The 72089-nt window shown below is 29.2% G+C and overlaps 1 protein-coding gene across 2 annotated transcripts; it reads right to left on the bottom strand.

Moving 5' to 3' along the window:
* Positions 1–20014: 20014 nt before the first annotated feature.
* LOC129976551 (cation-independent mannose-6-phosphate receptor-like) lies at positions 20015–62907 on the bottom strand. Of its 2 annotated transcripts, XM_056090178.1 has the most exons (17): positions 62624–62907; positions 50276–55358; positions 46359–46505; positions 44806–44982; positions 42315–42525; positions 41248–41324; positions 37681–37838; positions 36449–36591; positions 33424–33628; positions 32631–32714; positions 31027–31208; positions 30805–30914; positions 29805–29890; positions 29070–29237; positions 27957–28026; positions 27036–27078; positions 20015–21684 (listed from the first exon to the last, which is right to left on the bottom strand). In XM_056090178.1, exons 1-16 carry the CDS (start codon positions 62734–62736, stop codon positions 27043–27045), a joined length of 7050 nt encoding a protein of 2349 aa, XP_055946153.1. In that variant the 5' UTR covers positions 62737–62907; the 3' UTR covers positions 20015–21684; positions 27036–27042. The 2 variants fall into 2 exon arrangements, with proteins under 2 accessions (XP_055946153.1, XP_055946152.1); XM_056090177.1 differs by lacking the exon at positions 27036–27078.
* Between the last annotated feature and the right edge of the window lie 9182 nt (positions 62908–72089).

The raw sequence follows: 72089 nt of genomic DNA, 5'->3' as shown, positions 1-72089 counted from the left end.
TGTGGTTTATGGATGATTCCATAAAACATAGCACATTTTATTTAGGCTGACTTTTATTTTCTTGACGATTTTGTTTATTCAAATATTTTACGCTCCAAATTTTTTTAGCCAAATGGTATAAGTTCTTTTTTAAGTGATAAAAATTTCGAATATTTTAATATTTTTTGCTGAATTTCGCTACCAAAATTATTAATTTAATTTTATAAGTTAGCTATCAATTTCTTGTCGATTTAATTAATCGTATTAATTTAGATTGTTTAACACCAATTTTAATGTATTAGTCTTATCTTAGAAGATAAATTAGAAGATTCTTATTGGTTAATTGTTTGCAAAAGTAGCGAAATTAATTATCGAAAAAAGTTGGCCAAATCGCTCTAGTTTTTGAGGCTGGAAGCTAATCCAAGATTCTATTTTGCAGTCTTAGAATTAAAACGTAGTTGGAGTTGGCGATTGATAATTTATCTAGGGATTTATGAATTTTCATGATAAATAAAAATGGCGGGTTTTGTGAAAGTTTATCGTGAGCTTCTTTATTTTCATCAAAAGGAATGTAATGGGAAGTATTGATTTTAATATTGTTACGAAATTTCCGGGTTCGCTTGGATAGTGGAAGTGATATAGTGTGGAGAACGCTCAATCAGCAGGCGGCAGTAGAAAAAAACAACGACGTTTATTTACACTAAGACAAGACAGCACAAAGACGACGAGTACACAGACGACAACTATATACAGCAGAGACGAACACAGTAAACGACAGTAGCACACTTCAGTAGACAGCAGCACACGAAGCGGATAGACAGAATGCAGCAGGAGAGGGGTTCCTGGGAGCTTCGCTCTACCGTCTCTCCAACGGCTGACCTTCTCGCTTTAGCTGCTGACTCGCTACTTCTCATACGACTTCACTTACACCACTCCTTTCTTCAGAGTGTCCGTCTTTTATAGTTCTGGGAGGCGGGGCTAGAATCTTCAGAACAATCAGGACGTCTCTGGGTGCATTTCGGTTCCTACTGGATGGATCGTGAAACTTCTCGAACTTTCCAGTATGATCCATTTTGTCGCCAAAGTCGCCAAGTCGCCAAATGGTCGCCAAGCTCTGAGTTCATTGACGCTTAGCATGCACAGGACAGATCGTACATCCTGTCTTTCTTACGATGATACTAGTCGTACTGGGAAGCAAATTACTGGTTTGTAACAATATTTATGTTGAAAATAGGATTGATTCATAGGAGGAATGCGACCATAGTTGTCATATTTAGGGAGTCACGAACTTTCGAATAAAATAAAAATTTGCAAAATCGTGTCAGTAAATAGTGTTGGGAATCTGGTTCTTTGATTTTCCTAATTATTTTAAATACATAGATGATAATAAATAATGATATCTTGCCAATAATTATATTTTTCCGATGATAAATAAGTAGATTTGCCATATAACTTTTTCACACGAGAAATGTCAAAATTATTAAGCAATGCCAGTGTATACTCCAAAAAACCATGTTGTTAATCACTTCTTCAACTGTTTGTTACAGTTTAACCAACTACGCCAAACTGTACCAACCAAAAAAATAATATTAAACCGAAGAAGATCATAAAATATTTCATTGATATCAATAAATAACAAACACATTGAATTAAGACATCACCCTTTCAGTGATAAGAAGGAGAGGACGGGGGTCTAATTCTATCACTAACTGTTGAAAGATTGACCCAGATTCTTGGTAAAAAGAAATGCCGTTTGATGCGGGGGCTTCTTTGTCTCTTCCGTTGCCACCGGAACATCAAAAAGTTCAATAAAACTTCCCAGCCTTCCGGACTGAAATACCTTATCACTTTTCTAAAGACTCTTTTAGGGGCGCGGATTACTTGAATTATTCATGGCGCTTTCTCTCCGGGAATCTGTTCCAAAGAAAGAATCTTCTTTCTTCATTTTTTTTATTTACTTTTTTCGCTCCCTTTCAATATTCTATGTTATGCATACGTTTTCCTCAATCTCCTTTTCTTAAATTTATCTCAAATATAGAGAATAAATCAATTAAGAGGAAGAAGATTTTTTTTTGACTGAAAATCTTTGAAACTGACAAACTCTCCCCCCTGTCTTGATTAATGTCCTACTGATTAAATATTACCTTTTCGACCGGAACACTCATTCATTTCACCTGACAGTCCGCCGCTGACAGATTTTTGGCTCTCGGAATCTTTTGTAGGGATTAATGTGGTTCCGAGATTTTTATACTCCAAGTAATTTAATTTAATTTGGCAAAGAATTCTGACGGAAATAAATTACCGGATCGCTGTGGCGGTGCAGCTTTTGTGTGCTTTTGAAAGCTCTCTTCATAGTACTCAATGAGGAAAAAGAAACAAGGTCACACAACTAAATTAAAAATACTAACTTTAAAATGCATCTGAGTTTGAAAACTTGAAAAGATTACTAGAAAAACATAAACGTAATTTTAAAATAAAAAATAAAAGTATTTGAAGTCAGTAGCCTCTGAAAGGTCGGTCAAATGTAAGAATGGCCTTAGGCAAGAGGGGTCCCGTACTAATCTATATTATGCGTTAATCAGAAACAGTTATAAAATTACGAAATGATCTCAATAAAATAAAAGAAAATACTGAATTTAATTCTGCTATCGCAATTTTCATGTTATCATGTGAGAACATTATTATTTTTTGAGTCATTATTTGTCTTAAATAATTTAAGTTATTAACCAGTTTAAACAAGTTGACACTATCACGTGACTGTCAAATTATGTATGCATCGATATTTAAAAAACGATGGACTTTTATTTATTTTTTCCCCTCAATCTCAAAATTGTTCGAGCTCCAAAACTTTATCTCGAGGCTGTAATTATTATTATTATTATTGCAAATATCCGATTTAAACTGGTTTGGAATGATTACGTGGCTATTATATTGTGCAATCGTCAACTTTAAAAAAAGCGATGGGTTTTTTTTTCCCTCATCTCAAAATCGTCCGAGCTTCAAATCTTTTTGCCAGGAAGAAAAATTTTTAATTTAAAAAAAAATTATAACATATATAGCTTTCGATATCTCCCCTCGCTGTTTCTAGTTCATTCCCATTTACTTCTCTACGCTGCTTCGGGCGATAATTTCTTACGATCCTGCCACTTATTGGCCAGACAGGAAAATCAGATACATTGAGGGAATTCTCGCCAACTTGTAACTTTTTGTTGGCGATAAGTCGCCAAATGTGACAATCTTCTTTAACATTTTCTAATAACCCTAAAAGCGATAAATCGCCATTTTCTGCCCGTGCATTTTGAGACTTTAAAAACGCCAAACCAAAACACCTTCATGTTCTCACATAAAAGTAAAAATAAAATTTCTTGATGTCAGTAGCACCCCAGAGGGCGTCAAATATGAGGATGCCCATGGACAAGATAAGTCCCGTACCAATCTATATTATGCATAAATTAGAGACTTTTATAATATTATGGAATGATTTCAATAAAGTAATAAAAGTACTCTGTAACATTTTTCTGTAAAAATATATTTGTTGCTCTCCATCTCCTCCAGAATATCTTAAAAATTGGACAAATAAGAAGTAGTTTTTCCCAATTTAAAATAAACTTAGATTTTATAATTTCCGATAATCACTGCAGATTGGAAACGTAATGTTTAATCGTAGATTCAATAAAAAATTATTTAATATTCATAATGATACAAGAAAGAGTAAAGAAATTTTCATTATACAGTTAATAAAATTTGTGTTAATTAAAGCAAGGGAAAAGGTTTTTCTTCTTCTGCTGCTTCTTTTTATTTAGATATTAACCATCTTCGGAGAACAATTGGTTCTCCGAAAATATTGCATTTGCTTAATTTCAATTAAATCTTTAATACACAACTTGATTGTCATGGCTGCTTCAATAAAATATCTTTAAATATCAAATTATGATGCTCATTAAAAGCGATTTGTTTTTTAATAGCATTACACCTATTCTATTTATTGTGTACCTGATGCATCCTAATAGAGTCGACTCCTATGGCATCATAAAATCATTGAAAACTTAAGTGTCAGTGTAACCTACAGGGTTATTCAAAAAGAAATAGCAGGTTTAAACTTTTTATTTCAAATGAACAACTACAGATACAGACACGTACAGTATATCAATGGATAAAGAACATTTCGCAAGTCTTGAAATTAAGTTGAATCTTTTGGGGCAATTTTTCGTCAAACATAACTCTGACAATTTTTTGTTGCAACTACAAAAACCGGCTGGCACCATATCTTATCCATCCAAATGGTGAGCCCTTGGCTAATTTTTGAAAGGTTGGTACGGTTTTCCTATCCTTGGCATGAAACTGAACACTTACTGAAAGGTTCAGAATTTTGTTCTACAATTCCATTCTTATGAGACAAACGTCGAATCGAAAGTATATATCTCACCACACGTGAAGTAACTGGACTCTGGTTATGGAACTTACTACTGTAACAATACAAACTTGCAGATCTTGTAGAGTAATAGGCAGAGCTAAATTATTAAATAAAGAAGGCAACTGCCTAGGGGCCATGCAGCTTCAGGGGGAGAGGTGACGCCTCGATAGTTTTAATAATATTTTCAGAGTAATTTAATTTTTTATTTGCATTGAATTTACTGAAATCGTGCTCTCTAGCTTATTAAAATTAAAATAATCTTTTAAATTTTGGAGTACTAAAATCGCTACTGTAACAATATGAGTTTGCAGATCTTGAAGAGTAACATGCAGAGAGACAAATTATTAAATAGCCAAAGTAGGCAACTACCTAGGCGCCAAGCAGTTTTATTGGGCTGGGGGCGAAATCTCGGCAGTTTTTATGATATTTTCAGGGTAATCTAATTTGTTACTTATATTGAATTTACTAAAACCAGCTCTTCTAGCTTATTTAAATTAAAATCATCGCTTAAAGCGTTATTCTAGTAAACCGCTGATTAATTGTCATTTGTAAATTTTATATTATGTTGTTTTATAATTAAAAAAAAATAACCAGTTCAATAATTAAAGAGAATTTGATTGTATTAAAAAAGTTTGTCAGTTTTTTAATTTCACATAAAAGTACTTTTAAATTTTTATTTTTCATTTTTTTTTATATGTGATATAATGAAATCAAATTGCTTGTAAGGTTTCAGCTTCGAAACTGGAGAATTCCTGACTCGAGATCTTCCACCAAAGACCCGCCGTGTAAGCGAATCTGGTGAATGTTAAATTCGTCAGTGTCAAATATCCTACCATTGCTGGGATATGGAATTTTGGAGAGGAGGTCCAACTCATGTGTCGTCCTCGTTATCTAACAGCGGTTCAAAATGACGAGGTCCTTTCCAAAATAGCCCTAGTGTGTTGCTTTAAAACGGGACGTTAATATAACTAAACTAAACTAAACTAAAAACTGCTGGATGACTTCCAATTAAGTTCTCGAATAGAAAGAAATAGAAAGGACTGTTGCTTAATTACAGGAAACCAGCAATCGGTATTGGCAATGCTCAGATTTTATTCAACTAATTTGTATATCTAATAGATTATTTAGAAGAAAAAATAATATCAAACAAAACTGCGAAGCAACTTTGAAACTGAATGTGAAGGATAAACAGCTAAAAAAAATAATTGCAGATTTTAAAAAAACTATAGAAATCATGCGAAAAGAGGCAAAAACAGAAGTTTTGGGTATTGAAGCGTTGTGAATACGCAATTTCCATTCCAACTCACAATGAATGTATGGAGAGAATGTTTTTCTTAAAGTCCACTCCACAGAAGAACCACTAAAGAAACAGATTATCAGTGGAGACAATTAAAGTCATTTAAGTGATTTTCATTATAATTTTACAATGATTTGAGCCCACTTTATTAACTATAAATCGTCTTCAGCGATCATCCATTTTTTCGACGATACTGATTACGTTTAATATCATTTATATTGTTTAGATATAATTTCATGCCCAAGATATGATGAATTGTCAGACATTAAAATTTGTTATATTAATTGTCTCTCATAGATGCGAACCTTTCTAATGGAGACTAATTTCATGATATCATAGATTTATAAAAGCATAAATATCCGCTTCAACATCTTTTAATTTTCGCAATATAGTAATTTCATTCTTTAATTCATCTGTAAAGTACATAGATATTAAATAGAATTCTACTTCTTCATTTTTCAACAATGGAAGAAAATCAGGCGATTAAATATTTAATGAAATGTTGAAAACTATTTGTATTTTCAGCGTAACAATGTAATCTATTTTGGAAATCACACCAGTTTAGTTTAATTATATTAACGTCCTGTTGTAAAGCAACACAAGGGCTATTTAGGAACGAACCTCGTAATTTTGAACCGCGGTCAGATGACGAGGACGACACCTGAGCTGGCACCCCCCTCTCCACACCACACCAGCGGGAGGACGTTTGGCATGACGGATTTAACGTGAAACAGACCCCCTTACACACGACGGTTCTTCGGTGGAATCGGGTCTCGAACCTGAAATCCTACGGCTCCCACGCCGAGACCTTACCACCAGGCCACCGCGGCCTATTTGGAAATTACATAAAAATATTTAAAATCATTAAAAGTAAAGAAAAAGTTCTAATTAAAATTTCAAAAAATCACTCAGACGTGCACATTTCTACTCTTTGATGTACATGTGTGCCGAATTTGGTAATTATAAACATTCTAGACTACAGAACGCTAAAATACACACAGACACATACATTCATCTTTATTATTAGCGGAAATAGGAAGGAAAAATGAAATGACAGTTAAAAGATCAAAATCAACTTTAAAGTATGACTAGGCTAAATTGCTTTGCATCTTTTTTTATTGCTAGCTTTGCATATTTTTTTAATTATTCAACATGCTCCTTTTACTACATGATTTTTTTATCAGAAAGCTATAAACCCTCGTCTACCAACTTTTTTTCATGTTTTATTATTTATCATTTCATTTAAACGTCTTATATCAATGCTTGCCAGTTATGGCAACTCTATATAATATATATATTGGCCAAACCATTCAAAACTATTCAGAGAAACCAAAATATTTCTCTTCCCCAACTTTTACTGAAACATTTCCATTAGAGATCAAAGGTTTTACCACTTACTTCGGTATTACAGGAAAGTCTTAGTAGTTTTCAGACGGTCAGCTCCTGCTCATTTAGCTAGATGATGGCTCATTATCTGTTGAAGGTGCCCCGTTAAAGATACTCCGAGAGGACTCGGGTTTCTCGTAAAATTTCCGACTTTTTCCAAGAGTCTCTTTTCCTGTGACAGGATCGTTCAAACATGATATTCTGATAGAGCTAGTTAAGGTAAATGTTGTTGTGCCTCACCAAATTCCGATCGATGTAGAGAAAAAATAAGTTAGTTTGGTGTATAAAAGTAGAAAAGATTATTATATCGTGAAAATTTGAACTTAAATTTTATTTTACTTTAAAATTTATTGGGTTCTTTTTTATCAATTAGATGGATTTATTAGCCAACTCGGGGAATTTTCGTTAAATCAGTTCTTTACTACTTAGTTTATATATTCGCGCATTCATTATATGTTTGGAGCATAATGGGCAGATATAGTGCCTGTAAATCCCAAATTTCTATCCTATTTGTGTTTAGTTTAATAATATTTTCAACAATTTCTGAGGACTGCGTCTTCCTAGTAATAAAATTTTGTCCACTGGACTGGAGAATGTGAGGTTCGAAATCCGATTTCACCAAAGATATGTCGCATATTTGAGCTGGTAGTGGATAATCATCTTCTAATTTTTAACTGGTAACAGCTCAAAATTAAAAATTCATCTAAAAATGGGGCTAATGATTTAAATTATCGATCATTTGTAAAATTAAAAAATATATATATTTTTTTAGTTTGGTTATATTTATTTCCGCTTTCAAGCAACACGGATGTTATGTTTGCACTGAATTCATAATTTCGAATTATGGTCAGATGACGGGTATAATAGCCAGGCCGACAGCTATTCTCTCCAGCGTCCGTGTCACGCTGACGGGAAGATATTTGGTCCCCAAGGAATGCAGTGTGCCTCAAACCTCCTCTTCGGTGAAATCCAATTTTGAACTTTTCGAAACTCAGCGCTTACAACTTGGCATCGTATCCCTTAAGATTATTTTGGGATGATCCTTTTAAATTTGAACCCGATTGGATGGACAAAATAGGGCATAAACTGGGAATTCAATCCAAACTTTCGCATTAAGTCAGTCTCTATCTGCGAGGATCTAGTATCTTAATTGACACTTTATTTTGAAAACGCACGGGGCCGCGGTGGCCTGATGATCTCGGCTTGTGAACCGTAGGGTTTCAGGTTCGAGACCCGATTCCACCGAAGAACCGTCGTGTAAGGGGTCGTTGCACGTTAAATCCGTCATGCCAAACGTCCTCACGCTGGTGTGGAGAGGGGGGGGTGCCAGCTTAGGTGTCGTCCTCGTCATCTGACCGCGGTTCAAAATTACGAGATCCGTCCCAAAATAGCCTTAGTGCTGCTTTACAACGGGACGTTAATATAACTAAACTAATCGAAGACGCACAGAGGCTATTTACGGTTTAGCTTCTTAAGTTTGAATTGAGGTTTGATGATGAAGAAAAATTATAAGCCACACAGTTTGCAATACATTAACGACAGAATGATTGGCTCTTAACATCAGTTAATCCAACATACACGACGATCAGAGATAGATTTGGGTTCCGAATCTTGAACCTTCTGTTCTAAGTCCGAGACCATTTTACCAGGTCACTGTGACTCTGTACAGTTCAGTTCAGTTATATTGACGTTCCGTTTCAAAGCAACACTATTATTTTTTTGAGACGGACCTTGTAATTTTGAACCACGGTCAGATGACGAGGACAATACCTGAGCTGGAACCCCTTCTTCAAGCTTCTACGCCACACCTACTGGAAGACGTTTTGGCCCCGACGGATTGAACGTGCACCAGACCCGCTTACTCGATGGTTCTTCAGTGGAATCTGGTCTCAAACATGAAATCCTCCGGCTGGAAGCCAAGGCTTTACCATCAGGCCACCGCGACCACTTGTGATTTTCTAAGTACAGTAGACTCCCGATTATCCGCGGGCGGGTTATCCGCGCCTGCCGCACTAAGTTTTCTTATTTGCTTCCAAGCAAAGGGAAAATGCTTCCAAAGCAAGAAGTAAACACAAATGACTGATTTCTTCAAAAAGGTGTAGTTTTACAGTTATGCTTTTGTAATTACATAATACATTACAGTATTAAAACAGTACATATGTGTTAATTTTTCTGTGCATCCTTGACGCCTCTCGTAAGTACAAAGCACTTTTCTGTCTTCATTAACAAAATGCATTTTAGGTTAGTTTTGAGTTAATATTTAGTTTATATACTAAAATATTAAGCGTTAGTTAAAAATTTCCTGCTGTTTATTTTACGTTTTAGTGTACATAAAACGATTTTTCAAAGTTGGAATGACTGTTTTCTCTTTTGCTATACCCGTTTTTAGCTTTTTTCGGATTATGCGCGATTTTTGTTATCCGCGGCGGCCGCGCCACCCAATTCCGCGGATAATCGGGAGTGTACTGTATTGTAAAAAAAAATTTAAAATTCCGTAATGTTCACGAATCGTATGATTCTCTGGAACTTCCTTTGTGTAAATTTGTTTATTTAGATTAGCAACCTGTTTCGTATCCAAAACAGATTTATTTTGGGTAAGCCCACGTAATTTTGAACCGCAATCAAATGATGAAACTAAGTTGCGTAAAAACACAACTGATTTGTCTTCTTGATTTTAAATACTCGCACAAACTGATATTTGTTGAAAATAAAAGTAATTCTTCAACGTAAAATTGAATCCATCAATCGGAATTGTTGCAATTTCCAATAAATATGTCAAATTAATTGCCTTTTTATACTTTTACACATTGACGATCAATTTGTTTACCAGGAATATTGACTTTCTTGGTTGTTAAGTTATTATTATGAAATGCATCTAGTTTTACCTTGATGTATGATAAGATTGAGAAATATCAATCAGACTAGGAAAAAGTTATAGCGCATGTAGATTAAAATTTGCATTTACTATTAGGGTGTCCCAAAAGTTTCTTTCTCATCGCTCTATGAATGGCCTTATATGACTCAGTGAAAACATGCCGGCTTATCTATTAGCCGATTATGTCATCGATTTCATCGTACAAGAGATCTTTTACAGTACGTTTCGCTTGTGCCACAGTCTCTTTTAAGACTTTCATCCACAGCGTTGAATTATTTCGAAGGCGACATTTACGGCATTAAAGTTACTTGTCACTGGAGACGAAATTTAGAATTTATATGAAAATGTGAGTATAAAACGCACTTGGTGTAAGGACAATAGGCCTTCAACTGTCCCAAAGCCGGGGCTAAACTCCAAAAAAGTTATTTTGCCCATTTGGCGGGATTAAAAAGGCGTAATTTTCTACGAGCTCCTTCCTCAAGATGAAACAATCAGTTCTACGAAATACTGTCATCAACTATATCAATTGAAAGCCACCATAGCAAAAAAAACGGCCAGAATTAATGAACTGACAAGGCGTTGTTTTTCATCATGATAATGCGAGACCAAATATTGCATTAGTCGTAAGAGAGAAGCCCTTACAGTTTAATTGGGATCTTTTGCCGCATCCTGCATACTCTGCAGATCTCGCTCCATCTGATTATTACTTCTTTCTGTCCTTAAAAAATTCTCTTCGCGATAAGCGCTTTAAATCCATCAGCGAAACAATAGCGCACCTCGAGGATTATTTCTTGTCCAAAACACAACAGTTTTGTAAAAAAGGCATAATGAGGCTTCCTGAGAAATGGAAGAAGGTAATAGAGCAAAATGGTTTCTTATATAAAAAAAATAATACGTTTCATATTAGAAATAAGAAAGATACTTATGGGACCCCTTAATACGAAGTAAAAGCAAAAGTGCTTTGTTACTTCAGAGATGATATTCAAAGAAAGCATTTTTTTTTATCTTAATTTTTACATTGGCAAAAGCATGCGATTGAATAATTGGATGGAAAAGTGAAATTAATTTAAATTTCATCCTAACAGCAAAAAATATTTCTGCAGATTGTATATAAAATGAAATTTTAAAAATTTATCCAAATTAGAGAAAATAAAACGAAAGTAAAATTGGTATTATTGAAAAATGTAATTTTTTGAGTTTTGAGACAGAGACAGTTCTTGAGTTTTTGTGAGATAATATTTTCGGAAAATAAGCTGATAAAAACCAGAAATTTGTTTAATTTTTTTTATTTATATTCTAACTCTGGAACTTTGAAAGATTGATAGAGACCTTTCTCTGGTCTTGAAAAGTATGTTTGCCAACTTTCTTTAAAATCGGACCAAAATTGACGATTTTAGCAAGATTCATCTTTATGTATGTATGTGTGTGTGTGTGTGTGTGTGTGTGTGTGTGTGTGTGTGTGTGTGTGTGCGTGTGCGCGCGTGTGTGTTTAATTTTATTCTGCTTCTTTATTTAAGAAAGCGACTTCGGTAATAAACTTAAATCTTTCACAATAACGTTCATTCAGTAACTTGTTCTACTTCTCAAATGCATGGTTCAGCCAATAAATGTTCAGTTAAATAGTCAATTTTGTTTAAATAATTCTAATTTGGATCTGTAGAAAATATTCTTGCTATCCTCGACTATAGAAAATTATTTGAATTCCATCGTTTTTAATTTTATTTATTTCGTTAAAAAAAAAGTCCTATTTCTAACAGTGCTCTTAGTGTAAATACCACTTCAGTATCATTATTTGTTCTTACGAATTTCTAAAATTTTTACATCCTTTCTGATTGCTTTATATGTATAATTTCGATTTCTCCAGAATCTTCTTCTTAAAAAAAAATCCTATTTCTAACAGTGCTCTCAGTGTAAATACCACTTCAGTATCATTATTTGTTCTTTATCCTTACGAATTTTTACATCTTTTCTGATTGCTTTGTATGAATAATTTCGATTTATCCAGATTCTACTTCTTGTATATTTTTATAAATTTCTCTTACATAGTGGTATCTACAGCAAATTATCGACAATTTAACTTATTTTAATAAAAGAGAAAGTCCGAACTTGTGTTAGAAAAGTTCTTGATTACTTTGGATATAAAAACTCAATTTATCTAAATTCTTCTTCATGTATAATATTATAAAACATTGCCTGTATATCAGCATCAGCATCCAATTACCAGCTGTTCAATTCATCTTTATTACTAGAAAGAATCCGAAAAAATAGGGATAAATTTTAACTATCTTGTATACAAGCATGATTTATAAATTCTTCTTAATTTTTATTTTTATTTTTACAATAAATTTTTAAATTCCTGGGGTTTTTTTATGTACAATAAGAATTAATACATTATAAAGTTAAATTAAATGAGACAAACTTTTAAATGTCTATTCGCAGCTGAGAAAACAGAACTTTTGTTAGCATATTTTCTAGGTCTACTCAAAGAAACGACGCTGTCGCCATCTGTGGGGCATTGTCCTTATTAATGATTTATGGGACTATAAAACTGACAACGTCCTCTCTTGCTTTGATTGGATGACCGCTTGCATACTCCCTGCGGCTTCATCAATCTGGGATGGGATATGGTGAATGAAAATGAAAAAAGCCAAATATTTCTCGCTCATAAACTGCTTGATTAGGAATATGATATCTTTTAGAAATTCTCTGCTTTGGAAACTCCATTTTATAATCAGAAAACTAACTATTAGAATTGAAAATATTTTATCAAAAGGATATTTATCTTATGTATTGACTAGTAGAAAAAAAACATGATGATACGAAATCATGGAATTCTTTTAAACAAATTATCGACAAGGAAAATACTTAGTTGTCTGAGAAATTTCTATATTTGCCATTGTTCACAGTAGAAATACACTTAGTGCCACCAAAATTTCTTCGAAATCCATTTGTATATCAGTAGATCGATTTCTTCACAAACGTGGCTTTCCACCCCCCTTTATAAAACTTGCAAGTAAAAACATTCATTCCAATTGTTTAATTATTGCTTTTTCCTTTTATAAACAATGTGTAAAAACCCGTGTTGAAACCCAATGCAACTCTATTTAAGAGCCTAATTACATTCAACAAATCTTTTTTTTTTTAAATTTCTTCTACACAAAAAATATCAAGTGAAAGCATTATAATCCTCAAAGAATTCGAGCTCAAGATTTTGAGGAATCTTCACGCTTTTGACCGCGTCAAATTACAGTCTTTCTGTCTGCCTGTGAATCTAATAAATCAAAAACATTTGGAGCTATGTCGCACAATTTGGTACATGGATTTTACACAAAATGTTAAATTTCTTTTGCTCTTTGGACGGCATTTGCTGAAAAGAATTCTATATGTATGTATGCCTGTAATGTATGTAGTTTATGTGTGTGTATGTATGTGTGTGTGTGTGTGTGTGTGTGTGTGTGTGTGTGTGTGTGTGTGTGTGTGTGTGTGTGTGTGTGTGTGGTGTACGGAGCGTCATCCTGGCTGCGCTCGCGTCTTCACTCAACAGTCAATAAGAAGCTACCTGATTCCCGCCATTAAAACTGTAGTCAGTAATGTAATAGTGTTCATGGATGTAAAGCGGCCCAGCCATTCGTTCAGTTCATTAAATTCGTTTATGTTAAATTAGTGTGTGATTCTTGTAATATGAGCCATCTCTAAATATTAATCTCAAACGGGCTTTCACCTAGGGTCCGTGAGAGATATTTACTTTGATAATATAATCTGGTTAGTAGAGGCCTGTTTTTCAAACCAGAGTTAACATGTTTCTACACATACACACACACACATACACATATACATATATATATATATATACACTATAAAAATCACTGTAGACATCATATAAGTAATTTTGCAGATGGGTGACTGAAAAGATAAAAATTTTCAATTTTAATTTGATTTATTTCACCACAGGAGTTATAATTTAATAACCATGAGAAATATAAAGAGAGAAGCGATGATAAAATGACTTTGTTTACATCGCGATACAAAAGAAAATTTTTACCTTTAGTGATTTTACTACGAGATTCTGATAGGGATTTCTAAACCACGTATCAATTTTGTCAAGGGAATCTTAGGTATCTTTTTAAAAACATGTACAGGTATTTAGGATTTTTATCCCTTCGTTCCTGGTATGGAAATGACGGAGTCAGCAATTTTGTTTAGCGCCTGTTAGAAATAATTAAATAAAAAAGAGGGAACTGGATTAGGAAATAAGATAACATTTTTTAATGAAATTAACATGGGCAAATTGAAGATAAAACTTAGAAAATTAAGATTTATATATATATATATATATATATATATATATATATATATATATATATATATATATAAATTTTGCACCCGATTAGCCAAAAGGATGGTGCATAATCTTAACACAAAATCTGTAAATGTCTATCAAAATTTGGACAAAAATACATAAAAAAATAGTATGTCTGTTTGATGTGAATATGGTAACTCAAAAATGAAAGCGATATGCGCATGGAATTTTGCGCATAGACTTATTATCGGAATTGTAGATTTGTTTCTAGTTTTGGATAAAAGCTATCAAACAGAAGTTGGGTCGATGTTTTTTTTATCAACATATTGGCGTGCATGGGACAGCGATAATCCAAAACACAACGATTGAGATAAATAAAATTTCTTGTATGGTTTATGCCAAAACTGTATGTCAAATTTTGGATACAATCTATGAAAGAACGTCCACAATACGTAATACTTCTATATAATATTTTAAAAAACACACAACACATCATTGTAAGCAGAATTCGGGGGAACGGGCACTTACACTTCCAGATCGTTGCGACTATCCAGGGCGAACTTAATACCTCTTTGCATTACCCCCCCCTCGCTAAATGTTCTGGGAATGTGCAGAGAAAAATACAAAAACAGAAAAGACGAAGCTAGTTTGTCTAAGTATATGAGAGTAGAGTAGGAAACGAATAACAATAAAAAAAGCTCTAAATTGCCTAGGTATACGAGAAGATAGGACGAGAAAAGCAGAACAGTAAAGAAGGAGATATATCGTCTAAATATATGATAACAGAGAAAGATAGGATTACACCGCAAAGAATGTGTTATATCGTCAACGCATATGGAAGATAAAGAGGATAGAAAAAAAGTAAAAAAAAAAAAAAAAGTAAAGTGGGGGATGAAAAAGGAATAGTAAAGAAAAATGCTACATTGTCTAAAAATACGCGAACAGAGGAAGATGAAAGAAGAATAAAGAAGGGGCTAAACCGTCTACATATGTATACGCGAACAGAGGAAGATGAAAGAAGAATAATAAAGATGGGACTAAATCGTCTACATATGAATACGAGAACAGAGGAAGATGAAAGAAGAATAATAAAGATGGGACTAAATCGTCTACATATGAATACGAGAGAAGAGGGGGATAGAAAAACAGTAAAGAAAGATTCTAAACTGCCTAATATACGAGAACAGAGGAGGACGAAAGAAGAATAGTAAAGAAAGAGCTTAATCGTCTACATATATGAGAGAAAAGGGGGATAGAAAAACAGTAAAGAAAGATGCTAAATTCTAAGTATACGAGAACAAAGGAGGATGAAAGAACAGTAAAGAAAGAAGCTAAATTATCCAATATGCGAGAACAGAGGAGGATGAAAGAATAGTGAAGAAGGAACTGAATCGTCTACGTATGCAAAGGAGAGAAGAGGATAGAAAAGCAGTAATGAAGGAGCTTAATTGTCTACATATGTATACGAAAAAAGAAGATAGAAAAGCAGTAAAGAAAGATGCTAAACTGTCTAAATAAATGAGCAGAAGCGGACAAAAGAAGGAGCTAAATCATCTACTTATACAACAGGAGAACAAAATAAAAGTAAAATAATAAAGAAGGTATTCTGTCGTGTAAATATATGAATACAGAAGAGGATAGAAGAACAAAAAAAGATACTAGGTTGTCTAAACATACAAGACTATGTAGCAAATAAGGTGTTAATGTATACGAAAAATATTAAGACAAGAGAATGGTAAAAAAGGATGCTAAATTGTCTAAATATACGTGAACAGATGAGGAGAAAAGAAGAATAGCAAAGGAGATAAATCGTCCACCTATACGATAGTAGAAGAGGATAGAAGGAAATTAACAAAGAAGGTCATATATCGTGTTAGTATACAAAATCAGAGGTGGATAAAAGAACAATTAAGAAGGTGCTACATTGTCTTATGGGAATTTCGAGGGAAGAATAATTCAACTGGTTTTAAATATTTTTAACTGGCTAATTGAAAAATGAAAATATGACCTCAAAAATAATTAGGTTTGATGATTTATGAAAAGATAAATTAGGATTTCACTTCCTTTATATTTTGAATTCTTTGCATTTGGAAATAATTATTAGTTAAATGTGATTGGAAGATAGTTACTGGCTTGCATTTTTCCATGTTTTCCAGTCAAAATTGAGTACAATATTATCTTGTCTATAAGAATTGTAATTGAATTAAAAACTAGCACTTTTTTGTCCTAGGTACACGTGTTTTCCGGTTTGGTTAAAAAAAATATTTTAAAAAATTTATTAAATTATATTTTATATATAATTATTACCCATCAAGGAACAGATAAACTGATAATTATAAGTGCACATGGAAAATTTCCACAGAAATTTATTAGAAAATCAAATATTCTATAAAAATATTTTTACTCATCAAGCATGTTGAAAAAAGTTTTAACAATCTATTTTAAATGAGTGTGAATTAAAATTCATATTCAAAAGCTACAGGAAACTCTTGGCAATCTAGCGCTGCATCATTCCAACAGCTCTTACAGATCCGAAGTTTTAGAAAAGATTAAAATAGTGTATTAATGCCAAAACAAATCACAGCGTGCAGATTGGCCTTGATGCGGTATAAATATAAGTGGTTTAAATTATATTTTGTAGTAATAACTATACATAGTATAATTTACTGAATAATTTGGTACATTTGGTGCAAATAAGAATAGATTTTGCTTTTAAAATGGTTTTTCAATGAACTGCTGCTGTTTTTTTCATGTTTTGTTCTTAATATTAACCAACAAAATGTTTTTCCTTTTTGTACTAAATCGTTAACGCTCTACTATTTTGTAATCAACTTTTTTTTTTCTGCGCTTTCTACATTTTTTTAGATAGGAAAGCTAATTACAAATATTTCCGCAAGATGGCGCTACAAAAAGTTTCATGCGTGGAGCAAACCGGGAGTCTTTCAACTGACTATACCTAGACACCATTTTCATGCCAACAGGCGCAGTCGCTCATATTTTAAGGGAGGGGTAAGGGAATTAGGCAACCTGTATATATTATTACTAAAACTAAACAAAGAATAATGTTTGTTATTTGACATTTATACACAAGGGCAATTAAACCCTTACCTGCCGAGGATAACTTGCGAGATTCGGTCCCCAGTGCCACGTATATAGTTAGTTGCGAGACGTGTATATATACGCCAGGGGCAGTTAACACATTGACTTAGGGAGATGTATATACACGCCCGCAGCAGGCAAGGGGTTAAAATGCTAACATCGCAGTTTAAAAAAAATTTAAACTCTCCTTCTTAGAAGACAAACTTAAACAGCTAACATTCAGAAAACAGGTTACTGACACATCATTAAATCTTTGCAATTTAAATCTAATTTTGTTAGTTATTTATTCAGTATAAGCATATTAAATTTAACAGAGAACGAGCTGAAAGTATAAGAAAAATTAATTACAATCATAACAGCGTTTGATAACTGAATTGACGTTCCATTTTGAAGCTATAGAAAAGCGATCTTCCTGCAAGTCTCATAATTTTAATTACAAATGGAGAAGTTTTTAATCGTGGTCAAATATTAACAACATAACATACTCTCCAAACTTTCATATTTAACCCATGATCACAGATTTAATAAGCATCAAGCCTTTTAAAAAAATTTGGGATTCAAACAATAACGCTCAAGTCCACAGCTGGTTACTGGCAAGGCATTGCTTCATTTAAGACCATATATTTAGGATAAGAGATAATGAATGCGATTGTTTTACTGCTTTTTAAACTTGAGAGTTGAAAAGAACAGTTTTTACACAATTTTACTTTATCCGACTCATTTAATTTTGACAAAGTATGTTTTTTTAAATGTGCTAAATTTTTGAAAATTTGCACATTTGTGAATACTAATAATAATATATCTTTTCAATATTTTGAGTTCATCTGTAAGTTAATCGATTAACTTTATTTTATGATACAATACCACTTGAAAGTGAATTTGAGGGGGAAAATGGTAATAAAACTTTACAATATTTAAAGTAATCTCGACTAATATTAAGATGAGCGTGTCTGTTGCATTCGGCAAGCCATATCATTCGAATTAGAGCTACTACTTAAGACAGCTAAGAGCTACTGAAACATTTTAAAATATAAAAATATGCCTACCGGAGCAATTTTTTTAAAATTCTATTTATAATTTTAACTAAAAATTAGACTAAATTTTTATATTTTTCTGTAATAACTTCCAAAATATTACCGGATAAAATCTTAAAATTCAGAAAATTATCTTTTCAACTTGTACTAATTATTTCTTATGAAATTTATTTTCTGTTTTTAGGTATTTTTAAAAAAGTAGTCTTAGAATATTTTGCTACAATATATTTTTCATTGTTGAAGTGGAACTCAAATTATTTTCATTGTGTTATTAATATTTCACCCTGGCTTTGTTTCCACTGCCAATGTTCAGGATACAAAAGTTCAACTTGTTTTTCAGTATAAGGTGCACTTTTAATAAAAATTTTTTAATTTTGCTGCACTTACAATTCATTTTAAATGCACTTAATTATTAAATTTTTTCTACAGCATAATTCTGAAGTTATCATCTGTAACTTCAGAACTATTTAATGGTGAAAAGTTTTTGAAGTGCATTTATTTTCAAACATTATTACTCTACAGCCTGACAAATAATTCTATATATATATATATATATATAAAAAAAAAAATAATAATAATTAGAAAAATACATAACATAGTAAGAAGAAATATCCGAATTTGAGATATAGAAATATTTTGCTGAGAAAACCATTATAATGAAGTTACACAGAATATTTAATTTAAATTTATAGTAAATATTAATTTTGACAAACCAACAGAGAACTGATGAATAATTAATTAAATATTATTAATTAGATTGAGAATAGTTAAAATTAAAAAATGCATCCTTATTAGTACCCTAATTCAAAGTGATGACAAAGATAACTTAAATAGTATATTATAAACTTGAAATAAAAATAAATGCACCAAATTGTCTCAACAGTTATTTCTCAAATAGCAATTTAGAAATTTCTAAACTCAGAAAACGATATTTATGCAAGAAGCTTGACTGACTTGATTAACTTGAAACTTGACTAACAAAACTGAGTTAGAAATTTCTAAACTCAGAAAACTTAAGAAACGATATTTATGCAAGAAACGATTTCATCAATTTTCTTTACTGCTAAAGGAATAAATATAAGATTATCTGTCAAAATGAAAAGAAAAAAATTCTGACCAAATTTAAAAACAGTTTAGTTTTTAAAGAAAAAAAATCATTTCAGGCTTTGATACTAATTAAATCAATGTAATTACGAAATTTTTATTTATCAAATATTATTGTCTCTTATGAAACAAAATAAATAAATAATATATCATCAATAAGATCACAGATGTTTAAAGTAGTTTGTCCATAATACAAACCTCAATTCTAATTTGCTTACTTATCAAAAAGAAAACAGAAAAATATGGAATTAAGAAGAAAAAAAAAGTATATATCAATTTTAAAAATGTAAATGAACAGATATCTTCAAAGCTCAATGTATTTTGCCTAAATAAGCAGAAATTTTCCTCCAAATATGAATTATAAATCAATTCTTTAAAAAAAATATCTTTGAAGACAATTTAGGAGGAGGAATTTACCTTTATATAAACTTTAACATTTAAAAATAACAAAAGAACATCAATTTCAACAAATAAAATGCTTTATTATTTTAATCTCAAGCAATTATACAGCAAATTTTTAATACATAATCTACAAATAAAAACAATACTACTTTTATTTAGCTCAATTTAAACAACCTCATACACTTTGGTACAATCAAACAAGAGTAAAGACAATTAGAAACAGTACAAAATATACCCATTTTCAAAATATTTTCTGGACAGGTATATCTATTAAATGAAAGAAATCTTTATTGCTTAGAATTTTTTAATAAAGAAGAATCAGCTGCTAGCAAAAAAAAAAAAAATGGAAAAGGAAAAGAATTTTGCATTATTCTAATAAAGATACAACATTCTATAAAATGATTTCATAACTAAAAACTTTTTACGGAAACTGTTATATAATGTTTGTGCTATGAGCATTTTTTTTATGAAATAAAACTGCATTCATCAACCAGTTAAACAAAAAAATCTTTAAAAAAAACCTTCATCTTTGGACTAGCTAATAATTGTTTTAAAAAGAACTGAAAAAAATCAGCAATTTTACTGATGAAGTAATTTTAAAATAACTGTGTCACGAATGAACATGAAAGGCACTTGCCAGTGAAAAAATTAAATTTAACAAAGCATCTGCTACTTGCAGCCAAACACCTCAATTTCATCTACATTTCCAGAAACAAAAGAAAAATAATTCATCTCATTTAATACCTTTCTTTAATAGCATCACAGTAACATTATCACATTCTCAATAGAGCTATAAAACAAAATAAATCAAATGTCCAATAAATTTTCAGTGTTCTACATCGTTAATGGTAAAAATTCCCAAAATTCTATAAAAGGTTATTGACCTAATTAGGATCAATAACATTTTGAGTCAGGCACATAGGTGTAAATAAACGACAGAATCACAATGATATCTTTATGAATGCTATACTCAGATAAAAGGAATTTTATTTGAAAATCACAATCAAATCTTCACTTGTTCTGAAGTAATATAATTACATACATAATTAACAGGTGAACACTACTGCGTTTCCTTCTTCATAAAAAAAGAAAAGGTTTCTAAAACTCTTCAAAACTATATACAATACATAAAGGAATGTTGGGATAGGGACACACAACTAAAATATTTACAAAAAATTATGCACCTTTTTAGACTGATAAAAATATCACTTTAAGAAAGTACATGTGTTTCAAGTTAATGTCATGTAGGAAATGAAACCAATTTAAAGCTAAAGTCTAACAGTAATCTTCTTATCTGAAAAACTTGATTTTTAAATACTGTATTCATTCTTAAACTCTTCCCTATAAAGTTTTTATCTCTGTAAATCAGTTAAAAAGCTTTTTTTTAAAAAAAAGGTAAAAACTTCAGTTAAAATTCAAAGCTTAAATAAAATTGGATGTAAAAAAGTGAACTTTTAAATGCTTATTCATCATCTAACGGTAATTTTCCTTAAATGCTTTGAATATAAGAGAAATGCTACAAAAATGCCACGTTGCACAGCAAACAATGGCAAAATGGTTAATTTTAGAAAATGCACTTTCCCTGAAACTGTTATGTAAAGATTTACACACAACCTTAATGCTTTTCATTAGCAATTCAGAAAAGCACAGAAACATGGACGTGAAGTGCACGAAAATATATATCTTCAATACAAAAGGAATTTCTCAAAGTTAGGTGAGCATCTCAACATCTCTATCATCATCGTATGGGTGAGGTTCTGTCGCATCCACAAGAACTAATCTTTCACCACTAGACTGCAAAGAAAAGCAAGAATTATTCAACAATTATATTAAAAAAAAATTATTAAGGTAAGGTTGCATTTAAAAAAGTGCAGAAAATGTTCATAACCAATTATAAACTATTTGTTTTCTTGGGAAAATGAAATTTTAATAAAATTATCATACTAAATAGACTTGCATACATATTCCAACTTAACACATACATTATCTAATTCCCCAAATATGACCCCATAAGACATGTCAAAAAATATATAACATAATATTTCCAAATTATACATGGAAACTGACAACTTCCTATTTTTATACAAAAAACATATATTTAATTTTCAGACTTAATTATAAAAAAGCAATGAAAATTATAATTGAGTAAAAACAATAAAATAGAGTATTCGTTTAAAGGTATCAATAAATGTTACTTCTTTCCAAAAGAATTTTTAATATACAACTTTTAAATTAAATACTTAAATATTTTTATAGATAAATAATATTACTAGATACAAATATATTTAAATGTATAAATATCACAGTTCAGAACAAAGGATAAAAAGCTACTTACATTTTACCTTTATGAAAATTTACAAAACAATACTTGATAAACATAAAACAAATTTCTGTACAAATTTTTTTCAGAAAATTTGATGCACAATATATAACAATTTACTCATATCCTCCTCTTACAATTTAGATCAAAAATATTTATCTCAAATACAAAAGAAAATATCAATTTGAACAAAAAAAATAATAATTAAAACTTATTTGTGCTATATAGAAGGATAACTATATCTAATAATGTACACCTATCTACAATTAATAAGCTTTAAGTTATTCTCTCTCCTAAAATAATAATAAAAAAAAAAGTATCTTATGAGAATAATGGTAGAGTATTCTTGCATCCAAAACTTTATATATGACATATTACGTTATTTGAAAACGATAATAGAAAAATTCTCAAAGAATAGGAACAATCCACAATATTTAAATACAATAATGTGTTTAAATTCAATGTAAGTACATTGAAGTTATAAACACATTCGTTATTTATGCAAAGTATCTTGAAATAGAACACTGAAGATCATTCTATCACAAAAAGAGATTACAAAAGATTTTTCAAAAATTATGCTATATGTTAAAAAAGTTGTTAAAGAATCAAGATGGATAGTTATTGTCACATTTCAGACAACACATACATAACAAAAATGAACATTTCTGTTCAATTCATCAAATAAAATCCAAGTTTCAGAATTACAAATAATGCATCAAGCTAATAAGTATTAGATGTTTGGTTTGCAAAAACTAGAACAAAAAAAAATTGTTTTGAACTATTAAGAAAAAAATTGTGAACTATTTGATAAAATTCTAAACTCTACAGGTTTTTATAGAAATATGAAACCTATTTTTAAAGAAAAGAAAATAGAAAAAACTTTACATTTCAGTAAATCAGTTTTTAAATTTCAGTTGCTCATTTAGCAATTCATAAAAATTAATAGAAAATGAAATATTCAAACTTAAACAAATTTTGTTCAAAAAAAGAAATAAGATTTTTAATTCTTTTGAGACAAGATCCAAATACTTCACAAATTAGAAAGGAATCATTATTCTACACAATTCCAATACCTATAAAATCAATGGAGCACAAAGTTGTGCAGTACATGAAACAGTAGATATAAAATTCTTGGCAACAAATCTGAATTCTTCTTTTCTTCTGAAAATTCTTTTTTAAATGTATTAAATATCCAAATGCCAATTTTAGAAAAATTGAACTTTTGCTGTCTAAAAGGAGGGATGATAAGAATAATACGATACTTTGACAGAAGAGATCGAGAAATCCCACTGAAATATAAATTTTTCTAAAAGTGCAAGTCTAGACTGATGTCGTGATTGTGCAATTTAAAAAAAAAAGCAAAGAGTGCATTGCAGTAAAAGGTAATTAAAGCTTATTACCCCACATGCAATTAAATCTTTTAACCTCTACTTCAAATAAACAAAAAAAAAAAAAACCAATTAAGAAGTTCAATGCATTTGCATAAAAAGTCTGATATTTTTTTTAAAGTAAAACTGAAAACTATCAGATTATTTCAAACAGTAATTTTGAAATAATCTGAACAATCAAAATCAGAAGAAAAAAAAAATAGACAACTGGAACATGAAATAGAATTTGCTCTTGATTTTAAATAAAAGTGGAAAACATATCACAATCAGAAGAAAAGTATTAGTATAATTCTGCATATATCCTATATGAATATCTAATGTTTAGTGACATCTAATTATAGCCAGGCTAAACTCCATTTCTCAGGTTACCACTGTTATTAAAAGAACTCTTAATCTTTGAGATAGCTGTGTGAAATCAAGTATTAAGACAAATGAGCCTTAGTTAAAATACTGATATTTTTTTTAAAAAATCAGATATAACACATTTATAATGAGGAATTTTCCTAAAATCATACTTGCTCAAAAAATGAATAGTTCAAAAACTTTCTTTAACTTTCAAACTTAAACTGTTCCTTATATTTATTCTTTTGAGAAAATGTAATGAAATCTTGAACAATAATAATGATGTGAAGACGTTACAATACATACACATGTATGTGAATGCTACAGAAACACATAATTGCAAAGTATTATTCTGTGAACAATATATATTTACAGGTTATGTCATTAATTTGTGCAATAAATTATAACAAAAAAATAATGCTATGAAAAAAATTTTGGTTTTTTTTTAAAAAAATGATCTGAAACATCAAATTTTTTTTCACGTTTAAAGAAGGAAGGAAAAAAAATCGAAAAGGGCACTCACACATCATACTGAGATGTTTTATGCACACCATCCAAATATAAACTCATCACATAAAACATGACAAAATTAAGATGTTCAACATAACCATAATCACAAGGTATTGGACAAGTGGGTAGCATCATTTCACTTATTACAACAGCACTCCACAATCAAAAATCTGATGGGACCAAGGCTGATGACGATGAAGACAACTTAAACTTACAATTTTGACTTATCATTCGGTCTTCAGTGAAAATGTTCAACAGGAATACCTTGTCTTCATATGCTAAGTAGTGCAGGATGCCATTCAGCATGAAGGTGACAATACACATAACACAAAAGTAAGGCATACATTCCTGAAATGTATGCACAACATGGTCACACAAAAACATAACATACCATTCTGCAATGATTGTATAAACTTTCCAGATGGGAAGCAAAAAGGCAAGGTCTATAAAAAAAGCAAAGGTTTATAATGAGAGATGAGGTGAAATTACACCAAACAGTCACAAGAGAAGAATGCAGTGGCTTGGTCAGGTACTCAAAAGGGTTTGACACTGTCCAGATACAATAATTTTGAATACTGATGTCACCATAAGCGAAAAGTGGTCTTCATCCATTCACATGACATTCAGCAGCCATTGCAAATCACATTTCATTTGTACCAGTTCCCATACTGCAAAGTTTAGTCAGTAAAAGAAGTAATAACTGGTGAAGTGCTTGTATCTTGTACAAATACAAATCCAAGATTCTGAGCAGAATACATTGAATCAATGATACCAGAATACTTATTACTCTCCCAGCTTCACAACACTGCGACTACCTGTTGATATCTAGACTGCAAATCATTAAAGGACACATTTTAAATAATAGAAGTGGTCGGGGATGGTCAGTAGGACTGAGTGATGATTAGACTGCATTAAGGTGATATATCATCCACCACATTTTTTTATATATTGTCATATAATTATTTATTTATAGTTATTATAAGCTATAAATAACATCTCATAATATATTGATTGATCAGAATGACTCCAAATAAAAGGAAGTTTCAATTTATATAATTATTCGTTTTCTTTTCACTAAAAGTAGTTAGAAAATAATTGTGTTAAACACCCTTTAATATAATGTGTGTATTCCAAAGCAATGTCTGCATGTTACAATTTATAATATTGCGTTTTTTCTTTTTTTTCCCAAAATAATTTTTAAAATTTTACCCATTTTACTGCTGAATTAAAGAAACCCCTGTTCCTTTCATTCTTCATAAAATCACAAATTAATTGTGTACATCAATTATTCTATTGCAATTTATCATGAGATGCCAAGTGTAAGCATGACGGATTTTTTTTTTAATGCGAGTATGCTTAAGTGTGAAATGCGAGCTTCAAATAAAATTGTGGATTGAATCTGAATTAATCCTTTTTTGCTTTTATTTCTAAAGATGAATATTTAGCGATTAAACAAAGGTCAATCAACATCCTTGTGACAGGCAAAATTATTTTTCCACAATAGTATAATTCAGTTAGGGAACAGAAAACAGTTTATTCCAAAATGACATGCTTAAAACAAGCACTTTTATACATTAGAATATGCCAGTATTTATAGAAATATTAACAAAAATTATGTATGAAATTACCCTAACCGATATCCAAAAAGAAATCGAAATGCAAATTAATTGTGAATATCGATTTATTGTATAACAATTCCTCATTAGCCATTTTTCATGATCAATATTTTTTGTAAACTGGCATCAAAAAATGTCAAGGCATGCATGCCATTAAGGTTTTTTTTTTTTTTTTTTTTTAAATACTTGAAAATTGGCACAGCCCTAAAGGTCAGCCACTTCATATATGATCCTTCAATCTCTTTGTTTCCATAAAATGCAGTACTAAATCACCATTTAACAAAATAAAACACCTTTCTCCATACTTTTGAAATGCAAAATCACAATGCTAGTAGTTTAATCACTAATCTGGTAATGTTAGTATGCTGCCAGAATAGAGTGACAAATCCATATCCAAAAAGATGTTTTAGAACTAGTCTGATTTGCATGAAACAGTATGATGTGTGATGATCTCTATGTTTACTTTTGGAATCATTTCTTTTCAAAACATGGAAAAAATCTAATGTCCCTCTGATCATACTTGAGTAAACCAAAAAAATTTTTTCCAGGCATTATTTTGTTTAATATGAATTTTGGAAGTTTACACAAATTTATGATGCACCACGTACATATATAAATATATATAAATAAAAAAAAATTTCATAATCTATTTAATTTCACACATATTCAAACAAGAAATAAAAATCAAGATTAATAATTAATACACAATTACCAAGTAATATGGTAAACAATTAAATTTTAAAATTAACAAAATTTTAAATAATTAATGAGGGAAAAGATCTCTTAAGAATGTTAAGCAGTGCATTATATGGTGCGAAAGCAAGAAACAGTGCATGTGTTTGCTATCTAAAAGGGGGAAAAAAGAGGCATGCCATTAAGTAATCAATAAGAAAGTCAGGGTTCAAGAGTTGTATTATTTTATTACTTAATTCCCATTCACCAAAATTCAACATAAATAGGAAATGCTACCTTTGACTTAGAAATCCGATTGTAACTCTGTAAGAATGTCACCCTAAAAGAATTTCATTATGAATATATATTATCGAATGCTTACAAATGAGACTAAAACAACACAAATACAGTAACATAACAAGAACAAAAACAGAGGTGAAAAAAAGGAATTTTCAGAACAAAAATTAGATTTTAGAACTGAAATATTTTAACATAATTTTCAGAATCAAAATGAAATTCTAAAATTAAAATATTTTAGAACATGAAGCATGACAAATAATAAACAATATACAATCAAAACAAATTATGGAGAAATTTTTTCATAGATTGCTTTGGAGTAAATATTTAAGAAAATGTTAATTGAGATTCCTAAGTAATAATGAAACAAAATACTTTCAGAAATTTAAAGTTGTTCAGCCTTTATATGGTTAACAAATAAAATGAAATTAGAAAATACAATTTTTATAGGCTACTCAAGTGTAAATATACAGGGAGATCTTGGATATGATGAGATTATAAAGTAACAAAATCTTCAAAACTTTAAGTTGTTGAAAATTTATAAAGTAAAGAGAAAAAAAATCATTTACTTAAATATATATATATTATTTTCTTTCATTTCTAAAGCATTTATTTAAAAAAGTGTAGCAAGATATCATCAATCAAATAAAATATTATTGAAGAATAAAGTTCCAGCTATACATTCACACAAATTCTATATTTAACAGTGCAAATATACTTTTCATGTATATCTCGTTTAAGAAGGCAAAAAAATAAAAGTCAATAAAAATAACCGTTCATGCAATACTTTATGCACAATGCAAAGATAAAATTCAAGGTTTCAAAAATAATACAGGCAATGCTGAAATAATTACATTAAATAAAAGACAAGTACCCTTAAAACAATCAACTTATAAATTCAAGAAAATTTCAAATTCTTACCCTCCCATATCTGACATGAGGTAAATGGACTCTTCCAAAAATACTTCTAAAGCGATGAGCCACCAAAGCTCTAAAGATAATTTCAATAAAGTGAATTTAAATATTACAAATTTCCATTGCAAAAAATTACAAATCTATATAATCAATGAAAAATTACAATATATGTCAAAAATGTATATAGATAATAAAGTATAAATTCAAATAAAAAATAAAAGTACAAATATAATTAAAAGTATATATAAAATTATAGAAATCCACCAAATGCTGAGGGAGGGAATTAAAAGCTGGCAATATTGCATAACAAATATATAAATTTTTACTGAAACACCTTTATTATTTAGCATTTTTATTACTGTTTCCCAACAAATGTAACAGTAAATAAATAATAATCCAATATTTTAATAGCTTAATTAAAAGGAATGAGCACTGTAAATATTACAGCAGCATAACAGCTTTCAATTAAATTTAGTATCCCTTAAATTATATATGAGGACAGTTATTTAAACTTGAAAGAGAATACAAAATAACAATTATTTTATAAAGAATTAGAGAGGCAACTTTTAAATGTTATGATTTACACAAAAATGATCCTATTTTATTATAAAACAATATATGCTCGAAACAATATGATACTATCGGGTTGTTTTAAGAATATTTTAAAAAATGAGAAAACTTTTAATATAAAGTAAGGAAATAATCTAAGTTAACTTTAATGACAATTTATATTATACAACAACAAAATCAGATTTATTCAGCCATATTATCTTTTATTTCTCAAGAAAAACTGCTTTCTAATAAAAAAAAATTTTAAATAAAAATAATAATAATCAACTTGCATTGATAATCGTTCTCCATTTTTAAAAGAATATTGCATGTTTAAAAACTTGCTTGCAGTTGTACATATTTATATATGTACCCATCTCAACGTAATGGCATTGAGAATTATCCTTAGAATTTTGTTTTTACATTTTTTTCTTTCTTTTTTGTGTTTTATTATTTTATTATTTACTGAAAAATACAATATATTGCCTATAGTGCACACTATTTTAAAAGCACTAAAAAATCAGTGGAATTAAAATTTTTGACAAGAAAAATAATATAACATTATCTTACCTCCTTTCTGGCTTTGACACAATGAATCCAATGGCTGTGATAACTATTGCAGCAGCAATTACTCCAACAATTACTGCAGCATTACTATGACTAGAAAGAATCTCTTCTTTATATGGATTGGGTAAAGGATTCATGTTATCAGAATCATCTGTTGGTTCTGGAGTAATTCTAAAATGCAAATCAACTATAAATTTTTTATGCACCGTTTTATTTTCTATATATACATGATAATAAACATAAAAAATAAAGCATAAGAGGAATAAATAGGTGCTTTCTTGTTGGTTAGATTATTTCCTCTATATTAGAGAAGTAGAATTTATAAATTTTATGTATTAAAAAAATTATTTCAAAGAAATTTGTTTAAGAGTTAAGAATTCAATTATGAATAGAGATAAATGATAACTATCTTCGAAATTATACAGTAAATATACCTTTCCCTTTCAAATAAAATTATAAAAGTTAATTTCTGTTTTCAAATAGAACAATAGATAAATGATAAGGCAAAAAAAAAAATCAAATACACTGATATAAAACAAACATCTTAATGAACAGTAAACTTATTTAGAGTGATTTAAAAGTTAATATTCAAGTCATAAGTCAAGTTATTTGATCAAACATAATAGCATGCTGTAAGTATTTTACATACCCTTTTAAAATATACTGGAATGTTTATTTAAACAAAAACTAATAAATTGCTAATTTATTCTCAAATCAGAAAAACATTATAAAACAAACCTATGAAAATCTGGACAAACTGCTATGGTTTCCCATTCAAACACATAATCACACTCTCCAGATTCATAGGTGAACTGAGGACTTCCCTGAAATATTGACATTTGTATATTGTATTTGTATATTGTTATTGTATAACTACATAACAAAGTATTAATGCCATAGCAACATATTTATATTTCCATAACATAATAAATCCATATTAGTACAAATTAATTTAGAGCTTCTTAAAAAGTCTTTATAACATTAACAGTTTTCTAGAAAGAAGCCAATGTGATGACATAAAATTATGATGCATTGCAAGATACAGTTAAGATAATCATAATCAATTTGCTTTTTTCAATTCAAATTTATTTTTGCAGATTTATATACCTCAGCATCTGTAAATACTTTTTTAAACTGGTTTAGAGACTATGCTTTATCATGAACTAAATCATTTAAATTATGAATGTAAGCCAAAGCATTTGTCATTAAAAAGCAAGCAAATAGCATCTTCATTAACTTAATAAGCCTATTGCAGAAAGTTTAAACACTTTTTCCTTCTCTATTTATTTAAACCATGTCATCATAAATACCTTTCATACTTTTTAAAACAATATATCTATGCTAATAATTGAAAAACAGAATACAGATATGATTTGCAAATCTTACAGGAAATTCATAACAAATGTATTAACAATCTACTAAATAAATTAAAACCTTTAAATCATCTTCTATTTCAGTTTAAATTAACTCACATCGGCATAAAAATAACATAAAATAATAAATTATACCAAAATAAATACCAAGAAAAAAACAAGCATGATTAAGAATACAATATTAACAAATTTATAAAAAATATATATATAAATATTGTAGATACCAAAAAAAACATTAACCAATCTCAAAAATAAGAAATGTGTCATGTCTGTGAATTAGGATCAAATTCTACATTTTTTATTGCAATTTTAGCTTATTTAAAACACTAAACAATAAAGGATAATTCTAATATACTGCAACTTACAATGCCAGCAGCAGAAACACACTGCATATTTATGACAGTTGTGACATTTTTTGAAGGATTCTTTCCACATGGTTTGGTACGGGAAGTAAAAGTTAGATGCAATTCAGTTCCTATAAATACATTCATCAATAAATTCGATATCTTGATTTCACATTTGTTTTATGAAACATGTTAAAAAATGTTAAAGAAACATTTTAATTGAAAAAAAAATTAATATTTTACCCCTAACAACTAATGTTCTTGTGTCAAAGCTTCCAATATCGCGATAAAAGTGTCCAGTTGATTTTGTTTGGCAAACAGCAGCCATAGCACATGGATTTCTTGTTGGTAAACCAGGTAATCCACTTAGATTTATCTGATAGATATAATCATCTTTCCCAGTACTTCCAGTTGCATTGAATGTGCTACATATACAAATATATAATTTTTACTTCATTTTCAAATAAAAAATCTAGTTTAAATTTCATTACTTTACATTTATATTGTATGCTACAAACACATTCACTCACACAAAATTAAACTGGCTATTTAAAAAAAAAAAAAAATAGTGAAAAATATGATTCAGTTTGAACTTAATATAGTCATAATGATTTTTGCAACATAATTATAAATTTAAAACCAACAGTTAGTAATACGATTATTTTTTGTATTATCATATAAAATAAAAATATGGATATCATAATAAAGAGATTAAAATTACACAACTGAATTGCATACATCTCATTTTAAGAAATACTTCTTTAATTCAAATCAGAATGTAGACAAAGAGTATGATATCAAAGCTTAAAATCATTAAGATTTCTTTTTAACTATACATTTTTATTGCACAATGGAATCACGATACAAAACATCCTAAATTCTCTCTACATTAATATTTAATCATTAAATTAATTTACTGAAAGTGTAAATAAACAAATAACATTTGCATTTATTGTTATCAGATTTAAATCTTTGATTCCTTGAAGATATTTAAATATTTTGCAGACTTAAGTTAATCATAGTACAAATAATAAAAGACTAATATAGTTTTTAAAATTATTGTCAAAGCACTTAAAACTGAAAATGGCATATGTTATTTAACAAGTTAGCACCAAACATCATTTCCATTAGGCATGTGGTATCCAACTTCAACAACAAAAATATATTACAAAAGCATATATGTTACAAAATACTTCTGGTAAATTTTTTGTGCATATTTATTGCAATCTGAATTCTTTTGGAAATGCTTTCTCTTCTATAATAGTTTTCTGTGATTTAAGTACTTATATAGCTCAATAATAATCCTCATTAAAATATTTTTGGGGTAACAAAAAACTTAAGACTCCTAATTTATTTAAATTTCATTAACAGATGAATATGATTATTAATTTACATATCATCAATCAACTGACATAGTTTGAACAAAAGATATACTATAAGTCACTGATAATTAGCAGAGTTTAAAATAAAAAGAGAGTGTCAATCGTCGGTGACTGAAGATGCCCAAATGAAAAATATAGTCAGCCAACACTAACCAATGTAATCCTAATGGAAAGCACACAGAACATAACATGTTTGCCTTTCAGATTTAACATATGCTGTGTTATGGAAAGATATTAAAAAAAAAAAAAAAACTATTGAAAGCTAATTATTTGCTATAGATTTATAGATCAAACCAAATTTCTTTGTGGATAAGCTGAAAATAAATTTAAAAAAAAAAGCTCTTAACATATTTAAAATATAAATAATATCACAATCTAGACAAATTATTTAAAGTTATAGAAATAGATTTTCAACTAATGGAAATTATTAATTCTTATAAATACATATAGAAAAAAGATACAAACCTATTTAGAATTGAACTAATATTAATAGTAAAGCCAAATCTTTCATCTTTAATTATACCATCTTTTTCCATAATCACTATTTCACTAAAAAAAAATAATAATAATGAGTACAATTATTATACATATAAGAAAAAGAATTATGTAACTTCAATATAAATGAAAGAAAATGCTTTAAAAAAAAACTAAGATACACTAACCAATCATTATATATTTATATTTCATTAAAAGTCATGTAAATTTATATACAATTATTAAAAATTATTATTTACAATTATTACTGTAAAAAATAATTTAAAAACTTATTTTTCCTTTAATTATTTTTTACGTGTTGGTGGTTGCAAGAATCGCCTGGTATTAATACTTACTTTCCGATAGATGACTCTTCTCCACTACAATTTAGAGAGAGCAAAGCAGAAGTCATCTAATTAGATAGATGATTCAAAATCATAGGCATGACTCCTGGCATGCAATAGATTAATTAATATTTCTTAGAAAAAGTATTACCTCAAAACAAAAATTTAGAAAGTGAATATTAAAAAGTTTTCAAAGGTTTATATTTATGTTTTGTTACAAATTAGAAGATGTCATATTTTCAAAATAATACGCATTAGAAAGTTTTTAATGAAGATAAACTTTTGTAATATATTTTATAATAATTTAATAGGATTGCAATTAAAACAAAAAAGGCTTCATCATTATTTCAAAATATTATTACTATAAAAGCAGCCTTTTCAATTTATAATTGTAAAATATTGAAAAATTAGCAAGGAAAAAAGAAGCTCTGCATACTTACTTTCTTTCTGCACATGCTAAACTAGATTCCCACAGGAAATCATAATAACATTCTGAATCAGGGCCAGAGAACTTCTTAGGATGTCCAAGTGTGGAGCCACATTTCATGAATAATCTCGTAGTTACAATCTTGGGTAATCTAGTTTGGTCATCTGAACATGCTTTTGTATCTCCAGATTCAAAAGTCAACAAAAGATCGGTTGAATCTTAAGAAATAGGAGAAACAAATCTTTAAAAATCATTATAAGTTACAAGATTGCTATTTCATTTGCAAAATTTCTGATAAAATGTTATTATTAAAAATTATGTTTCCCCCCCCCAACTTCTCTATATAAAGTTTATGCAATCAAATCCAAAATTATTCCAATAGCATTTAAATTTAAAATTATAGAAACACCAAGTTTTCTCTTTGTAGCATTACAGAATGAAATTTCTGAAATATGCCACATTGAATAGAATCTTTCAAATAAAGAGAATCCCAACTGCATTCCAGAATTGCTGAAAAAGTTAAGCAAACTACCATACAAAGTACAACTGTTTTATTTAAGGAAAAGTTGTTCAGTCATATTATAATGACAACTGGGAAATTCAAGTCTTGCATATAAATAGAAACATTAATATTTGCAACTTCTGACATGACAATATTTCTAGACCAGTATATTTTCCTATATTATGTATATTATATATATATATATATATATATATTGTTACAAAACTGCAATGTTGCTTCCCAGCACGGTTAGTTCAATCACTGGAAAGACCGTTTTACGATCAGCTCTGTTGGGCGCTAATTGTGATTCTCAAAGCTTGGTGAAAAATTTCAACAAAATAGATATTACAGAAAATATGAGTCAGCTTCTTCAAACAGTTAAATGTTTGAATCGAATTCCATGGTTCCAAAATTTCATTACTGGCATTTTTACTTATAGTGCTTGTTAATCTTTCTGTTTCAATCAATTCCAACTTTTTCCTAGTTTCAATAAATTTTTGAATCCATACTGAACTAGACTGGTAACCAATTAGCTACATTTCAAATTCTAATCAAATTGGGACAAGTTCAGTTTATCAAATGAAGTAGCATAAGGGTACATAATAAACTTGAGCATTTCCGATAATTCTTTGAACTGAAAAAAATCTTTCTGAAATCTTCCTTGATTGAAAAATCAGTTACGGAAATAAATTATTCAGTAACTTTTTCTTCATCTAGTTTTGCATGTACATCTTTGATATATTTTTTTTCAAATTAGTGAAGTCCTTGTAGTTTCTTGTAATAATATTGTTTCTGAAAACATACAATTTAGCATCAAAAGCAAGAATGAAATCCATCATGGCTATAATTGTTTTATTTATGGCTTGAAGCCTTATGTTCAATTCATTGAAATGCTGGCATATGTCTAAAAAAGATCAATTTTGAAAGCCACATAACATCCAACAATTGTGGGTATAGTTCAATTTTCCTATTATTTTGCAGAAACTTTCTAATTTCTTCCAAGCAGTCAATAAATCTTTGAAGCAAGTTCCTGTGACTCAACCAGCAAATATTATTATTGTTGGACTATTAAGTCATTACACACTGAATTGACTTCATCTAACAAAGCACTAAACTTTCGCGCATTTAAAACCTGCGATGATATGAGGTTGTCTATTTTTTTGCCCATTATATTTTAAGTACCATCAGTTATTACTGAAACAATTCTTTCCAAATCACTTTCTTTCTCAGCAAGCAAATTTTTAACAGCCGCGCTGTCTAACACACCCACTTTAAAGAGTGCACAAAGGTGCGAATCATTGATATTGCCTAATTTCCTACCATACATGAAATAAGATAGGGGAAGGGAATATGTATCTCGCGCATCGCGACCAATCACTCGAGTATGTTAATAATATTTCATAGTGAACTTTGTTATTTTGAATTAAAATGCAAACCGGTTAGATAGGCGGTGTGCCCAAAATATTGTGTCATGTGTCACTTGTTCGTCATCCTGCCATAGAGTGAAGTTATGCAGATTAACTCGTTCTGTTGAATTCTGTCCGACCGCTTTGTGTGCTATAGCTGGTTTTACTAACGATTACTACTTGTGGCCGACTGTTTGTTGTAGTGTGCTGCTGTGTGTTGCGTGTGCTCATCTCAGCTGTATGTTTGACATCTGCGCATTTGTTGTCTTCGCATTCAATAAATGCCATCTTTTGTTACTGAAGGACTGCTTATTTCATCGACCTACCAATCGAAAAAAGAACTCCAGAAGATAACAATATATTTTCCCTAGCATGTCGATAGATCTAGACTAACCAAACTTCTCAAGGAAATTACTTTTTTAGTAACAAATGCTCACAATGAAAAAGTTATTCAAAACTTTTATAAATTAAAATTTAATCAAAATTTTAAACATTTTTTCTTGTTAGTTGTGACATATTATTACATAAAAACCATTTTTATACCATTTCTAAATTCAAAATTTTTACTTTTTATCGGTAATTTTTCATGCATTTTTTATTTTAATTTTCCAAAATTAATTTTAAGCACAATTTGTAATAGAAATGCAATGCTTTTTTTCAATGTTATGATAATGAAAATTGCTTTCCTTAGTTACTAACTTCATCAGAGTTTTCACTTTCACTATAATAATGTTGAATTCTGTAATGTATGTAATGTCATGTAAAAAAAATTCACATAAAGAATGCAATGGTAGATGTGATTCAGTTGAATGAAAACTTTAGGAAAAAAACCAAGCAAAGAACTTTATTTGCCAGAACAAAGCAAAGTCAACTACAAGAAAATCAACAATTCTTGTCACAAATCAATTTCACCTCTTTTGAAATACAATTAATCACTCAGAATGTTCTATCATTAATGCTCATGTACAATTTTAAAATCTAGTTTTAAATATATATCAAAAATCAGTTATATTCTTTCATATTCACCAAACAATAATAAAATTTCACTCAAAGAATTCGAACACAGACATTTTAAAAATGTTTCCAACTAATCATAAATGTTAAAATTATTAATAAGAGCATCAACTTACTTATACTTTTCACTTGCATTGTTTGTATGGTACCCAATGTAAAGTAATGATTATCATGGCCTTTCATACACACTGCAGCTGATGGTAAGCAACCAAGGGTACTGGCAGATGGCTGAATTCCACGACATAGGTTGATCCAATACCTGGGGGATAAAAAGATCATAGTGATTAAGTCAGGGAAAAAGAAGTCCATCAAAGAACATAATGAAAAATGTTATTATTTATGATATTTCTATACATTTTTAAACTCCTAATTAAGTTCATTACTCTATAAACTGTCTCTCAAAAATAGATTTTTATCACAATAATTATACTTAAATTATTAAATTACACACTTTTTTATAGAGCAATTATCAAATTTTGGTCAGATACACAACAATCTTTAAGATTATATTCAATGAAAAGTCGCAAATATTTCTAAATATAATTCAGTAATGAATGAATAAACTTTAAAATTTTAAAAAAGTTTTAAACATAAAAATTGTTGATGCAATAAAAAATTTACAGGGTTTTTTTTAATAGGGAATTATAACAAAGTAATGATGAATAAATACAAATATATAATTAAAAAAAAGAAATTATACATGCATTTAACAATTTTGCAGATGTGTGGTGAAAAGAAAGACAAGTTCGGAATTAAATTTATTTTTGCATGGAAGGCATGATTTATACACAGGGATCAAGGTGGATTCCGTTCACATCAGCAAAGTATGAGAAATTTTTTCCTTGGTGATTTTATCAAGACATTCCTTTAGAGATTTCTTTGACATTTGTCAACTTAGGAAAGGAAACCTTGGGTATCTTTAAAGTTATAGTGCATGCATTAGGAACTTTTATCCTTTCACTCAGAGTATGAGAAACAAAAAGCATCAACAATGTTTTTAGAAATAACAAATGATTATTTTTGTAATTTTTTTTTAAAAGATTGAGATTTAGATCAAGAAATAAGAGAACAATTTAGAATAAAAATAATGGGCTAATTTAAGGTAGAAATTAGAAAATTAAAATTTAATTAAAATGCATCATTACATGGATTAAATAGGAAAATGATACATTAACAAAAACATTTAAAAAATATATCATTAAAAAAATTGCTTAAAATACTATTCACAGATTATCAACTGAACACCTCAAATAAAAGCTTAATTTACAACAAATGATATCCATATCTTATGTTAATCTAACCATACAATATTGAACAGTATGCAGATTTTAAGAAAAGGAGAGCTTACGTATTGTTGTGCTCATCGTAAGTATCCCAATTATGAGAAAGGCTGGAAAGCAAATTAAAGTTGTAGTGACTACCATTTACATCAAAGGAGCATTGTCGCTGCATGTTCTGACAAACAAGGGCAGTTTTCCACATGAATACAACCAGACATGTATATTTCTATATAAAAGAAAGAGCATCATTTAAGCTCACTCAAAACATCATGCAAAAATTCAAAAACTCAGATACTGGATAATGAATTAGAAATCTTTATTCAACATTACAATGGACCTCCTTCATATTGAATTGCACCATCTATTCAGTTAAGCATAATTTCTATAGAATACTGTAATGAATTTCAATCCAGAGAACACCAGATTTCAGTCATAACTAAATGGCCTCAAACTGATGGTACAGAAGATAGTAATGAAATGAATTTTTTCAACATTTTCCTATTAATCAAAATTAATTAAATTGATTTTAAAACTTTATTTTCCTAATTACCCAATAAAAAAGTTTGTAAAAATACAAATTTAACAATTTGTACAACAAAGGATAATATTAACAATTATATATAATTGTTCATATTCCTGTATATTACATTCACTTACTTATTAGCATATTTATACACATTGAATGTTTCCTTCATTAATATTGAATCAAATAATACTATGAACGAAAATGTCAGATTTGCTTTAATAATATTGTATACAAATGTACAACTTTGAGATCTCATAACTCGCAAATCACTCGGAGTAGCAACAAGAAACGCATGTCGTTACGTGCATTCCGGCGAGTACTATCCAACGATATGGGCAAATGCAATGTAACTCGAATTTGGATCCTATCGGGACCAGAGTTTCGGTAAAAATGTTATTCAACTCCATTCATTCGAGATGAGTGTTTAAACAGGTCGCACTCGTCTCCCCGTTGCATAGAAGCCGAAGTTGACCGGAAGTTGATGTCATTGACATTCCAAGACCCATAGAAACTATGGTATCGATCCGACATTGATTTGACCAATATTGAGCAAAATCCATACTGCACATGCACAATGGATCCAAAATTTTGGCTTTCTTAGAGGACCCCCGGAGGTACTTCTAAGTGAAAACCCCATGTCTTTAACATATATAGTTTACGAGATATAACGAAAACCATCTGCGCCTGTGCAGTAGATCACTCCAAAGAGGGTCTTCTATAGCCCCATAGGATTACTGTGGTGAAAACCCCATGTCTCTAACAGCAGGTCAACCTTTTAAAAACGAATCTGCTTTTAAAGAAGCATACATTATAATAATGCAATTTTGATAAAAGCAGGTGAAGCAGATGAAGATGAATATGGCCATTTATGCTTTATTCATTGCCTACGCGACTTATTTCAATTATTTGCTGCTTTCAATTATTCAAAACCCCGTAATGAAAACAACATAATGTTTTCGCATGATAAAAGAACAACCCTGTAGCTTTATTATTAATTATCGCATCTTCACAAAATTGGTGCCAATGGAAATGATTCAAAGAGGCAGCTCTGTTTAGATAGACAAACTAATTAACTGATTTAATTAACATAGTTAATGAATAAAAACTTATGAGATATTAGTTAATTAGCCAATATATCATAATTTTTCCGTTGTAGTAATCAAGACTTTTCAATAATTTCACCTAGCAAGTCATTTTGTATTGACATTCGCAGAAGTTCTTGAGATATAAATTTTGTTTGCTGAAAAGCCTGCCCAAAAAAGAGCCAACCAACCGGGGACAATATATTAAGTAAATCTCAGTTTATAAAAAGCAAAATAAGACTTCTCATTTTTATTTCCTGGGATTTTGGAAAAATAAACAATATAATTCAGATTTATTCTAAATATACGAATGATTTTCCAAATTATACATATTGTTTGTTTTTACATCATTCAGCCATTTTAGTTGATCCTGACCTAAGAAAACAGCATTCATGTTAGTTTTTATATATAACAGAAATATGTTGCTTAACCCAATTTTTTTTAAATTGTTGATTGGCAAGGTGTGAATTCCATAGATATTTTAAGCCAATGAAATAACAATGTTTATTAAAAAGAGGAATTTTATTTTTAGGCAGAAGCTATTTTTAATTAAAATAAGAGATTTATTTAATTTTGCAGGAATATTTTATTACAATAAAAACATCACATATGGTCTTTACATAGAGTTCCAACATATTGTAATTATTTCAATGTTTAAGCACTTAATATTTGTTAATAAATTTTTTATTATAAAAATACTATGGATGTATAAGTTTATTAACAGGATGAAATTTCACTTCCAAAGCACATGAGGATAATATTTAGGTGATGAAACAATATTTGGGATAAACAAAATAGTTTGAATTCAAATTATAAAGGGCAAAGAGCTGTAGTCAAATAAAATTGACTACATCAGTGAATATTTATATTTCATTTTGAGACAGCAAAAATAAGAGAAATTACATCCACCTGTCTACTAGCATGCTAACTCAAAAATGGAACGAGAGTTCGAGGATGAAATGTGTTATATGTTTTTTACATCAAAATTATTAATTTAAATGAAATTAAAAGAAGTCTGAGATTCCAGTTCTATTTAAAATAGTGCCTATTAGTCTGCCTATTTTAAGTATTGAAACACAGTTACTCATAAATGCAATGTGCCAGAAATGTGAAATTCAACTTGTAATTGGGGACCCAAAACTATTCTGTATCAAATTTTAAATTCAAGCAGTAAGAGATGAGGCTTAAGAGGCATACTGGATTGTATGCTCTAAACGAAAAAGCTTAATAGAAGTTTGTTTTGGTAGCATACAGAAAAACTGTTGGTATCATACAAAAATCACGAGTTAGCTGAATATTCTTAATGGTCTATATGATACTTTTAAATTTCTTTTAAGCATGTGTATATTGTTGGCTGGTGTGCCATCTATAAATCGAGAGATAAAGTGTGCAAAAACTTGTATTTAAAAGGAAAGGATTAAAAATGGTATTAATTATAAAGAGCTGCAGTAAGAATAATAGTGATGGACATTCTTTCTGTTACACAATGGTTGTTAGATACATTAATGTCTCATTTTAAAGCAACACCATAGCTATTTTGGGATAGACCTCATAATTTTGAATTGCAGTCGAATGACACCTAAATGGCATCTCCTCTCTCTAAATTTCTGCTCCACACCAACAGGAGGATATTTGGTCCCAACAGATTGAACATGCACTAGACCTGCTTAAATGACAGTTCTTCAGTGGAATAGGATCTTGAACTCCGAACCTTCCATTTCGGACACTAAGATTTCGCCAACAGGACACCAAAATTTAGAAATTAATCTGAAGCAGTTAGAATAATTATAATGTAATAATATCATTAAAAAAATTACGACCCATCCTAATATTATATATACATTAGCAAGAATATATAGGTGCAATGAATAAATATAAATAGAATGATTGCCACAAAGTTATTTTATTGGAGGAAAAGTATAAGTAATAAAAGAAGCTCTATTGTAAATATTTCACTCAAAAATACAAAATTCAAATTTCAACAAAAAAAAATTTCATAAAAATATGAAATGGGCAAAAAAAGTTACCTTATGCAAAACTGGTTCACCATATCCACCCAAAGGATCACATACAAAGAATATCTCAGAGGTATATTTTCCACCTACTAAAAAAAAATAATAATAAATAAATAAAGTGTGACATTAAATTATAATTAGACATCATAGAATTATAATTTAAAAAAAATCAAATTCTAGAATATGACCTTTACATTTTCTTTAGTCATTATCTGAGTACAAATAACACATGCATAATGCAGACAATACATCAGCAAAGTCTTTACAAAATACAATTATATCAAAGTGTTAGTGAAGCAGAAACTGAATTGAATTGATTAAACAATAATTAAATTCCCAAATTCTGCATAGTCATTAAAAGCTCACAACCATACAAAATTTCAAAACTCTAATTTGTCAGGAAGTAATTGAAAAAAATTGATTAACAATTTCTCTTATCACACATGACACAAAGAAATGAAATAAAAGAGCAAAACAAAAAATTGAAATTTTTTTCAATGACTTTGAAATAATCATAAAAATATTTCATTTCAGGTAATTCTCAAATCATAATATTTAACATTATTACTGCTTACTGAATTATATTATGATTTTAATGATTGAATACCAATACTACAATTGGAAAATAATTGCTCATTCTTTAATTGTTACTTCTATTTTATCACATTTTTAAACATTTTCAGTATAATATAATAACATGCATTAAACAGATAAATTAATTCATGTAGATGAAAATTCTTACAGGCTTCCTCTCAATAAATTGCAGGAAAATGCATAAAGAAATATGTTATCTAATGCCCAATATAAAAAGAGGTAATTAAAAATATGAGCTGACTTATATTTCCAAAACCAGGAAATCCTGTAAAAATAATTTATTCAGTAATTTTATAGTTATCTCAATGCTACTAATCCCCTTGAAATTTCTATCGCACATAAAGAAAGTTATGGCACTAAAATTTTGTGAATTGAAAGTTAGCCTGGTTCATAAGTGCTTTTGAATTAAAATAGAAGAGTTTTACAATTGATATTAACTGAGCTAAAATAGAAATAATAATAATTATAATAATATATATACTCACTTCCTGATGGGCAATCATCGCCATTTTTTAATGTCAACCGAAGCCTGTGTCCATCAAATTCAAACTTCTGTGTTGATGCTACTCCATAATTGTGAGAAAGTTGTGGTCCCACCAGACATACACCAGAATCATCACAGTTGCTGATATTGGAAGAATGCAAAGATGAGCATACTTGCAACAAGAAATGTCCACTACTTTTATCATCATCTACCTACATAGAAAAACATATCCACAATAAATTCAAAGTTAGCAACAATGTTGATTACAAATTATCTTCTGCAATAAAAAGAAATGAAATAAATCATCAGCATAAATATTTTATTGAGTATAATGTATAAACAAATAAATTGCTATTAACTGCTCCTATTTTTGCTGTAATTTTCCCCATGGCAGATTTTCAAGCAAATAAATGAATCCTAACAAAAACTTTAGTGACAATAAAAACTAGTATGAAAGCCCTGATATGGATCAGATACATAATTTTGAAATTCAACAAAATTTTATGTACAGTTTCTTTTCAAACATTCAATTAACTATTCACAAAAAGAGAATTTTTGAACTTAGTGTACTATGTCAGAAAAATTCAAAAATCATCTTTTTCTACAAAATATTTGCTTATTTGAATAACTACTCAACTATGCTCAATTAATCCCATATGCCTGAGTGGAGACAACTTGTGTACAGTCATTGTGAAACTTCAACACTCCCAGTTAAATGTATATTTAATTTTGCATGTAATATTTAAAATAATGCAATCATCATAATTTTTCTTTAAGATTTTCAATATTTAAAAAATATAGTAGGCATAATGTATATTTCAGTGAAGGAATTGAAATATTGATATTCTTTTGTTGCAAATGCCCTTTAATAAGTGGCAGTTTGTTTGTTTTGACAAAGGACAGTTTTTGGTCATTAGCTCTTGTTTACAAGATATGAGAATTGAATAATTTAAATTAATACATTAACTTGGGCTGAAGGTACAAGTGTTGAATAAAATATATTTTCTTTAATAAATTTTACAAAGCACTTTAATTGAAAAAACACAGGAGAACTTCTGTAAATCTACAATAGTCTAAAAATTACAAATAATAATGAAATAAAAGCAAAAGGTAAAGTTATTTTGTTTCCTCTGAAAGTTTCTTCTATTTTACATTCTTGAATAACTTATGAAATCTCTTTGCAGATTCCAACAGCACTTGAGCATCTCCAGTTATCATACGAGTATCTGATCTGCCTTGATACCGGTATTCTAATACTGATAAAACCATTTTGTTTTCATGAGTATTGTCAAAATTTTCAGAGAAATTATCTAAATAGCTGTGAAAGAAATGAACCCTTATACTGATATTAGAACTAACATCTATGGATCTGTTAAACATTCTATTAACTTAAACATAGTTTTCTTCAGCTTAGTGGCTATGCAGTAAGCTCTTGATAACAAGAGACAATGAAATTCCTCTTTTTAATCCCTGTTTTATTAATAGAATAAACAAAATTAAGGTCATTTATAAGACGTCTGATTTGAGATCCAATTCAAGAAGACCAGAAATAAATTCTTCTGCACTTATTCCAGAATTTTGTCTAATGTATGCAAAATAAAGGAATATTCTGAATATTCAAGGTTTTAAAACCAAACAATTCTGTTCCTTCTGACTATAGTCCTCGAATAAAATTCTTTTCTCCAATACCATACATTTTCTGTAGTTGTTGCTTCCTCTTTGTTTGTTATTGTTCACTAGAGGTATTATTTGGCTCTGCAGCCTCATAGGCCCAAGAATATTTTGTTTAGCCTCCATTCTGACTATTTCAAAATGATGTTTGCAAAATAAATCGTTTCCATTAGCCACAATTATGGGTGTTATTCCTCTGTCATTTATCAAATAATATTTTTCTTTCTTAACTGTCTTTTCATGTGATTAATTTATTCTAAGAATAACTTACTATTTGATTTTTTTATATATAATTTTGGCTACACTGAATTTCAAAAAAAAAAACAAAAAAACTTGGGGTTGATAATTTTAGTTTAGTTTTAATTTTTATGTTGGAAATCAGCATACTCCAAAAATAGTTACATTTTAAGCAACAAACAAAACTAACATTTTATGTGCTTTATAAATTATAATAAATATAAAATCAATAAAATTCTGTATTAATTTTTTTCTACAAAAAAATTGAAAAAATAGTTGTATATTTTATGTTTACAGTTTCTTTCTTAATCATTGAGCCATAGTTCCATGAACATTTTTAAAAAAAATTTGAAAGAAAAAGATTTCAATTTGAACACAAGCATAAATACTCACGAATAAATTTTCTATGAACAGACCTGACAATTATCTCTATGGATAACAATTACTTTAATCTCTAATACAGAATACAGCATATCTCAATAATTAATCATATAATACAAAAGAAACATGCGTGCACACACATTCACACACACATACATACATACATAGATAGATAGATAGATATGAACCAAAAAAGATTTTACTCTGTGAAGACTGCTTTTCAGAGGCGAGAGATCAAAATGAATTCCTCGACTGCGATCTGTGTAGTTGCATGACAAGTCCTCTTGCACATCTGGCTTTGAAGGACATACCAAGCTTGTTCTCCATTCAAATATATAAATACATTCATTTCCATCGGCTAATGTGAGAACTGGTTCACCCTATAAAAAAGAAACATTTTTTAATTCTGTCTTTGAATATTACTTCTTTTTTTTACATTAAAGATTTTTTAGTGTTACTTATTCAGTAACAATTAAAATTCTCTCTTAATATTTGGATTATTTTGAAAGATAACTCAGCTTTTTAATATGTCAAAACTTTTAACTATAATTGTTATAATCAAACAGTTTAAAGTTCCAAATTTATTCTATCAATTTTAAACAAACAAAAATATCTTATAAGTTCTTATCTGCTTCAGCTATCAAAAGAAAATTTTACTTCAATATGAGGTTTTAAACATTGCTGACATATTTTGTCAAAATTGAAAATGATTTCATAAAAACCAATGGCAATTAAAACATATAAAGATAATGGAAAACTTCTTTAAGTGTTGAACATCCTGTCTATAACAGAATTTTTTCCTTTTTTTCATATTACAATGTTTATATGCAGGCATGGTTCTATGAATGGCAAAGTGTACACGCAGAAAATGAGAGCAACCAAAATAGCAACCCTCAAAAAACTATAGGAACAATAAGAGGATAGTCAAATGTTAGTAGTTTGCTTCAATGAAAAAAATTGTATCACAGCATATTAATTAAGGCATCTCAAGTTTGCAGTAAGTCAAAAGATTTTGCAGTGTTCAAACCTTGTTTCTATACCCATTATTATTGTTAGGACTTTGTTTAGGTTTAACTGCAATAGAAAAAGAATTGTCTGAAGATATTAACTTGGCCAGAATTATTGATAAGCCCTTTAGTAAAAAACGAGCGAAAATTTAATGAATATGTTATTTACAGAAATACTTATAACATGCTTAAATATAAAATTAAATGCTTACTTTTCAAATTATATATATATCTAATTTCATATTTTGTTTTACAATAAATATCCAACAAAGTTTTGATATGCAAACACATTTTTGCTGAATTTTGTATTTGCAAGACTAAAGGATGGCATCTTATTCAATAAAATTACCTATAATCAATACTCCCCTAGTATTCAGAATTTTATTGATGAATTAGACCATTTCCAATTTGTTAAATGCCTAAATTTTCTTCTACACAAATATATTTGAATTTAATTAAATTGGGAAATTTTTTTAATTTCAAATACAATGGTTTAGAAAATAAGAAAAGATTTTACAGAATGAAAGAGTATTTGAAATTTAGTAACACAATAGTAGCTTTACCTCAAAAACTAGACCTAGCTCAATACTATTTATAAAATTTGTTTTATTTATAATACATCACATATGTTGGAAAAATGAAGGTATTTGTAATACACTTACAATCAATTATTAACAAATAGAACAGAATTTATAAAAGAATGAAACTATAAAAAAATTATAAAAGAATAAAATTTTTTACAAATTTACCATTCCAGCTTCTGAACTGCACAAAAATATTATCCTTGAACGCAATGACTCCTCAGGACGTGACTTGCAGGAAGAACCATTGGTGTATATTATGGTACCTTTATCCATGAAATCGACAAAAGGTGGAATCTCGGGTTTTCCTAAACTCTGAAGGAAAAGAGAAAAGCTAAGTAGATAATCTATATGAAACGTGAAGAAAATTACAATAATATCAATTATGCAAAAAAAAAAAAAAAAATAGAAATAACTAACATCTTATATTAATCCTATTATAAAATTAAAAGTAGATATTTCTCTAAAAAGAATAAAGCAATATGAAATTAGAAAAAAAAAAATTACAAAGTTGTACACAGAAAGAATTTTTTTAAAAGAGTAGTCATATGATAAAATTTAATTTTTCAAGCAACATGGGAAATATAAAACACCTTCCACTACATAAAACAAATACTTTAAAGTTAATATGATTATCAATGTTATTTAAGTTAATATATTTAGAATTATTTCATCTTAAAACTCCAAACAATTTCTTTTTCTTATAATTGGTAATCAATTTGTCTATGAACATATGCATCTACTATATATATGTGTGTGTGTGTGTGTAAATTAAAAATTTCAATTCATTTAAACAAAAAGTCTTTAATAAGTAATTTAATATTTATATCAAATTTCATTTAGAAATTTATATTTTTAAGCAAAAATTTTTTAAAAAATATTTTTTATTGAAAAGAATGAAAAAAAAAATCGTACTTTATTCTTATTCAAATAACATTTTCAATTATTTATTCAATCATTTTTAACTTTTGTATTAAAGTCAAACGGAAAAAATATATTTGCATCATTAAAAATAAAGCAGCCCTTAATTTGATGGATGGCTTTTTAACATCTTAATATACAGACATATTGCTATAGTGTATTTGGCAATATAGTATTGTTACTAGGAATGGAAATATTTTCTTGTTTTTGATTAAAAAAATCAACTATTTAATGAACATTATCATGATCTATCCTCATACCTATTGCAGCAATTATAACTAAAATTTAAAGAAATAAAATACTTATATAGTAAAGAATAGAGATATCTAATCTCAAAACAATTATTGATGACCATATTGTATCATTTAGAAGAAAATAAAAATATATTTAATATCAATACTGGACAGAATGCCAATGTACAAGCAAATAACTAATTTCTTTTCAGAATTACATGCAATATTTTTAAAGTAAAAAAAAATAGTGTTTTATAAAATACTATAATGCAAAAATTGTTCATAACTTTACTCATAATTGAGGAGGATATCAGTACCAACAAGCAGTTTTTTTTAATTGCTAAAAGTTAATTTTTTCATCAAAAATTATCAATATTTTTTTTTTTAAAAAATGGCATAAAATTTACTTAAAAAAAGTAGTAATTTAGATGCAAATATTAAAATAAAATGATATATTAATATATTATTAAAAAATGATATATTAATATATTATTAAAAAATGATATATTAATATATTATTAAAAAATGATATATTAATATATTATTAAAAAATGATATATTAATATATTATAAAAAATGATATATTAATATATTATTAAAAACTGATATATTAATATATTATTAAAAACTGATATATTAATATATTATTAAAAAATGATATATCAATATATTATTAAAAAATGATATATCAACACATTATTAATAAAATGATATTAAAAATATTTTCTTAGCAGTGCAATGAAAAGGAATTGTAAAAATAAAATTGCAATTAAGAAATAAAAATTGCAAAGACAATAAAGGTTTTTAGTAAATTAAAATAATAAATGTTAGGGATTTTTTTTATGATATTCATCAAGGCTTTTTTTTTTAATCTTATTCATTCATAATTTTTATTTTATCCAACAGGTTTTTAATTTAAAATAAAACTTAATGCATTTATAAAGATAATTTTTAAAAAAAAAAAAAGTTTGCAATTATTATTTCTTATTTTTTCATTTTTATTTCATATATTATTCTCTGTTATGTAAAAAAATGGCAAACATACATATAACTTATCCAGGAATTAAACATAATTAAACTGGTGTTATAATGTGGGATGCAAACCATAATACCAAATCAAACAAATCTTTCTAAGTTTACATTCATATTTTAAACACTAATATAGCATTTCTTTGTGGAGAAAATTACTTTCCATTAATATTCCTGATTTCCAAGAATAAATATTTTAATTTATACAAATTTATGTATAGTTTTATATTTTTATGCTCTTGTTATATTCTTAATTTAGCTTATATAAGTTTTTATCAAACAAATGAAATAAAAACGAAATTGTGATCTTATGATAGAAATATTCTCAATAAACTGTAATTTCAATCATGTACATTTGTAATATATTTTAGCTTTTGATGAATGTCCAGGAACTTATTTCTTATGATATTCATAGTTGCTTAAAATGAGATGTAAAACTACTAAATGTTATCCAAAAATCAAACACTGGCATTGCAAAACCATTATACCAAATTGGTTAGCAATCTTTAAGCTCAAAATTTTAGCTTGAAGAAAAACTATTTGCTATTAATATTTTAGATTGCCAAGAATACACATTTTAATCTGAACTTAATCTATATAACTAACATTCCATAATAATATTAAATTTCCAGTTCATATTAGCAGTCTTAAGAATAAATATTAATCTTTTTAATAATATTTTAATTTTTTTTTTAAATTTTTTTTATCCAAGATATGGATATCAACAAAATTATAAATTATTCTAAGTAAACTGAAATTTTAATCACAATTGTTATATATTTGAAGTTTTAATGAAGATCTGGGAATCCCCCCACCCAAACATTATACAAATATTGCAAGATTTTTTATAAAAAAACTTTTATTACTCAATTTTTATTATATTAATAAATTCATTTTTCAGCTACTCAATATTCACATTTAATGATTGTATACTATATTATGGAATCTAAAAATTAATATTTCTCATATAGAATTCTAGATGGCGCTGAATCAAAGAAGTCAATTTTCAACCAAATTAAATATTAACAGAATTGCACACTTCAAAATTTTTTTAATGTCCTATTGTCCTTGGGATCCAATAGTCGTGCAAAATTTTTGAACTCTAATATATAAAAAAAATGAATGGAAAATTGATTTTAAAATTCTAACTTTATAAATATGAAACATATTAAGTAAAGTGAAAGCATTTAAAAATATATATGTAGCTTTACATTCAAATGGAAAGGCAACTTAAAATTATCTTTTCTTAATTCATAGATCATCAGGAAGTCTTCCATATATTTCAAATTATTTATAACAAAATATGAAAAAAAAAATCTATTCAATGGTTTGGATTTCTTAAACATACAAACTGTTAATAAATTTTCATTATTCATATCCATATTTTAAAATGTGTGAACAACAGAATTCACCTTTTAGAAAAAAGTAAAAAACACTTTCAAATATTTAATCTAATCAGTAAATCCAAAGAAAAAATATATTTCTATTTCTTTCTTCCTTCCAATATATATTCAAATTAAATTCATATATAACAAATTTCTAATAACACATATGAAGCCAATAATTAGTACTGAACATTCATCAAGTTAAAACATTTGTTGTAACCTAACTAGTGTCTCACAAGAAATGCAAGCATAAAATTTGAAAAAGTTATTTTTTTCACAATACAAATATCTATAAAGAAAGGATTCATAAAATGTGAATAATTTGCATATTTAATATTGATCCAAATTTCTGATAAACCAATTTACTATAAACAAAGTACTATAATTCTATTCATTTAAACCTTCAGCACAAAAACTTTCTAAATTTTGGCAATAAACCTTCATTACCAAACTAGCAGAATAATAATCCTGATAATATAAATGAATATAGCTAAAACAAAATCTAAAGCTTTCTTACCTCACCAAATTTTGCACTTGAACCATGTTGAGTTACTCTACAAATGCCAGCTCCTGGGGGACAGTGATTATTATGTACCATTAGAGGCAATGGTTTACACACACTTACGTAGTATTCAGCATCATCATTTGCAATACTTGAACTAGCTACATGATATGTCTCAGCCAAGCTACTTAAGTCATAATACTGACTTCCATTTGTGATTGCACAATGCATATGCATTGAATTCTGGCAAGCTAATTCAGTTTTCCAACTGAAATAATATGTACATCCAGTTGACTCAAACAAGAATCGAGGTTCTCCTATTCCAGAGCCACAATGAAATTCTATTATACTATTACGCTGGAAAAGCCCATTGTGACAAAGATCTCCATTAGTATAGTTCAATACCAAAACATCCCGAATATATTGTAACTTGCTATTGGGTTGCCCAGCTTTCCAACTTCTTTTCTGGCCAACAATTTCCTCTTGGCATACCCCAACACCTGTGCCACATGGTGTAGTACCATTGCTTTTACAAATATTTAAATAATATTGATGTTTAGCAGTTTCAGTCTTAAATACTCCATGATTGCTTAATGCTGTAAGATTATATACAAAACCTGTAATAGGATCCTCAACTGTACAATCTTCCATATTACGAACAGGTTCTATTTCACTGCAGGCGAAAGCAACATCCCAATCAAAATAATAAGTACAGCCATCTTTTCCAACAAACTGGGGTTCACTCTCAGTTACATGTGGACTACAATTGAACTCAATGACAGTTTCCCAAAACCTTGATGTTGATGTTTTCTCTTCATTGCATTGATCCCCAGAAGTATATTTAATTTTTATTTTATTACCATCGAAATAAGGTCCTTGGTTAACACGCCCAAGACTGATGCTTTCAGATGCTCCTGAGTTATCAACGAGACAAGATGCTGCAGTATAGGGGCAAAGCGAATCAGGAGTATGAACAACACTTCGGCATAAATTAAGCACAAATGTTTTATTGTTCGAGAATGGATTCTTGATAAGATAGTTACTTTTCACTAAAGACAGCTGACTGAAATCATAAGTCCTTCCATCATTATCAATAACAGAACACTCGACAACATCAAATGGAGGACAAGCATGAATGGTAGGCCATTCAAAAGAATAAGTGCAATCTTCACTTTCAGCAATAAATTCTGGCCCATCTCGATCCTTACTTTCATGATCACATGTGAATGTAATATAAGTAGATCTGTTATATTTTCCATGACAATCACCACTGCCAGAATTGTATTCAAGAGTGATGACACCCTTACGATACATTAATTTATCATTTGGCAATCCTAAACTCTTAAAGAATTTCTCATCACTTGGTTTTGTCTGACAAACACTTGAATTCATGCATTCATTATTAAAACTATTAAGTTTATCACAAACATTGAAGTAATACTTGTAGTCCTTAACTGTAATGTTGTAATTGTTGTTTTTACTCTTCAAAGGATTCAAATCAAATGTATAACCAAACTGTGGTTCTCTGACTTTACAATCATTGCCATTTTGATTTTGAATAGCGCAAGCCACAGGTGTGTCTAACGAGAAAACATATTCACATTCAGGTGTTTCGCCAATAAATGTCAGCTCTCCTTCATACATATTACAAAACTGATTTATAGTGGTACTTCTACGAAATTGACCATTGGGACAGAAAGAACCATTTGTAAAACGTATAACGACAGTGCCTGTATCACTAACAGTGGGGGGACTCATTTGAGACCCAAGATCAAGGCCAATAGCATCCTTCTGAAGTGTATTTGTCTGACAGGCTGAAGAAGCTCCACCAGGACACTTATAAGACTTTACTTTATTTAAAGGCCTGCAGAAATTAATATGATAAATCACACGCATATTTTCTGGTCTAAAATCAGCAACATCCCAATTTCCATCACTGAATTTTGCTAAAGGGCTCAAATCATATTCATTTCCTTTACTATCCACAGCAGTGCAATCAACAGGTCCAGGGATACAAGTAAGACGAGTTGGCATTTCAAAAATATAACGACCATCTTCATGACGAATAAACTTTGGTTTTGGATCAACAGTTCCATTGTAACAAGGGAACTTAATGATAACTTCCTCTTCAGAGCCTTTAGGAGAACTAGAAAGAGGTTTATAAGTGAGAGTCAAATCTTGACCCTGGGAATAACTTAAAGAATAATTGTTTGCTGTGGCAATTTCTGAAATCTTATTACCATCTTTATCCACCTGACAAACACTTGTATTTTGTGAAGGATATTTTCCATCTGAAGTAGTACAACCTTCCATTATCTTACCACAAATATTAAACTGGAAAATACCAGAGGATGTTTCAACAGAATAAGGTTGTTTTTCCATCTGCAAAGGCATCAAATCAAAAGTGAATCCTGAATCTGGATCCGTCAATTCACAACTACTCTTAGCTTGAAGAGATCCTGTAGGACAAGCAGCACTGGTGGTCCACAAAAATGTAAATTCACAAGCTCCGAGTTTATTAAGAAACATTGGTCCCATTTTTGAAAACTGTTCTCCACAAAGGAAATGTATCACAGTTGTATAAGTAATATTTTGACCAAAAGCAACACATGGATTTCCCTGCGTGTAAGTAAGAGAAAGGTGACCAGGACTTTCTAAAACTGGAGGTCCAAGAGCACGACCAATATTAGAAATTGCAACTTTTTCTCCAGAATCAGTTGTTTCGGTGACACAAGCAGCTGCCTTTGAATCACAGACTGATGGCCTAGATAATGGTCGGCATATATTCAAATATATTTGTTTTTCTCCATCTTCATCACTTACATGAGTCACCCAGTTTTCTTTTGAAGAAGACAATCCAGAAAGATCATAAATTAAATGAGATGCAGGATCATGGACGAGGCATTCAGTAAAAAAAGCAGGTGGTTGACAAACCAAATCTGTATACCAATGAAATACATATGCAAAATTCACCTCTTCTACAAAATGAGGATTCCCTTTTCCAGCTTTAAAATCACAAATAAATATGATAATTGTCATACGAGCAGTTTTATTAGCATCATTGTAAGGATCACCAGACAAATATGTTAAGTTAACCACTCCATCCATGTATGATATATTTGAATTCGATTCTCCTGTTTTCCATGATAATTGACTAGATTGGTCTACCTGACAAACTCCCACATTAGCTGATGAATTCTGATTTTTTGAACAAGGTGTATCTTTAGCTGGTTCACAAACACCCAAATAAAATTTGTAAAGTCCAGTGTCAACTTCGTATGTCTCAGATTTCAAAGGGTTTAAATCATAATTAATTCCTAAACTATCATCATACACTTTACATCCAGTGCCTTCAATCATTCCTTCAGGACAAGCTTCAGCTGTTTGCCACTCAAATTCATAACGACATTCTGTTTCATCAACTCTAGTCAGAATTGGCTCGGAATTAATATGCCCTGGCCGACAAATAAAATCAATCACAGAATTCCAATTTTTTCCAGCTTTACATTGGCTTCCACCAGTGTATTCTAATCTCACTGAATTTGAAGTAACGTCAAACACAGGTGGAGATGTAAAATTTCCTAAATTCAAATAAGTTCCATTAGAAAACATAACACAAGCAGAAGAGCCTTCTCCGCAACTTAAATTTCCCAAATTTGATATTTGGCCACAGACATTAATATAATAATCAGCATCATTTCTATTATGATAATCTCTCCTATCTATTGCTTCCCAAGGCTCCCCATCAATTAGAAGCAACTTCTGCAAACTGATCTTTTTATTTTCATAAGTAACGGAACATGGTGTATCTAACAGATGCTTCAAACATGCATGTTTTGTAGACCATTCAAAGTGATGAACACAATGATCCGAAGACACATGCTGTGGTACACCAGTTCCATTATTCACAGCATCAGGATCGCAAATAAAATTTATGACTGTGGAATGTTCAATACTAGATTCACAAAATGAACCTTTAGGATATGACAGTATTACTTCATCATCAGCATACATTAACTTTGTTCCAACCATTGTACCTACAATATGAGCAGTATTATTTAATGAATCAATCATACAGACAGACATAGACTTCCAGCGTGTCTGGTCACCACAACTGTAATTTCCAAGTCCACCACACACACTTAAAGCAAATTCAGTTGTGTTTGATGAGTTACTTTTAACAATATAGGCAGTTTGTTGTCTAAGAGGACTCAAATCTATCTCAACACCATGAGTTTCAGCAGTAAACTGACATGTTCTAATATCGCCCTTCAGAGAACTTTCAGGACAAGCATATTCAGTTTCCCATTCAACTTCATATTGGCAGTTGAAATCTGATATAACTTTTGGTGGTTGACTGTGACCTCTGTCTGGACATTTAAATAGTACAGTAGTCTTGGGTTCCAGATTACATCCAGCAGGAAAGCCATGGGCCTTGTAAGTTAATATCAAACCTTCTGGAGTATATTGTAATCCATTTTGGGGAGATCCGAAAGATAATTTTTCACTTCCTATAATTCTGCAAGCAGATGAGTTAGCTGGGCAACCAAGAGTATCATTATCAGGAAGTATATCAGAGCAAACATTAATTACAAACTCCACAGCAGGGTTAGGAGTATTCACAAAATAACCCCCAGTTGGTTTGATAAGGTGGGATAGATCTCGCTTTTCACCTTCTCCATCAAGAGCATAGCAAGGAACTTGGCGAGTTTTTGGTTTTACTCGACAAGCAGCAGATGTCTTCCAGTGGAAATTAACCTGGCACTCACTTATTAAAACCAATTCAGGAACTCCTAGATTTGGACCACATGCAAATTTAATAGTAGCCCGTTGTATTGTTTTGGATCCACATTTAATCTTAGTATGCACAAACATAGTAAAGCCATTTCTATTAAAAGCAGCAATAGCATAGTTCTTTGAATCATCAAGGGCATCACCAAAGCTAGTGGTTTGGTCACTTGAAAAGAAACACACAGAACTATTTGTACATCCTCCTTCAGATGAATTGGTAGGATAATTCAGAGGGTGGCATACACTTATCTTATAATGTGATGAAGTCCCATTGATATTTGGACCTGCAACCATCCATCCTCCAGGCCTAAGAAAAGAATATCAAATATAAAAACCATAGCTAAGTTGTGTGAAATGTGTAATATAATACACTAATGAAACAAAATGTTGCACAGTAAATTAAATGAATAATATAATTTCAAAGTATTTAAAGATCAAAGCCAATCATAAGAATCCTACCAATACTTCAAATCTTAAGAATTTGGATACTATGAACTAATTGATAAATAAACCGAAATAGGTAAATCTACTATATTTCTCCCACATTAAGGGGAAGAAACCACTTATTTCAAGGCTGTAATTTATTTTTAAAAATCAAAAATAAAAACTTTTTGAATAGTTGCTTATCAACAATTATTTCTTATCTTATTGTTTTGTTTGTTTTTTAAATTTGCTGAACAATGTTGTACAAAGAATTTCAAATCAGTAAATGCTTAACAAATTTCAGCCTTCATTTAAGTTTTTATTCAACAAGTTTATTCAATGAAATCATCAACATTTATTGGTTTTTAGGTTTCACTCTTAATGAGATCATGATTTTTTTTTAATTTAGAAAGAAGAAATTGTGAAATTTTCAACTGTGCTGTGTATTACATTAATTCATTTTAGGTAAACTATCATGCTTATTCAGAATTTCAATTTCATTTTCATAATTAAATTGTAGGCAACAGTGATTTATGGCTGTTCAAACATTTCCAATCCAGACCCGGCAACATAGTTTTCTGTTTCAATTAATACAAAGTGCTCTCATTCAGGGTAAAGAATGCGAGTCATATCGTACGAAAAACGACTCTCACATTTTTTCTCGTGTAAGTGCAGCAAGAAATTATATGAATATCAAATGTTAACATAATGTAATGTAAATATAATGTAGCCTTTCCAAAAAAACAAAATATAAAAATATAGTAATCGATACCAGTATGATTATAAAACTAAATAATGTCTTTGATTGACTCAGCAGAATGATCACTTTTAAGGGAATAGAAAAATATGTAATTTTTTTATACAAAAAAAAAAATTTAAAAATAGAGAAATATTTATGCAAAATGTTCTTGTACTTCACTAAGTTCCAAGGTTTGAGATATAAAACAAAGTCAATAAGTATATATTCATCAATCATTTAATAACATCTTGTAACATTCTTTTAAAGCAAAAACAGAAATATTTATTTAAGAAATTTTAGCCTATTACTTTTAGATGATTTTAATCTACTGAGAAATAATATTAAGGAAAACAGAAAGTACTTTTCCAGATTTCTTTGTTGGGCGCAATATTTCTGTTTTTTCTTTTAACTATTCTATTGATTTTTTTTTTTCCATTTTCTTTTTGAATTGTAGAATTTTGCTTAAATTCAAAACTTGAGTAATTTTTCCTTATATACAGTTTTAAAAAAAAATTATCCATTTTTTATCTCACTTGCATTTTAGCGAAATCAGAAACAGCAACAAAAAGATGGAATATTTGAAAACAAACAGAATGAAAAATCTTATGACACTTGAAATTTTGAAAAATCCTTAATTTTAAAAAATTAAGATTGCTGGATACATTGAAATGCCACATCTTTCCATGAAGTGTAAAGATACATCTCAATTCCTAGAAAGTGAGTTCAAACATAAAATGCTATTTCTTAAAATTTCTTTAATAATAATAAGAAATCATTTAGAGTAGTCTCTCCAAAGCGTTCTTGCATACTTTCCAATAACGGTCTGATCATCCTCTCATATAAAATTCTACACCTTTTATAATGCATTGAATGCATGGCATAATGCATAGCACTGAAAAACAATAATTACAAAATATTGAATGTTGGCACGTCTTTTGCCAGACTGATTGAAAAAATATTTAACATGTAATTACAGTTGGAATCTCCAAGTTATAAAAACAAATAGAACTACAACCACCATCAATAAGCTGCACTCTTAAGGGAAGGGGAGAAATCAAAAGCAGAATGGCTTCGCTGAAACAGTCTAGCACACTCTCGAAAAAATTATTTTGCAAACTAATCACAGATAAGGTTAATAAACAAGTACCAGAAATTTAAATATATTTTAGCACCTATTTCCAGAAAACTAGAACCAAAATTCGAAATAGAATTACAATGAAAGTCATAAAATAACATATTGAGCTTCACCGATTTAAATCATAGTGTTTACGAGTTGCTGGTTTACAAACTTGAAAAAGTCCATACTGGCAGATGGTCACTCATCTGACGAAAATTAAAATCTTGATAACAATATTCATTTTAGATATTAAACTTGCGTACAAATTTTATTCATTTAGTTCTTTATATTATGTAATTATCATGCATATTTGTATTCAAATAGCCAGATAGACTTCCTCTGAAAGGATTTTGATCAAAATTTTGATAGAAATCTAGAAATTTTATCTGTTTATATATATATAAAATTTCATTCAAATAGTTAAACATTTTTATGCTATGCTCACAGATAGACAAATATACAAAAACTGTGCTATGTTCAAAGAGATCTCAAAATAGAGATTCATCAAGATCTTGAGTTTCAATATTTTGATGTTTAAATTATTTTCACTTAGTGTACTTCATATATGAGAAAGTAAAAAAAGATAGCAATATGGAGAATGTTTTTGAGAATAACATTGCAGCAAACAAAGCTGATGCTACAAATAGTACATTTTAAATCAATGGTATAGAAGAACATTTCATATATTACATATCATATGGTCCATGCCACACAAATATCCCAAAATTATCATAAATGTGCACTGCAAGTAATTTCTATTTTAATATAAAAAAATAACAAACATTAACATTAAATTAACCAATTTTATAGAAACTTTCAAAACTAAGTCTAGAATTAAAATTCCAATCTCTAGAATAATACTTGCATCAAAACCATACATTTGCACAGATAATAGGAAAGATAATATTTGCAAGATAATGTACAAAAATAAGCCACATAACTATCCTGTTTAACAAAGTCACATATCAAATTTCATTTATTTAAGTGACTGCATTTGTGAGTTATCACATTTACGTGCTTGAGAAACTACATATGATTAACTGTACATTTTGGATGTTAAATCTATGTACTGAATTTTATTCTTCTAGCTTGCTTCGTTTTGCAGTTATTATATTAACTTATATTTGGACAACAGTCTACAGACTTCTTTAGAATGTACGGCAATTAAAATTTAACAGAAATCGACAAATTTGATGTAAAAACCATAAACTAAATTAGCTCAATATTTTTTGAGTTATCATGTTCACCGACGCACAGTTCTGGAAATTTGCTTTGACAGATAGTGAAGTCTGAAATATGGAAATTTGTAAAAAAATCTTGGTTTAAATTTTTTCACAATTACAATATTTTTCTTTCTACGTAAGAAAAAAAAAATACAGATAATGTTCTCATATATACAATTATCTACCAAATAAATAGGAAGAAAATATTCTGCAAACTTATGGGACTAAGCAATTCATGTAACTTAACATATGAACTTAGGAGCGTTCAAGATATAAAAAAAGTTTAGCAGAATCCCCTACAGATGTACAAATTTATTTTTAAGGGGCAGTCAACTTTTTCATTTTCTGCAATAAACACAGTCATTCGATGCCAACATTAAATAGTCTTATTTCTACATTTTGCAGGTTCAGTTCTAATCATAACTGAGCCACCCAAAACTACTTGTAATTATAGAAGGTGCTTCAATCCCTGGGAAGTTAATTCTAATATTCCTTCCACATACTGCTTATATTTCACCAAAAGTTGATATTTCATACATATGTTTCAGCACAATAATAAGGTAATAAATTATTATTATTCCAATGGAAAGAAAGAAACTTTTTGCCCGTTATTACTGTTTCATTTATTTTGGTAGAAACAAAGATTTTCAAATAAATATTGATTTAGCCAATTGAAGGGGAAAGAAAAAAAAACTACATTGATTTATAAGTTTGAAAACATGAAGCAAATCCTAAGAATAATATTTCTAAATTTAATGGTATGCTGATTTTCATTTTAATAAAAAGAAATTCACGTCGTAAGAAAGATGTCATCGAGAAAATATATAAATTATCACAGTCCCATCTTGAAATTTTGCTAAACCTGGTTTAAATATAATTCTGAAAATTTAATAAAACAGTCACTTAGTATCCGTATTTGTATCTCACTGCTAATTTTTACACATATGATTATGTTCTAAAATCATCTCAGATAATAATGCCTCATCTCATTGAAGTATTAAAATCCAACAATAATTGGCATTAATAATTATATTGAATTGAAGTCCAATATACCTAATAATATATAAAATGATAACAGAAAAGTTTCATCTTGGTCAAAAGGACTATTCCAGAAAGATGGAATGTTTCAGTACTAAATAAACATGAATTATTAGAAACATGATTTTCTGAGAGTTATTTCAATGATTTTAGGTGCAGCTAATAAGATGAATTCAAAAATTTTTAAATAAACATATCAAATAAATTAATAAATCAGCAGCCTTGTTTTAAGTTTATCTATTAACGATATTTATACAAATTATTCATTTTAAGATAAATAATAAAGTTAGAGAATTTTTGATACATCTCTATTAAAGTGACAGTAATTAAATTACTTATAATCACAACAAGACAAGCAATTGTGTATTACAAAGATAGCAATTGTGTATCTTTAATAATTTTCATAATCCATTATTGACATTCTGATTATATTTCACTTCTGTTTCACGTTTACTTCTGGCAATAATTTCTGCTTTTTAACTAAGAAGTATCTAGTTATCCAACAATATTTAGCTATGATAGACAATATAGTAATTATATAGTAATATAAATAAATTATCAACCCATATCTCCATCATTATTTAATTATGTACTTAATTTGTAAAATTTTTATATAATAAATGACAGTTTAAAAACAACAGAGGATTTCCGTGATTCTGAATTCCATTTGTCATTTTATCTCATTATGTATTTAGTTAGATTAATTAAGATCAAATATCACATAAATTGAATATTACATATACATTATTTACATCAACAATGTAGCTTGCATTATAATTCATAGTCCAGAGGATAAAAAATTTAATTACTACTTAAAATTGTCTATTTGTAGTTATTTTTATTATTAACAAAAATTTTACAAGTTAACATACTATCTGTGAACAGAAACATGCACAATTAAAAAAAAATCTTTCTGCAAGCCAGACTGTTGGATCTAGAACTACCAAATTTGGCATATAAATTATTTCTAAAATGGTAAATGTGCACAAAATAAAAGATTTTCAAAATTTTGATAATTTTTTTAAAAATAAACTTAAAGCATTAAAATTTTTTCTCAATATTATTTTATATATATTATTGCATAAAAATAATTTTATTCTATTTTAGATCAAAGTTTTTAGCTAAACAAAATGTTATCAGTTTTTTTATAGATATCAATTAAATTTTTTAAATTTAATTTCAACAAATTTTTCAAAACAGTTATCAAGTGTATTTGAAGATATTTCTTAATTGTTTTTATCATTGGATTTATGTTAATACCTTTTGATAATATATTTTTAATACTTCATTGTGGCTATATAATCAAGAACAAATAAAAAAAATTAAGATTTATCAAAATTAAAATATTAAATCACTATGATGTTAAGAACTAAAAATCTGAATCCTTTTAATTTTTACTCTTAGCTTGAAAAACAAATATATAAAAAATATCTATTTGTTGATATGTATGCTTGAGAAATATATGCAATACCTCGCATGAACTTTTGTAACTTTAACTAATATATATATATATATATATATATATATATATATATATATATATATATATATATATATATTTGCATAGCTTTTCAGTATAATAATATAACAAACTAGGAATGTTATGAAATATTACAATTTCTAACCACTAGAAAGAATTATTTCCTGCAACACTTTCATTCATTTGATCGATTTGCGCAGTATTTGTAAATGAAAAATATAACTGAAAGAGCTAAGGTGTCAATCCAGTAACGAAAAATCTTAACTCTTCATATGACTAAATATAAAGGTTTCTTCTTTCACAGTATTAATGAATAAGAGTATTTAAACTTAAATAATATATTAATAAAATGAACAATGAAACCCAATTTCCATTAATAATTTGAATAAGTTTCTTGTATGAAATGAACATCTTACAGACATGAATTATTTCGTAATATACGAGCGATCGTATTTTAAGAATTTTTAGTTCATGGAGAAAACAAATAATAGTCCAAAATTCCAAAACTTTATATATTATATACATATATATATTATATAAAATTATTCGAAATCCTGACAGTCAAAGAATTATATAATGAATCAAATTTTCATTTTGAGTTCCCCTGATAATATAAAATGAAAGTAATTTATTTAGCACTCATAACCTTTCTTTTTGTTGTTATTGTATACTTTTTGGTCCAAGTTAAGCAAAAAAAATTCGATATTTGTTAACATGCATTCTCTTCATAACAAATATTTTAGTAAAACTAAAAGAAAACAATGCAAATTGTTTGCCAGGCTCAACCAAAGCATGCCAAACAGAAGAAAACTCTGCAAATATCAACTAAAGAATACAACTAGGTGACCATATTTGGCAATTTATTGCCTTTAAAAATTATATTAGTGTATTATATACTTCAGTTTTTTTTTTTCCAACAAATTAAATACAATAGAAGTAGTTTTAAATTCAAACAAATAAAAGAAAGTTTGCAATTGTGTAGAACGCAAACATCTTTATCATACTGAGTTAAAATTTAGAAGAATCAGTAAAAAAAAAAAAAAGAAAGAAAGAAAGAAAAAAATTTGTTATCTGAACAATAATAAGACTTAAAAACAACTGATAAAATAGAAATTTCACACATGTTTTTTCACAAACTATTGAGCATTAACAACTAAGGTATGTTATAAAAAACAAAAAATGTTTAGTTCTCGAAATGTAAAGTATAAATTGAAATTTAAACATAAAATATATAGTTTTCTAAAAAAAATCATAGTTAGAAATTGAGGTCAATAACTCATTTCGTATAAACAGAAAAACAAAACGTTATTCTTATATACAAATTTCATTTTGTTTTTATAAAAAAAAAAAAAAAACTCTCTTTTTTTCCCAAACCAAATAAAACTTGATACAAATGTAAAATCATTAGGTAATGATATACTGTCATTCAAGTGCCGGTGACGTAGAAATTTTCACGTATTAGAATTGTCATAACAAAAATGTAAATAATGTAATGGACACATATAAAAAATATTGCAAATTAATTAATAAAAGAAGGAAAATGTAAACTTACAAATCTAATGCTGACAAATCATATTTGCCATCCTGAAAAACGCAACCAGGCCACACGTTATGAAACAAACAGAAGAAAAATATCACACTTATTAAGTATCTAGAAAGCGACATGTTACATGAATTTTTACATAAAATTACAATAGTCTTTCTTCAACCATATAACAACCAGCAAGTCGCATATGTTTAAGTCACACATCAACAGTTCGAAACTCAAACTGCGAACCAATATTACTCATCATCACTCTCCATACAGAATTCAGACAAGAATATTTCGTTTACATTTGAAGAAATCATCATCACGTGCGCCTCTAGCGAGGTTGCCAAATCATTACGTCATAATGACATCAGAAACTGTCGAAAACAATTGTCATAGTTGACAAGACGAATGAGCGATTCGTTTCGAGAAAAGATGGAACATTTTCATAAAATATATTTTCAAATCTTCAAATTTACTTTTATATAATCTATTTTGGATCTGGAAGTTTGATTGCCTTACAAACACATTTTAAATAGAAAAGTAGTGAAATGCTTGGCTTTAATTTCTGCAAAAAGAATCTGAAGACATTCTAATTATGAAAATACAGAAATTAAAAAAATATTGAGTGATAAAATATTTCCGTTAATGCATTTTAGAAAGAATTTCCTCCCATTATGTACTTTCGGCAGTACACTATTTCCATCCTTCGACAACAGTTCGTGTCAAATGGTATTCCGTATACCCGACTAGGATAATATAAGCCAAAAATGGAAAATTATTTTGAAGCTGCAATCTTAGTCTGATATCGTAAATTTGATTTCGAATTAGTACTGTGATGTTCGTTAAATAGATTTTATTACACACATCAAATTTGCAAGGTGCGAGGTGAGCGCCTCTAGCGCTCATACATTCTATTCTAGCTCAATTCTAAATGTAAACGTCTGAATATATGACTTTTTGGAAAAATAGCAAATAATATTTAATTTGATTTTAGCCATTATTAAACGATAAAATTATTTTTTGATTGCTAGAAATTTAATAAGACAGGAAAAATAAAATATTGGGGTTTTATTAACAGTTTCGTGTTTATAAATAGTTCAAAATATACGAGCAATTATATTAGTTCTGTATATCACAATAGCAAGGATTTGATTATATTTCTACAGTTGAATTTCATTGAAAGATACCATTTCAAGTTAAGTTGATGTGGAAATATTGGAAGATTGGAAATATTTATAATCTTGTAAAATATGAAGTTAGGGTGTTCAAACATGGAAACCAGTGGACATAAAATTACTGTCATATCTGTTCATTTAGGGATTTCAGAACTAATCTACAAATTAAGCGCTGCCAATTAATTCAACGTTTTCTTTTTATCTGAAGAGAAATAACTGGTAAAAAGAATTTCTTAATTACAAACATATATTATTCAAAAGTGTGTTAATTAAAATATCGTACAATATGGTAAGCGATTTTTACTTCTATATATAAAATTGCAAGTAAATTTTAATCTATTTTTATAAGAATCTAAATAAGTTAAAATATTTTTACATACGAAGCAGAGGAGATAAGGTTCTGTAATTGCCAAACAATTCAGTCTCGAGATTTTAGTTAGCTTACGCATAGTAAGTGTTCTTCTTCTTCAGTAATAAAAATAACAACTCCCCTCTTTCTTTCTTTCTTTTTTTTTTTTTTTTTTTTTTTTTTTCCGTTCACTTAGAGAATTAGTGACTTCATTTTTGTTCACCTTCTATATTCCTCTGCTTCTCCTGAATGTACAGAAAAATTAGAATAGAGTATTTAGTGGGGGAAGTAATTAATATTTCGTTAGTTTGCCTCTCGTGACAAATCCTCGAGGTTGCGGTAGTCCGCAAGCGTGAGTGTTTACTTTACTTTCCTCCTTTCCCAATTTTCAGAAGTAGTGATACTTTTTGCTCTTCGTAATACAAAACTGAATATGCCTTTTTGTTGTTTCTCTACTATCTATTGGATCCATAGTCTAGCAAACGTTACAATTTTTTCTATAAGATCGCATACCAAATTTATTTATCTAAATCATTGCATTTTTGCGCTATCAAGTTCACATGTGAATATATGGACTGACAAAAGTTGTCCCGCTCTGATAGATTTAGTCCCAAGTTTAATAAGATATACAACTCTGCTAATAAATTTGTATTCCAAATTCCATCCATATAGCTCATTGCATTTTGAGTTATCGTGTTCACATGCATTTGGACAAACAGACATACTTCTGTACTGCGAATTTCGCTCGAATTTTAATAAATATAAATAAAGATAATAGTAAGGTTATATACTGTTTGCGCGCTTTTCGGAATGCCTGATCGGAATGTAACTACTTGACTCAATGTGTAGATGTATATTTTGTTCTATCTGTTCTATGTGTGTTAATAAAGTGTGTGTCTGACATGGCGTGGTTCATTTGGCAGGTTTAAATATTAGTCCAGATAATTAATGAAATGAATGTGTTGTGTGAGGAGTAAACATATACTAAATTTCATAGATCTAATTCAATGAGTTTATGAGCTGTCATGCTCACAGATAGACATAATTCAACCTATTGAGAATGGTCTTCCTGAAATTTTCTCTCATATTTTCTAATGAAAATACTTGTGTATTTTCATTAGAAAATGTGTGTTGTGTGCCATTGGCGAAAAGATATGAAAGAGATAACTAGCGTGCGACCTTCATCAATTTTTTTCAGCTATTAAGTGATGAGATGCGATTGATATGTAAGTAACAAAAACCCGAATGTGTATTTTGAATGCTTTTTTCCCCGAGCGATTGAAAACAAAATTTTGCATAGAATTGCAATTGTAGTCACAAAATTACATAACAACTTTTATTTGGTTAAATCATTATGTGTTTGAGTCATGGAGTGAAAGTATAGACCGACAGACGGTCACCCTCTAAATAGATTTGGCTCCAAATTAGACACGTATCTACATTTCAGATGCTAAATATATGTACCAAATTATTTCTACCTATCTCTAATAGTTTTGTAATTATCGTGTTAACGTGTATTTGAACAGCCGGATGCAGACTTCTTCCGAATGGATTTTATGCAAAATTTAATAGAAATCTAAACATTTGGTATAAGACCATATACTAAATGTCATCCCTCTAGCTCAAAGCGGAGGATAGAGATGTAGCCAAACAGATAGAGATGTGGCCAAAAATGTATTTTTCTAATTCAGGGAGATTTGACAAGTCGAATATTTAGAAGATTACAATGATCTCTCTGTGCACATTTAGAGGGCCGTGGTGGCCTGGTGGTAAGGTCTCGGCTTCGGAACTGGAGGGTTTCAGGTTCGTGACCCGATTCCACCGAAGAACCTTCGTGTAAGGGGGTCTGTTGCACGTTAAATCCGTCATGACCAAACGTCCTCCCGCTGGTGTGGTGTGGTGTGGTGTGGAGAGAGGGGTGCCAGCTCAGATGTCGTCCTCGTCATCTGACCGCGGTTCAAAATTACGAGGTCCGTCCCAAAATAGCCCTAGTGTTGCTTCAAACGGGACGCTAATATAACGAAACGAAATGAAACGAAAACTGCACATTTAGTATATGATAAGGTGAAAATAAAGTAATATCTACCTCTCAACCTGTGAATACATTAACTGAAAAATTTTACGAAATCAACGAATGAATTTGAAAGGTGTATAAAATTTGTAGATGTGTGTGAAATTTTGAGCGCAAAATCCGTCAAAGTGAAATCACGTTGGCTGTTCGCCCATGAGTCTGCTAACATAATAACTCAAAATCGTAACCACTTAGATAGATTAAATTTGGTAGATAGTCTTGAGAATAAAATTATATTCTTTAAAGAAATTTTAAGCTGAATAAGTGAAAGATAAAAGAGACAATTTAGATTTAGATTTCTTGCGCAAGATCCTGTTGCAGAATATGCTGCTCCGAAGCAACTTAAAATTTTCACAGCAACATAAGAAGTAGTTTATCGTTACAAGAAGTGCAACTGACAGTGTTCAAACTAGTGAAAAGTTAAGGAAAGAAAGTATTAAAACTGTAAGTTAAATTTCATGGATGATATCAACATCTTTAATGTACGAAAAAACGTTTGGATGATGCGACTCGCACAATAAAAAATCTAAGGTAAAATTGTTGGACTTAAAATGCTTCCAACGAAGATCGGTAAAACTTGCGCATTCTATTAAAATGTGTCGGATTGTTAAAATATATCCACAATTAAAACATACGGGCGGTGCCTCGGCAAAGAGTAAAAATCTGTGTGTCAAGCGAGTGTGACCAATGCGTAGTCGGGATAAAATTACATCATAGCACCTGCTTAGTTTTGAAGACCAGTTGGCCAATTGTGGTTTAATAAAGTGAAAATTGTTGTTAGTTTCCATGTCCCATTGATTTTGCCACTGGCGATAGCACCAATTCATAATAACTGTACGCATATCTTTATAATAAATACGTTGGGGCAAAATTACGCGCGCTGACTTAGCTGCTGTATCTGCGATTTCATTTTCAGAAATACCCATGTGCGAAGGGATCCAGGAAAGTAAAACTCTAATATATTTCAAATATAGAAGACGGTATATCTTCTTCACTTCCTGTAGAAGTGGATGACCGAGAGATGAAGAGTTTGGAGCCTGCAGAACACTCAGAAAGTCCGTGTAAATAACAGATTTATGGATATGTTGTTCATCAATAATATTGATAAAAGAGACAAAATGTAGGCTTAGTTCACTAAATTATAGTACTAAGGCAAACGCAAAACGGACACTATTAATTGTATAAAAAAGTATAGAGAGAGATAATTCTTTTTCCACAAAAAATGACACTTGTAATCATATGTATATATAGAATAATGTCTTCCTCCTAATTATACGCTTCCAAGGCAAGAGCACTGTAATGGTCAATTTGTTAAATGTGGTTGAGGCCTTTTTAAAAAACTTATGTAATAAAAGCAAATTTTAGTAAACATGATATTTTTTATAAAAATAACATTCATATAACAACCAATATATTTATCTTATTTTCTGGAGTTAAATGCACTAGTTATTAAATTATATATTCAAAATAATTAAGGAAATTAAATTACCAATAAGCGGGATTAATGTCTGTTTTTCTCATGTCAGAGGTCATTCTGGCATTTTAGGAAATGAAAGAGCCGATTGGCTTGCAAAGCAAGCTACAAAACTAAACATCATTGATCCTGTGAGCATCCCCAAATCTCACATTCGTAATGAGAATCACAAAAAGAACATTCTCTTATGGGACGAGCTGTACCAAAATTCGTCAACTGCTTCTTTAACCAAATTATTTTTCCCCACAATTTCTCAAAGGTTGAATAACAAGCATTTTTTCAGTGATTTTCATTTAACAAAATTTCTCATGGTAATTTCAATTACTATCTCAAGAAATTTGGATTATCGAACACTGATCTGTGCTCTTGCAGCATGGGTGGAGTTCAAAATGTCGAACACTTGCTTTTTGATTGCTCCAAACTTACTGAAGGGAGAAGAGATTTTATTGTGGATCTCGATGCCTGTAATATTAAGTTTCCACCTCCGCTTCATGTTTTGGTCGACCACAAAATGGCTGTTTCCTCATTCTGTAAATTTATTGCCTTTGCTGCTTCAATTTTTAATTAGTTTTGTTGTTTATTTTTTCCTGTTGTTTTTATCCTTTTTTTTATATGTACATATTTTTATCTATGTATCTAGTTGTTTCTACTTACTTCTGTAAGCCTTGTGCTGTACTTTGTGGTGCACAAGGATTGACTTATTATTAATAAAAAAAAATAGCCCAACTGCAACAGCTAATCCGATTTCACCAATTTTTTATATTTTTTATGAATGCTCATCCATCCATGATATATCATAAATGGTCGCCTATTCAGCAGAAATCTCGGAAACAAAAATTTATATTCTATAGAAGGAAAAGAAATGACGGCAGATTTCTTCAGTCCAAATACTATATCGATTTCGGCAATTTTTATTTCATTTGAAAGCTCAGCATATTCATAGAGCCACCAATGACCACTGACCCTTTATCATCCACTCTTTTCGAAGATAAAAGCACATCATAATCTTGACACAGCCTCCAGCCTCAACAATGGGTCGAATGTAGCCAACTTTATTTGCCAATTATATCGCAAATTTGCATGTATATCCAACTAGTAAGAACGTTGAATGTATCTTGTGAAAACATAATTTAAAATAGTATCTGCATTTAATACGATAAAAAAGGAGTTCACTGAAATTTATTGACGTTATTAATACTATAATTAGGTGAACGCCAAAATGGTCACTGAAAGCAGATAGTATAATAACAAAATTTTGAATTAAAAGAAAAAACGTTTTTTTTATTCCTCAATATTTTTATGGGAAGGAAAAAGTATTCTGAGATTGAAAGGATTTGAATTAGAGATTTTTATGAATTTTCTTCCTCTCTGCAAATCTTACCGAGTACGAAAAACAAATTTCGTACTCGGTTCAAAGAAAATAGAGTATCATAGCTTCTAAAGGCCATACGTTGCCGTCTATGGGGATCTAAAGCAAAGATAGCCATCGGACTTTGACCCCAAGCAAGCTGAATTTGCGATGATTCCTCCCTCCCCCTTTAAGATATAAATATAACAGATTACAACACAACTATAATCATGGCAACTCAGTCGAAATCAATTTCGAACTTGTAGGGAACTTCCCTAAATTCTTTCTGATGTTTGTTCAATGTTGCCTATTTATTGCCTACTTATTTATACATTTTCATTTTTCTATAAACTGTTGCTTGAAAAAAAAATCTCAAGTTCCATGAAAAATCTTACTATATTATTATCTTACTGAAGTATATAAATAATATGTACAAAAAGCATTGAAGAATCAAAATATATGAATATTTGAACATAACATAAATTGAGTATAATAAGAATTCGTTTCTTGTACACTTACACACACACACAAAATGGAATTCTATTTTCGCAAACAAAAAAATAAGATTTTAAGTACCTATTAATTTTACTTGAGAAATGCTATTTTTTTATTCCCTAGTACATTATGGAATGGGCATACTATTATATAATTCCATTTTTCGATTACCTTGAACTACAATGGATATTTATATCGTCGCTGGGGAATCCCCGGCATTTTATAAAAATTTTAGCCGGGGATTCCCAACCGATGCTGTGTAGCATTGCATTACGTTTCTCCTTCCTTTTATACTCCTTTTTCCTCCTTCCACAATAAATTTAGTGACCCACAATAAATTGCACTCTGTCATGCCGTCCATTGCTATGTGGCCACCTCTTCCTATCCGTGAGGTAGATGTCAAGCTAACACGCCTCCGTATAGGACATACGCGCTATACTCACAAACATCTGATCTTTGGCGAAAGGGCGCCAATGTGTCAGACGTGTCATGTTGATTTAAGTATTAAGCATGTTTTAATTGAATGCCCTGCCTACCATCCCCATCGTGTCAGCTCTTTCAATACATCATCCGTAACTCTAACCGACTTGGTGGATGAGAAATACCACCCAAATATTTTTACATTTTTAAAAACAATTCACCTTTTTACTTGCATCTAACTGCCTTTCAACTTTTTATCGTCTGTTTTGCATTTTTATGGAGTTGTATCATTAACATCACACTTTTACCGTTTCATAATTATTTTCTTTCTGCGATTCATAAATTTTAAAATTTTATTAGTTGATTGCTACATCGCTTATACTATATACAGTTTATCTTAGTTGGTATTAATTTATAATTCATTGATTCAGTTCATATTAATGTGCTCTTAAATTAAACCATATGACTGGCGCAGTATGGACTCACATGGCTCTTGTGCCAATAAACCATACCTACCTACCTACCCTTCCTTTTAATGTCAGCCAGTATTCGGGCACAACGAATTGCATTGCATAAACTGGAAAACTAAAATAATAAATTTAAAAAAAAACAGTGGTGCATTTAAGCGCAAACAACGCTAAGAAAGAGAAAATAGTAAAAAAAAAATTGTCAAATTTCTTATTCAGTCTTTTACGAATACTTTTAGCCCAATTATTTCTATTAATAGTGACTTAGATAATGCTGGTGCCCGCGCCGTTGACAATACATATGAAGTCATACACATACATGCAGGTATGTTTTTAAGGTTTAACTAAAGTTAAACTTAAGATTCAACTGAAAATAACTTTAAGTTTTAATTCAGTTTTTGACAGAAATTCTTTTATCACAGAATAGTTCAGTAAATCAAAATATACATCTCCAATAATAAAGAAAATGTGCGTTCAAAGTTTCAATTAACACAAATTTTTAACTAGCAACTTTAATTATCTCGTAACTAAGATTAACACTCAGCTGTTCTTTATATAATTAATACCGACGTTTCTTTTTGATGCACGCTTAGAATGCAATGAATTCAATATTCTCTTGACTTTTTATAGTTCATAAGTGGAGTCCATGAGTCATCTGATCCGTTAAAACAGACATTTTTTTTTTTTTTTTTTAAATTCCTTATTTGCAAAAATAAACTTTTCTATTTGTTAAGCTAAATAAAATACGAAATTCTGTAAATTTGGATGAACATTTTCTCTATTATATTTGCTCTCGGGTTACATTTTAATACTGCCGAAAAAATCTTAAGAATTTCAATTAAGGTTTAACTTCAGAATCAAGCAATGGTGAAAATTATTTAAAGAGTACCCATTTACAAACACTAAAGTTCTTTTATGCGAAATGAATGTATAAATATACAATTGAAAAATTAGTGAAATGTATAGCACATAGAAAGGTGAAATGCTTCTAAAACAGTACGAGTTATATGTCAAATAAAAATTTGAATAAAATATTTTACTAATAAGTTAATTTAATACGAGTTATATTTTATTAAACAGATGTCAGTATACAGTATTTTACTAACAGATGTCAGTATGTATACTACATCTGTTATAGTATACATATTATAACAGATGTCAGTATGTATACTACATCTGTTATAGTATACATATTATAACAGATGTCAGTATATGTATAGATTTTTGATTTGAAATTAGTATATTCCTAATACAAACACTATAGAATATAAATGAAATTATTAGACCAATTTGCACAAAATATTTAATTGAAATTTTTAGCAATCATTAATATCGGAAAATCACTGGTCGTCTTAAAGTGCTTCTAGAGCTACTTTTAAATTCATAATGGATTTGCCTGACTTGCTCACATTTGGCGAAACCACAGAGATAAAAAGGGCATTTGTGTTGCAACAAAATAGAATCAATGGTGTGCTGTGGAATCGAACCGCGTTGGCAGTTACCCTTGGTTACGACCCACATTATAAATATTAGAGATTACCATTGAAGGGGTTGTCTTCTAATGATACATTCATCTACCTAAAAATAATTTTTTGTGTAATAATTATTAAATTCTTTTTTGCACGTTATCGTAATTATTTATATCGAAATATGTTTAACTTTTATCTTAAAAATCAACATTTTCAGTA

The sequence above is a fragment of the Argiope bruennichi genome, chromosome 7 (assembly GCF_947563725.1).
Source record: "Argiope bruennichi chromosome 7, qqArgBrue1.1, whole genome shotgun sequence".
NCBI classification, from domain to species: Eukaryota; Metazoa; Arthropoda; class Arachnida; order Araneae; family Araneidae; genus Argiope; species Argiope bruennichi.
This window is presented reverse-complemented; position numbering and strand designations above follow the sequence as displayed.

Bases quoted from the DNA above. Each gene is read 5' to 3' on its own strand.
- LOC129976551 (XM_056090177.1), bottom strand. From the start codon at position 62,736: ATGTCGCTTTCTAGATACTTAATAAGTGTGATATTTTTCTTCTGTTTG. The intron at 42,526-44,805 runs GTAAAATCTTTT...TTTTCTATGTAG, and splicing joins TGAAAAGCAGTCTTCACAGA to GTAGATGATGATAAAAGTAG. The intron at 28,027-29,069 runs GTAAGATAATGT...AATTATCTTTAG, and splicing joins GTGTCAAAGCCAGAAAGGAG to AGCTTTGGTGGCTCATCGCT.